The sequence below is a fragment of the Lycorma delicatula genome, chromosome 11 (genome assembly GCF_047948215.1).
Source record: "Lycorma delicatula isolate Av1 chromosome 11, ASM4794821v1, whole genome shotgun sequence".
In the NCBI taxonomy this organism is placed as follows: Eukaryota; Metazoa; Arthropoda; class Insecta; order Hemiptera; family Fulgoridae; genus Lycorma; species Lycorma delicatula.
Genome location: NC_134465.1, coordinates 38,957,228 through 39,015,843, shown reverse-complemented (window position 1 = coordinate 39,015,843; position 58,616 = coordinate 38,957,228). Strand labels below are relative to the sequence as shown.

Sequence of the window (58,616 nt, the reverse complement as noted above, 5' to 3'; positions counted from 1 at the left end):
TTATAGAAAATATCCGAGTCAAGTTGGTCAATCCCTGGTGCTTTCTCAGAGCCATTCGAGAAACTACTCAGTCTATAGCTACAGGTTCCACAGCCCATACTCCAGGGAATGTTTCATCCACCCTAACATCTGCTTCACCCTTCAGAGCATCTGGAAACAGAGTAGCCGGGAATGCTATGCAAGTCACCACAGATGTTAAAAGTGTGGTCATGACCACTAAACCCGCATTGAACACTGTACAGTACATGCAATGGCTTTGGCTGGTAACATGATTTCACGAGCTGCCAGGGGTTACGCTGCAACTCGCGCATGGAGTCTTGCCAGAACTTGAGTTTGTACTCATTATGGGCACGCCGGTAGATCTGCCGACCCTCAGCATGCACTTATTGATAATCCCCATTAGGGGGCGATGCTGGTATCTTCTCCTAATGGACTTAACTCTTGCAAGCACCACACTAAGGTCAGAAGACCACTTTTTCCCAGGTTTTCGCCTGTGTAACAGATGGCTCCCCGAAAGCAGTGGTTATGACTGCTCAGGGCACTCTCCAATCGGCATACTCGCCACTACCTAAGGGTCCGTCCATTGGTCGAGGCCGCTGTAGGACCCATATCGCAGTCAGTCTTGATGCTCGGCCAAATTGTTCAATCATCAATTCCACCCCCTCCTTGTGCTCCATGCACCATTCCAACCCCTGTAAGCAGCCGCACAATCGTGCCGCAACCTGTCAATCCAGGCCCCTTAGGTTATAGTGACCTGAATCTGGAGCTCTTGGACCACCACTGTAAGTGATTTCATAGGTTATAAGTGTATAGAAGTAGATGAAGAAAATTAAAACGTAAGTATAACCATTAATAACAAATAAACAAGAAGACCAGATAAAGCAGGGCAAATACAGGGAAGGGTCTGAACGCTCTATATAAAGAAAGGATACTAAACATATAAACTAGTAGAAATGTTAATAAGTATTATCTTAAAAACTTTTAACTAATTAGAAATTAAAAAAAAATAAATTTTGCCAAAATATTGATACACATTATATTTTTTATCACCTGATCCCAAAGCAGTCCCAGTTTAAAATTTTCTCAATTTCATAGTATAATGACAAATAACGTATACTTTTTAATAAAAGGTTGAAAATCTGTTTTCTCTGAAATTCAAAGATGGTGACCTTGAAATCAAAATTTATGTAAACACATAGGCTTGTATATCATAATGAAAGAGCATCAAACAAGCTTTAAGATGAGACCAAGTTTTTCATTCTACCTTAATAAATAAAAAAGTTATCTGTCTTAATAAATAAAAAAGGTGTTCTGTCTTGCATTGTAAATTAGTTTCAGCCATGGAGGGGAGGTTCCTACAATAAGTTTTGCTTGTCCCAAAATCTTTGGTTATTGCTGAACGGAATCCAACCCTAACAAAAATCCAGTGAAGCTTGACATTGAGGCCCAAGCTTCACTTAAACAGGAAGGTTTGATTTAACATCTTTTGGGTAAAAATGCTGATTGTACACAGTTTGACTGGCGACCGGGAATGCAAACAGGTAACAAAACTACATCTTATTCTGTCACTACCACAACTTATGGATTGAAGTTGAGGTATCATTATTTGTTATAAGAAACTGTAACCTATATAAGATTCAAGGACAAATATTTGCAAACATCTACTTTATAAAAGTGCATAAAAACTATAAAAATAGTTACTTAGTACCAAAAACAGTATATCATGTCTATCAGAGATAGACAAGATACTATATTTCAGGTAGCATTAAAAATAATGCTAAGTTTGGATTTCCATTTGTTTGGATAATTTTAACTTGTTAGAATTTTACAGGTTGATCATTTTCATAAGAACGACATTTGCTAGCAATTCCAGACACCTTATTCACCTCTAATGACTTTAATTCCCTACAGTTAATAAAAGTAAAAAAAAATTATTTTGTTATTGCATTTGTACTATTTATACATCATATATAAAACTTTAATCGCACCTCTTACAATCTGATATTGTCAGCATAGCACTTGGAACATCTCAATAGAAGCATCCAGTAAATTGAATTATGTGTATAAAATACTAAAAGTCAAATCTCAACCAACCGCAGTTTCCATTGGTCACTGAAGTTAAAATGGGATGTAGGTTGCACCCAACTGCATGCTGTTGGTTATTGACCATAATGTAATAACTGATGCCACCTACAAAATTTATTAGAAGTATTATTTAAATAGTCTTTATTTTTATCATTTAAAGTGATATTCTTGGCAAAGAATAAATATTCTTTTAATAATATTTTCTGCTCTTTATTAATTTTTTTTTTTATACTGAAGTTGCACTAATCACTAAATTGACAATGACTTTATTTTAATTTTGTAAGGATGTTCCTTTGGTGATCTGTCTGAAGTTCTTTATGATAACTTAAAAGGATTTTTTAAACAAAAAATTAATTAGTCTAAATAAACAATATTTCATATACTGTTTACAAAAACATAAATTTCATTGCTTTTGCCATTATCTATGCTTATTATTGGATTCTTGTAGACTACTGATGTACTCCTTGGTTTCTTTTTGATATTCATAATATTTTCATGTGAAAATTTCAAGAAAATTAGTATTTATTGAAAAACAATAACAAAATTATGAATTTTTTCACATAAAAAAAATATTCATTTCTAATTTTATAATGCATAGGTAAATAAATAAATACAAAAACTAATTATTTCTATACTCGTGGAGGGTTTAATGAAAATGGAATGCATCTGTAATCATGAAAAACGTTTTTCATTTTGGAGGATCCCAAACTCAAGAGTAAGCATTTGGGAAATATTAATTTTTAAGAAAATAATCCCTAAGTGATAATACATTTTTAATTTCTATTAAAAAATAAAGATACATTCATAATTTTAAATAAACTTTGTAATTTTCTTTGACGGAGTAAAACTTTTTGGGTAATTTTTCTTTAAGAAATGCAGGGTATGAGCTATCAAAAAATTAAAATTTTTACATTTTAACTGCAATGTGTAACTTGAGATGGATTTAATTTTTGAAAATTAAACAAATATTTTTTGTTACCACACACCATTGGAGTGCGATGGTAAAAATATTTTATACTGGTTTGAATGTGTATTGCTGTAGAAAATATAGATCTAAAAAACTTCCATTACTCCTTTTCTGCAGCAAGATATAGCTAAAATGAGAAAAATATACAATCATTTTTTGGGAGGGGTGAATATTAAATAAAAACTTTGTTATTTGTGATTTTGATAAAAAAATAATTCTGCTTTTGTAAGAAAAGTTTTTTGTTAAAGTGGACCAGTAAAAATTTGAAATTTTATTTTGGCCAAAATACCCCCACCCCCTTTTTCAAATTTTTGCCAAACTTTAATACATTCTTCCCCCGCCCCCTTGAAAGTAATACCTATCTGCAAAAATTTGAAGAAAATCGATCTATGGGCTTCATAGTTATAAGACTAAATACAGCCAACATACACATACACACTAATGTACATCTGACAAAAATATTTTTTTGACTTGGAAGCATTGAAATCCATTTTCTTTGCTTATTTACAATTTATTTGAATCAATTATTTTTTTGGAAAAAAAGCTTTTTACTGTTCTTAAAAGTTTTTTTGACTGATCTATATGTATAAGTAAAATTAATCATTTAAAGACTAGTTTAAATCCTAAATAGATTTTAACCAAACTGTTTTAAAGTTTACACCGAGATACATTTAAATTTCAACATAACTTACTGGCATAACACACTTAGCACAACTAAAATATGTTTAGCTTGCAAACATTTTCTGATTGGTTCGAGCTGCTTTACAAACTACATTATTTGTTATCATCTTTCTTATGTAAACATTGCGCTGACCAAAATTACTACATGCATATCTAAAGATAGATTGTTTAACCTTGAAATACTTTTTCAAAATTCTATACATTTCTTTACATTGTGTTTCCTTTAATGACATTAAAAAAAATATATCCAGCTTTCTTATACATTATAAAAGTATGTTGAAGAACTCAACATAATAAAATGTGTAACTCAAGTGTGAAAATATTAACATTTTTAGAAAGGTTATCACTATGATTTCAGGACACAACATACATGCTAACAAGCACAGCAACCAAGTACATAAATTAAACTGCAGTGATCACAATAAATACTACATTAGATGGACTGGACATACATTCACCCACAGGTAGATGAAATACAAACATGTACTAACCCAACAGAATTAACTGCATAGAAATAGAACAACACTTAAACAAAAGACATTAGAAACAACACAGAATTACATATAGCATGTAAATAACCAATACCTTGGAATTGAGTGATATGAAATTTACAAAATAATATAAAATGAACAACCAGAAAATAATTTCAAAATAAAGAAATTTCTTAACTTTTTAAAGATGTGCACCATTAATAACAATACTGCTAACTCAGTTTACAATAATGAAATCACACTTTGAAATGCCATCATTTCACATGTTTATTATGATTTATCTTTTGTGTATTCTTAAAATTTATAAGGACTATTTATTAAACAATGTAATTGGTACAAAATATTTCTTTAAAAAAAAAAATATCCGCTTACCACAACTGCGAATAGAGACTATCCAAGCACTTTTGAATTATTCCTCAATCAGGGATTAGAGTAATTATGAATTTTATAATTGTACATATAAATTTTTATAAATGGGAATCAAAATGAAAAAAAAAAAATTAATTTTTATGTTCATAATAGTTGAATGTCATAAAACGTCTTGTCAGTAAGATGTTTACAACTTATCATAAGAAAACTGTACATAAAATATTTCATTAAACCACTTAAGGGAACACACTTAATTTCAAAAAAAATATATAAGAATTGGAAGCTTAAAATTAATTAAATATTCATGATGAAAACTATCTACTATTTCACTGAGACGAGACTGAATATAGTTCCGATAATTTAGTCATTGGATTTTGGAAAAATATTAATTTATCAAAATTATATACAAACACAAAGAAAAGGAAAAAATCATAAACATTACATGGTTAACAGAAAACTGAAAAAATGAGAATTTGTTTTAGTTTAAAAAATAATAAGTCATGAACATAAGAATAATTTTTATTATGAATAAAAATCAAGCTATTGTAACAATATTTTTTGGTTAGATGTATTTCATTACATGTAAATCTTGTAATCCAATATGTTATGTTTGCTTGTGTTTATGTCCAAATTTCTTTTTACTTTTAAAAGGTTTGTTTTTAAGTGTCAATGACTTAAAAGCATTTTCTGTTAACTGAAGGTTGTTTGTCGACTTACTACTACTACTACTTCCTTCATTAAAAATCACTGGTTCTTGATTCACAATATCATCTGATGTATTTTGTAACATTTCATGCTGTAAATTAACAACTTTAAAGTTTTTCTTCTTTTTTGTACCACCAATACAAGCAACATACGGACAATCTGGATTTAAATCTACACACTGAATTTCACCGACCCCAAAGGATTTACAGCATTTAAGTTTTGGAGAGTCTTCCTGAATATCCCACACTTTAACCATTTCATCCATAGAACTGGTAACTAACATCTCAGGACAATTGTCATCAAGTTCTAACCCAGTAATCTCTTTGAGATGCGCTTGAACTTCCCATAATTGTTTTTTAGGCTGTCTAATATCATAACTTAAAACATTACCACTGTTTGTTCCAAAATATACTTTATTATTATCCCATGGACACCAAGCAACCTTTTCAATCTCTTCATTGAATTCCCACTTACTGGATATTTCAGTTAAACGACAATCAAATAATTTTACTGTCTTATCGGCAGAGCCAACAAGTAAAAAATGATAATCGACAGGATGCCATTTTAAACTCTGAATCTTTTCATCAAATTCAGTAAATGTTGTGCCTGCTCTGCCGACATCTAAATCCCACAAAATAACAGTTTTATCTACAGAACCGCTGGCTAATATATGTTTATAATTTTTATTCCAAGAAATATCCAACACGGCATCTTTATGACCGTGACTTTTATTACGTTTTCTCTTCACAGAGAATTTTCCTAACTGATAAGCCGGTTCTAGACAATCTATTACATCCAAATCCCATACACCGATAACAGCCGACATGCCTCCGACAGCAATTAAATTACCAGGTTTTGGATCAGTCGGTTCATAACTCAACCATTCTAAACACAGAGGTACTGTAGGAAGTAAAATATCATGATGCACATACAAATCACCATCTTGTTCATTATAAAGAAAAATTTCTAGTACACTCGCATCACCTTCAACATGTCCGACAGCAATAAGATTATCTGTGGGCTTTATTTTATCATCTTCCTCTTCACTGTCATAGTCTTCATCACGTATTTTATAATCATCATCAACATCGGCCACTAAATTACCGATTCCAAAAAGAGAATCGGCAACTTCATCTTCTTTATCGTATTCATCAAATTTATACCCATCACCTGTTGAAGAAGAAGCAACTTCTTCCATAGGTTCATCTTCCGTCTCACCACCTTCTAAATCTTTAATATCATCTCTAGTTGTATTAATAATTCTTTGTAATTCTTCTGGTGTCAACTGAACTTTTTCTGGGTTACTTTTTGCTACCCCTTTTTTAATCCACTTGGCACACGATATGAAATTCATTATATACGTCTTTTAAGCACTTTACCCAGATCTTTTACTCTGCAACTAACAAAATTACAGTCACAACTCTAATTCTAACATCACAAACAAGAAACAGAACATTACACAAACTTAATGACATAATCAACGTTAACTTCACTAACCACGAGTGCAAACATAGGTTAAGTCTGAGAATACAACTGCACCTCTTCTTATTCTTGGCTCATTGTCACCATCTGACGAAATAAGTTTTTTTTTATTTACTTGTGACGAATAAATAAAAATACTTTCTTAAATCTAACAATAAAAATAATAATCCCTATAAGAAAGCAAGCAATACAAATTTTCGCATATTATATGTATTTTATTAAAATAATCAAAATTTGTAACAAAATGTATTAAATTATTTATTACTGAAATAAAAGCAAAAATTTGAAAGATTACTTTAAACAAAAAAAAAAAATTACTTAAATAACTGATTAAAGTAATTAAAAATCTTTTCTTAAAGTGTACATTTATCATATCTAAGGAGTCATTTCTAATTTTACAAAAGCAGAAGCACATTTACCAAGTAGCTTTATTACAATGGCCAGACAACCAATGCTATACCGACATAAACACCTGATTGTAATGTTGCGTACAAAATTATACGTTAACAAAAATGAATGCAATTTCTTGAGCGGTACATATAAATTATTCGAAAGGTCCCACCGATTTATTAAAGACAATTAAATTACTGTGTGAAAAGTATTTTAAATATTAATTTAAAAATATTTAGTTTTATGCATACTTGTTTAATGTGTTAAAATGTCATTTTACTAACATCTTCCAAGTATTTTTTATTTTATTTTCTATTGATTTCTTTTTTATTTGTATTTTTACTGAATTTAAACAATTCTCTTGGCTTTTATATGATACTAACACAATTCTTTTCTAACTTATATTCAAGGAGTAGCTCATTTACCCATGACTGATGCATTTATATTATATATGAAACTTTTTTCTTTTACTGTTTAGCCTTCGTTAATTACCTTTCAGATAATACTTCAGGGAATGAATGAGGATGAAATGTATGAGTGTAAATGAAGTGTAGTCATGTACAATCTCAGTTCGACCATTACTGAGATGTGTGGTTAATTGAAATGCAACCCCCAAAGAACACCTGGTATCCATGATCTAGTATTCAAATTTGTGTATAAATAACTGACTTTAATAGAACTTGAACGCTGGAACTCTCGACTTTGAAATCAGCTGATTTGGGAAGACACGTTCACCACTAATTATATATGGAACAAAATGTAACATTTATTACCATTTCTTATCACTGTGTCACTATTATTATCATAACAATTATTCTAATCTACTTGTGTATTTTTTATCATATAAAGTGACAGCGATTTTGTGATTAAGGAACATCACCCTTTTTATCTAAATTTTATATTTCTTTTATGCAATTTTTAGCTGAAGTTAATTGGTAAACAAGTTATCATAAGCAGAAGGCAGTTAGTTGGGCATCTGCCTAAGAATAGAATCATAATAAAAACACATGAGACCGCATCATGTAAAATCCGCTGAATGGCAGCATATTGTAAATGATAGCTATTATAAATAATAGCTTTTTTTTTTGTTTGTGTAAAATTTTATTTATAATCAATTTTTCTACAGTAGAGAAAAATCATAAGTAAATCAGATGACAATAATATGGCTTTAATTGAGATAGTTATAGTTTCCTATGAAACTTCTCAAAAATAAATCTACGTATGAAAAGATATGTTATATGAGTGAAAAGTATATTGTACAGTAAAAAAAAAAAATAATGAAAAGAATGTAGTAAGACACAATCAATAAATTTGAAAACATAGCGATGAGAGAATATTTGTCAGAAGAAATTATTAGATTAGGTATCACAAATTATCCCCTAGATCCAAGATGTGGAGATATTTCAAGCATCGCTGCATAATTCCAATGTTGCTTTTACTTGATTTTATGTTACTTTGATCCCAAGAGCTGGATACAATTGGTCCATAACAGTTTCAGAATTACTTTGTACAATGACAGCTTGTTCAATTATGAACTGAGGTCTTTTTTCTGATAAACATTGCATTTGTTTCAACTTAACGTTCACCTGGTCCCATTTTTTTTTTTATACGGTGTTGTGTTCATAACACATTTTGTATTTCCCGGCTACATACATGTGTTTGCTTTGCTTTGCAGTGAGAAAAGTGTACTACTTGAGTCAGCTGGTTAAATTTATTTAATAATTGTAATTGTCTATACTAACAGTAGCAGTAATAGTAATATGAATTTGTTTACACATTTATTCAGTTAGAGGGCAGTCTATATTCAGTAGTGTTTGTAATCAGCTCATTCGTGTGGTTTTATAAAAATAAAATCAGCCTTTTTTTAATTTCATTGTGCTAATTCAATTTAACACTTGGGACCTAACCCTACATATGGTATTTTCATGTCAAATGACAATTAAGCTATAAATCTAGATATTTTATGTAATCTGTAAGAGGAATAAAAATATTATCCAGGTGGACTGGTGGGCAGTTTCCTTTCCTCATTTTAAATGTTAGATGACTAGACTTTGCTGATTAATTTTCATTTTGCATTTAATTAACCATTCATTGATTTGATTCAAATCAGACTGTAATTTACACACATACACCCTCATACCAACCTCACTAATCCTCTGAAGTAATACTTACAGAGGTAGAGGCTAAACAGAAAAAGAGAGAGACTAGTTTATTTGAAGCTAATGTTGGATCATCATCATCTGCTAAGACTGCCATTTCATCAGCAAACAAGGCAACAGTGACATCTAATTTTCTAAGTATTGGTATTAATATATTTTGAATAAAATAAAATTTTCACTTACCAACAATTTTTGGTAAAAATTAGTAACATCATCGAAAGATGGAAGTTTTTCCGTGAAGATTGAATATAGAATCAATCCTAGAACAGAACCTTGAGGAACACTAGCATGTCAAAAAATTGAGATAATTCTTGATTATATTTAATCTGGAAAAACTACTAGTTATAAAATAGGCAGTTAACCAAAATTAGGTAAAAGGGTTGAGGCAATCTCAGTTTCAGTTTAGAAAGTAAAGCAGGGTATTAGACCTTGTTGAAGGCTTGCTGGGCTTCCAAAAACACTTCCTTCTAAATACCTGGTAATGAAATTAACAATTCTGTGAGGTTATTCCATAGTTGAATGACCACTTCAGAAGCTAAACTGATGGTCAGGAATAACATTTAACATCAAAATAAGCTTCAACCTTTGACGAAAGAGTTTCTGAAAATCTTTATAAAGAACAGATAAAATCTTTATAAAGACAGGTTTATAGTTCTGTTTGAAGTCACTTTGTGCAATGACTACCTGGTTTAAGAATCATTATTATCTGTACTACCTTTCACGCAGATGGAAAATAAGTTGTGTGAAGGATGCCATTAAACAGATACGTTATGAACAAAACTGTCTTAAATGGTAACATAATTAACATTTTAAGAATAACTACATCAAAACCTGGTAGTTTTTAGGTTGTTGATTTCGTGCATTTTTTGTGCACATTAAGTGTCATTATCAGCGCCGAGACATAAAATTACTGCAGTAAGCAATTTAGCCAAATAACATCAAATTTAAAAATTCAGATAACAAAAATATCATTCAGGCCATTCTGGAACTTAGAGGTCAAGGGGAAAATTGGCCGCTCACAAGCAGTGAGAGACGCATTGTTGGACCGTGTGGAAGTTCCTTGATTAGGTTACTTTATTCAACCGACATCAGTAGTTTACCTAAGGAAAAAGACTTACCGCACTATTGTGGGAAGCTAACCTAGATATATATATGGCCGACCATCAGCCAATTAAGGTATCAAACGCTATAATTTTGTGGATAGATACTTGCTGGCATTCAGTGACCTAGGCGTGGCAGCGAATTGTAGTCTAGACGAAATAAATTTTAATTTATGGATGTCATATATATTTTAATAGTTGACGGGGTGCCCCTACCCGTTTTGGCAAATATATGACAAGTGAGCGGTTGGGACACGTAAGCCGGTGGTGTATGGTACCGCGCTTAGTCCGCTCACGCTGTTAGGTAAGTGCTAGGAGCAATTTAGGATACTGGTGGTTAAACTGTTCGAGGCTCAGTAGCCGTTTGTGGCACGGACATTTAGTCTTATGCTTTTTAGGTTGACCGAATGGAGTGGTGGCGGTAGAAATGCCAAGCAAACCAAATCCCCACAGCGCGAACGGAGATCGCAAATTTTCCTCTGAATAATATTTGTACCCGTAAAAATTATTTTTTTTTTTAAATACAGAGTGATTCAAAGAAACAGGAAATTTTGAAAGTTGTGTTGGTAGCCGTGGGCGATTGGTACCACTTGATAAGTGGCGCCAGCCTCTCTAACCTAACCTGCCATTTAGTTGTCATGGATCCTTGGAGTGGTGCGCAACGTGCATTTGCTATCAAAGCGTTTTACAAAAACAATGACAGTGTGGAGGGAGCGCGTAGAGAATTTCGCTGTCATTTTAATCTGGGATGGCAAGACCGTGTTCCATCACCACATGCAATTAAAACACGGATATCTAATTTTGAGGAAACTGGTTCGGCAATGAAAAAGAAACCTCCAGGCCATGAGCGAACCGTCCATACACCGCAGAATGTTCAAGCTTTACAAGATGCTGTCACACGAAGTCCACATCGGTCAATCCGTCGTCTCGCAGCATCTTTACAATTGCAGAGTTCAAGTGTTCGAAGAATGTTAGTGAAGGACTTGCAATTCCATCCGTACAAGTTGCAGATCGTCCAGGAACTGAAACAGAACGATGCAGTTGTGCGAGCACAATTGTGTAATGTAATGCTTCAGAAGATAATTGATAACGAAGAGTTTGTTCACGAACTGTGGATGTCAGACGGAGCACATTTCCACCTCAGCGGATTTGTTAACAAGCAAAATTTCAGATACTGGGCACAATAAAATCCTACGCAGCTACACCAGCTCCGTTGCACAGCTAGAAAGTGACCGTGTGGTGTGCTATGTCATCTTACGGTGTTATAAGCCCTTATTTTTTTGAGGATGACAACGGTCTTGCGATTACAATGACGTCGGCTCATTACGTAGCCGTGCTTGAAACCTCTGTTGTGGAACAACAAAAGAGATTTCCACAGATTCTTAACACACCCTGGTTTCAACAAGACGGAGCAACGTCACATACTGAATGAATATCAATGGCAGCTGTACATCGATTGTTTGGACGTGTCATTTCACGAAATGGTGACATTAGATGGCCTCCCAGATCGACTGATCTCTCAGCTTGCGATTACGTTTTGTGGGGTCACCTTAAACGCAATGTGTTCCGCAGTAGACCTGCTACAACGGAAGAACTGAAGGCAAAGATCCGAGAAGCAATTGCGGAAATTCCAGTTGAGATGTTACGCCAAACCATGAACAATTTAACGAAGAGACTTTGTGAGTGTTTACGTAGAAGAGGAGGTCATCTGGAAGATGTCATCTTTAAAAAAATAAACTAAAATGTATGTATCCTAAAATGGCAACATTTGTACAATTACATGAAATAAAATTCATTTTCTAAAAAAAATTTTTCATTAACGTTATTTAATTTTTTTAATTTCCCGTTTCTTTGAATCACTCTGTATAAAACTCTGTGTGAAGATTTAAACCTGGTCAGATAATATCTGAACAAGCTGTTTTACTTCACTGCAGGATCCACACTGTTGATTACCCGCATTTGCAGGGACTTGCCTTGATGTAGCGGCTGCAAAAGAGACGTTTGTTTTAACCAGATTCCGTGAGTTCAGTGTCTTATTATATTCTCTTCGTGCGATCGGATAAGATAGCTTCTGCTCGGTACAATTTTTCAAAAATTGCCTTCTCTTCTTTAAAAGTTGGGCAATCTTGTGAGCGAGCTAAATGTGTCCCCCACAGTTACACATTTTTTCCCCTCCTGGCAGGCAGTTTCGTTGTGACCTTCTTCCCCGTACATATAACAGTGTTCGAGCAAGAAATTGTAGTGTCGCCATACCTTTGACACTGGAAACGTCACTGTAGGTTGGGGATGAATGGTCGTACTCAGATAGGTACCTTCCTCCAATTTTCTCTACTTATAAAGAAAGGTCGAACGTTAAAGTAAGGGAAGGAATAGGCTCCTCCATCCCGCTCTGACGTTTCATTACTCACTTCATCTCTATAACACCTTGGGAACGAAGTTATTGGCAACTTCACTAATATAGATTAGATTAAGTGCGATTGACTCTGCTCATCAATAAAGTCTATCAGTATTGATCCGATTTTCAATTTTCTTATGTTGTTGGGGGAACCACTTGAACAAGTTACTACCTTATTTATCAGGAAAGGCGAGACCTTGTGAATGGAGCCACCTTCCTGATTATTCCGTAGAACTAACAAATCTAATGTTTCCATATTGTATGCGGGACTTGGTCATTATTTGAATTATTTTCTTCGGGGATCCTTGTCAGATAAAGGTGAGTGAGGTCTTTTTACAAGTGGTTTTTTTTTCAGATAGACCACCAACCATCATAGATTTTTTTAAGGATTAGTAATTCTGGTCTCACGAGTACCGGGGAAATACAAGACCACTTCTGCAGAGCTCACTTGTGTAGAGGTTAGAGCTAAATACAACGGGGTTTGCCCAGATGTCCAGAGCTAGGCCACCCAGGTTGAAGACTTTAAAGGTGAAAATGATTATAATGGCCGCTTAAATCTTTTTGCGGCTTTCCACAGTGAATAATCGTCTTTTCTTGAAAGAGAAAGATTTTCAAGATATTTTTAAATGTTTCATTTTTGTTTGTTTGTGATAGTTTCTTCAACCAACGAGCAGTTCTGTTTAAAGCCGTTTTATCTGCAGGATTTCTATAGCACTATCATATCCTCCGAAGTAGTCTTTTAGCAATTACTAGACCATAACTACTTTTGGGTGTCTGGTCCTTCCTATTTCTTATATTTTTGCGGGGATGTTGAACCCATGCTACTATATTTGTAAAACAGTGGTTTGCACTATCAATATCATCAAGGCATTTAAGACAAACATGTAAATTTAATTCATTTTCTATCCAGCTTTGATGTGATTCTCAATCAGTTCTATTAAAAAGGAGTGGGGATTTTCGTTTTTTTGTAACCATCGTACTAATAGTAAGCCAGATGAACGATCAGAAGTAGAAACGTAGTAGTTTTTAACAGTGTTGAAAAGAAGAAACTCCTGAAGTGATAAAAAGTACAAGTTCAAAAATACAACATTTGTTAGATCTGTTGTTCAATATATCGGTTGCATTGTGGAAATGGCGTTTAGATGCATTTTGTTGACACAGTCCTTTAAGGCCATCCCTCGAGTTATCAGTCGAGAACCCCGATGCAAGTGCTTAGCGTTCCACTCACTTCCTGCAATAAAACGGAACCTAGGGTTTTGAAAAATTGAGAAAATAGATCATCTGAGATGGTGTGACGAGGACAGTAAATTGAAGATAACCTGAGAGACCCGTGTGCTGATCTAAAATTTCAACAAGTAGCTTGTATGTGGTCGGTGTTGAGTGATGGTAACCGATGATGTTTTATTGTACTTTTGACAAGAACTGCAGTAGCACCATATATGCTCTACTCTCTCATAAGTGGTGTACACGGAATAACCAAGAAGACCGAAATAATTGCAGTCTGTAAAGCGGGTTTCTAAAATTAAAATTACATATATTAAGTTAGAAATGATTATAGTTTGCATTTCTTGTCACCGATTTATAAAACCATGTTAATTTGCATCATTAAATAAATCATTAACGAATATTATTATCATCCTTGGACTACACTTCACTATCACGACTCATAATTTTGCAGATTCAGTTTACAGATTATCATTGTTTTTAACAACAGGACACTCCATGTTATTCAGTTTCAGTTCGCAGAAAGTTTATCACAGAACTCTGTAATTACTTTGGTTAGTAGACCTATGAGATTGTGATTTGTCGAAAAAGAGATTCAATACCTGCGAGTTTAATTCTTTTATCAATTTTGGAACCGATATAATTTTTATGCCCTACAGCAGCGGCATAAGATCGAGGAAGATTATCGGATCGGCTGTATACAGCTTTTCTTTTATAGTATTTTTAACGTATAAAACTACGGTCTCTCTTTCTGTTTAACCCCCGGAACCACCTTAAGGTATTATTTAAGAGATTGATATGTATAAATGTAAATGAAATGTAGTCATGTACAATCGCAGGTCGACTATTATACCTGAGATGTGTGGTTAACTGAATCCCAACAATCAAAGAACACCGGTATCCACGATCTAGTATTCAAATCCATAAGTAACTCCCTTTACTAGGATTTGAACCTTAGAACTCTCGACTTCGAAATCAACTGATTTGCGATAACGAGTTCACCACTACACGAACCCGGTGGGTTGTAAAACTACACTCTACCTGGACAGAAACTACCGAATATAGTACACCATACCTAACTCTAAAACACCCAGATTTTAATATCCTACAGTGTGTAATAGAAAAAGCATGAAGTTAGGAGCAGCGGTTTTAAATCTGTAACCGATTGAAGGCACACGGGGGTAGTCGATTAAATTTTTTTGAAGTAAAAACGTTACATCACTTTCAATCAATACCAGTAACTTTAAACTAACTTAAAATGAACAATATTACGTTTAAATTTTTACACGTAATGAACAACAAAATCTTTGAAGTTATATTCAAGTGTAGTAGGTTAGATAGAAGAGAATGTACAAGACTACACTTCATTTACACTCATACATATCATCCTCATTCATCCTCTGAAGAATTATCTAAACGGTAGTTACCGGAGGCTAAACAGGAAAAAGAGAGGTTAGATAGAAGAAGTTTGGGTTTGTTATGCTTTGTTGCCGAGCAACTAAGTCGCTGGTTCGACGTTATAATAATGTTACTTTACTATTTTAATCGGCAGGGTTATTTTATTTCACAGTCTTAGTGACCGCGTTACGGTAATTGATTTTTAGAACTGTATAACACCTTTCTCGGTTATAATAAATTTCTTGTTTTAGGTAATTTATTTGTAATAAATAATGGAAGGTATGCCGTTGTTACCTGGTTATTACTTTCGTGATCCGACTGTAAGTATACGATATCGTATTCATTTTATTGTTTAAAGTACAAAAACAAAATTTTTTATAAAAAACCCCGATACTGGAGCTTAGTTTATGAACTGTGTTTTAATTATTTTTCGAAGGTTTATTGTTTTGTACTTCGATGTTAATCAATAACTGTTTTTGCATCAGTAACTTAATTATTTTGCAGCCGTTTGAATTTGTTGAATATGATACATTCAGATTAATTAAATCGGCTATTGGCTAAAAAGAATACTCACTTATTCTTATAAATATCACCTCTACCGAACCGGACAACTATTTTTATATACTCGACATAATATTTTGGCTCACAAGTTTGCTTCCAAGTTTCTTCTAATAAATTACCAAACTATTTCAAACATCTTTCCATCAGTTTATTTAAAATATAATGATTTTCCTTTTTCAGAAACAATGGTACTGTCAATAATTTTTTTCAAGAAGTCCTGTTTTTTCTGCATTTCGTTAATGTGCGTAAGTTTAGGCTATGTCAAAAAACTCCCTTTTGAGTTAATTATTTTTCATATATAATATCTTCATTTATTTAGATTAATTTACCTTAACATTATAATTATTATTCGTATCGATTTGAGTGTTATTTTCTGCCTTTCCTAGCATCATCGCTCTAATATTTGTAGTCGATGCGTTTCGGAGTACCTCTGTTCTCAAAACTATTTTTAACACAGACTCTTCCTGAATTTAGTAATCCTTGCTTTTACCTCCCTTTGAGGGCCAAAGCAGAAGAGGCCATGTCAGTAGGGATGGGGAGTGGGAGGAGCTTAACATCCGTCGATGCCAAATCAGGAAGACTCTGTGCTAAAGTAGTTTTGAGAACGTAGGAACTCGAAACGCGTCGACTTCAATTGTTAGACTGACAATCCTAAATAACACTCGAATCAATTATAACAATACTGAGGAAAATAAGAATAATTGTAAACATTTTAACTATATGGACTTTGAACACATCAGTTTTTTATCTTAAAATTAATTTTATTTTAGGCCTGTATAATGAAGTGTATTTTTATGTTCCGGGCATAATAGGATTTATTTATTGAAACTGTCATTTTCATCTTAATTTTAATACTCAAATGCCACCTGTGTATAAAAAGATTTTTATCACAGTTATTTAAATAACCTGTACAAAAATAATGAAACAAAAACCAAATAATTCGTTTTTTTAACTGGTAAAATTTGAAGAATTTATCTACAGAAGAATTTGACTTAACTATAGCAGAACTTAACACCTACAACTATAACACATGTATAGGTGGCTATTTTGCACATCTTTACTGTAATAATGGTTATAGTGGGGTGTAATAGTTAATAGCTTTATTGATCCTATTACATTTACACAGGTTTTAGTTGCTATGGAGTTCAATTTTACATGAAATTATTAATTATTATATTTATTACTAGTCTGTGCACTTTCTGCTGACATTATGGGTAATAATATTTCTTGTCTATATATTTGTAAGATGTGTAGAGAATGGTTAATGTTTTGTTTTCTCATTCATAACAAAAATTTTGAATTATGCTGTGTTGATTTTTAGATTATATTAAAAGAAGAAAAAATTAAAAACATAATAATTTAAATTTACACCTAAATGATTTTCTGTATTTTATTGTAGGGTTTTAGTTCTTATCTCCAGTAAAACTAGGTAAAGCACAATCATTTTGAAAAGTTTGTTATTTCGAGAGTTTACTTATCATTTATAAAATTTGATTTATTGAATTAGGTTTTAATAATTATAAAGAGATTAACATTTTCTGTGCTTTGAACCAGTTGATCGCTGGATATCCTGATAATCCACTATTCTAAATTTCTAGATGAAGTATATATTACTATCAGAAAACATTTGACAAAAGGCCTGCATAATAGTTTCAGAAATATTGGGAAACAAATTTACAAATATTTCAAAAAATATTTATTAGATATTGCTTTACTGTATTAAATATTGTTGGGATTCTGTACTTCTTAATTGATAATTTTTTTGAAAAAATTCTTTAGTGGTTCTATTGCAATCTGTAAAATATAAATAAACTGGTAAAAAATAAAAATGTTAAGATTTGCTGGTATCATCGTTTTGGTTGAAACCAAAGACAGTTAAGAAGTACTGAACAGTAGAGATCTATTTGTTGAAGAGAATTTCATTCTGAAAGAAAATATTATTTGTACAAAGAATAGTGCTTTACTGTTATGATACGTGGACAAATCAAAAAATTATAGCCTTAGAAATATGATGTTACTAGAAGGTGTTGAAAATAAGACGGGTCATTAAAATTCAAAATGAGAAGTTTTATAATCAATGAGAGAAGAAAGAAATTTGTGATAGAACCTTGTAAAGAGACTAAACTAGTTTTGTATGAGCCATGTATTAAGTCATCTGTGTTTAATTAATATTAGCAATGAAGTGGTAATGTGGTAGGAAAAAGTGTGAAGGAAGACAAAAATTGACATACGTAAAACAGATAATTGAGGATGTAGTAAATATATTCAGGTTAAAAGATATTACAGACCAGAAAAGAATTGAAAATAGTATCGACTGAAGATCAGCCGAGTGAATAATGACTCAAGAAAAAAAAAGGCTTAACATACTTAGTGTAAATGATTAAAATTGTCTACTTCAGTAAGGTACTTTTTATGTCTGATTTTTTTTCATGGTTTCAGCAATCCTCTTTTAATATTCCTCATACATTGGAGTATAGAAATGGTTATGCTATATCACGTCAACCTGAGTTTGGAATCGGTAAAACACCATTGACTACTAGCTCAATAAAGTACTGCAAAAAATCAGATACTGTAAGGTAATTATAGATGTGTTATTGTTATTATTATTTCATCAAAATAAAAAATAAAAATTAGTTTCACATTAAAGTGAAAATAGGAACTGTTATTCCCATTTCATCTGAGACTGCCTAAAACAATAGCCCCCCCGAAAAACATGTTAAAAGTAGTAATTTTATAGTATATAATGATTACTGTTAAATAGGCAATTAATATAATCTATTTTTACTGTTATTATTTCTACATTTTTTTTTCATTTCTAATGTATGTAATTTTCCCACTGTCTACTAATGGAGATGATTAATTTATTAGCAATCTGGTTTAGATATTAGTAAATATTTTTAAACAATTGCTGAGCATTTTTATACATTTTAATTTATTCCAATAACTGTTTAGTGTATAGGCTTGCTTTCATTCTTTATATTTGTTTCAAAACTTTTTGTTGATTTGTCTATTTTGATTCTATTTTTTAATGTAAAAAAATAAAAACTAGTTTTCATAATAAAAAATTTATGCAAAATTAAAAAAAAAAGGCCATGAATAATTCATTTTATTGTAGCGATTCTAAATCCAAAAATCTGTTATAGAATAACTTTTGTGATTTCAGATCTTATATTTTTAACTAAAAAAACATTTGGGAACAATTTATATTACATTCTGTATGCAAAATGCAGTCATTATTTAATACTGGTGCCCTTATACAGGTGGGGCAGAAAATGTGATGATTTTAGAATAATATTGTACAGTAATTATAGAGAGCTCATTTTTATTCATTTGCTAGAATAAAGCCAACATGCATGCCATTATTTTTGATAAACCAACTTTTTGATTTACATTAACATTAAGTGCAGAAAATAATATCTTAGACATGTTGTTGTTTTGATCCACACACTACTGAAGTATTTTTTCAAAACTTCTAATTACATTTCACAGCATGCATCCTGGTACGGCAGCTATCTCCTATTGAATCATGTCTTAAGGTCAGATAGTGACTGTGGTTTTCTAGAATCCTTTGGATTTTAAAAAATCCCAAAGGAAGAAGTCACATGCCAAAAGATCGGGAGAATTGGATGGTCAGGTGATGTCTCCACATAAGAAATGAAACATTCCTCCAACCTCAAGTGTGTGGGCGGTTGCCTCATCCTGTTAAAACCACAGTTCAGCTCTGTTTTTTGAGCCTTATTTCAGTTTCTGGATCAAGAGCATCAAATAGAACCATTCACTATACACCATAATTTATTGGTATGGTAAAGTTTGGGGCCTAATTGCCCCAAACACAGTGACCAATTGTGTATAAAACGGATGTTCATGAAGCTGTCTTATTTGTGTCAGACCAGTACTGATCATTCTCTTTACTAATGGAACCTGACAGGTTGAAATAGGCTTTGTTACTCTTTAGGATTATTGTGTTTTCTCACATCATTTCCATCATCATCTGCAAAAACCTAACATTATTCCCAAATATGAAGGGTCAGTTCATGAACAACCATAATTTTGTAGGGGTGGAAATTCAAGTCATAATGCAGTATTTTAACAGTTTGATCAGAAACACTCAGAGTCTAGGAATATCAATCACCAAATGGTGAGGGATGTCTTCAATTGGCTGCCTTATCTGTTCAATGTTCTCTTGTGTTAGTTCAGATAACGATTTTCCTGATAATTTTTTTTATACTGATGCTGTCCCCCTGAAATTCTATGTCCACAACAAGATTATATTACAAGAAGGCACGGGACTGTGGAGGCCAGTGTATAAATGTTGATACACTTCTCTAAATTGTTATTGAAAAATATTTCTACAGCGGCTCAATGGTGACTGAAGTAGTAGCTACTGAAGAGTGGGTTCCCACCCTCCCACAATTCTCATGATGCTCGCAATAACTTGTAAATTATCAGGATTTTGCCCCACTCTGTATAAACTGAAAAAAGGAATATTTCAGAAATAAAGGTTACATATAGTCCATTTCACTAATGTGCAGAATCATTAAATTGTAATATGTAATTTTTTTTAATTTTTAACATTTCACTTTCTTTCTTTTTTATCAAAGTGAGGTCTAATTTTCATATAACTTGAATTTAAAATTTGTAATAGTAATATTATTTAATAATTATTACAATTTTTGTTTACAGGTATGATCCTTCTCTTACATACGGCCGTACAAAACAATCTACAGTTTCATTATTCAAACCACATTTTTTGGTTTATGATAAAAAATGTTTAACATTTTTTGCATTTTTTCGTCAGTCTGTAAATGAATCCCCTGATGAGAGTTTTCGCATTAGGCTAGTTAATATTATTTACTTCCTAGAAGACGATACTATTACTGTTATGGAACCAGTGGTAGAGGTAATTATCAGTTTTTAAATTTTTAAAAAGTTTTTATTAATTAATAAAAGTGACATAAAATTAAATATGTATAGAAAAATATTACATATAAACAAAATTTCAATTTGATGAACTATCAGAAGATAATGAAGGTAACTGAAGGAGATAATGACTAAGGATGCGGGATCCTGTGAAAATAATTTCATGGAAGTCTTTTCTCAATATTCTGTACCAAGTTGTTTATGTTAATACAGTTCAAAAAAATATAATTCTACCAGTACAGAAGAATAATATGAATCTTAAAAATATTAGTTTCAGTAAAAGTTTAGTTTATTTCATTTATACTGATGGAAAAATACAAGGGACGTTCAATAATTAACGAGACAAATTGATGTAGAGAAAAAAAGGCTCATGCAAATGATAGTAAAACATTTTGAGGATCAAATTGGCAACCTTGGGAACACATTTAATCAGTACCTAACCTCTTTTGTTGATTACAGAATGTCAGTTCCGCTAGAAACGTATACGCCGAAGAACATTCAGTGATATTTGCTATCAGAAGAAACCGCGGCGGAAATTTACTCAATAATGTTGAGGCAGTATAGAGAAAACTGTTTTAACAGCATTAACGTATATAAGTGGGTGAAACAGTTTAATTCGGGCAGAACGAGTGTGACTGATCTCCTTCGCTCTGGAAGACCAATTGAAGTTTCTATTACCGCGCTGCAAAATCTCATAAATGATATTATTTGCCAAGACAGGCGAGTCAAAATTACCAAAATTGCTAATTTGTATAATATTAGTGTTGCAACCATGCATTCAATCATTCATGACGTGCTGAATTATCGCAAAATGTGTTCGAGATGGATTTCAAGACAGTCGAGTCAAACCTATTAACACCTGGATTCGCATTTGTTCTGAACTTAAAGAACGGAAGCGGAACTTTCAAAGAACTTTGAAGCGGAAGGACTTTCTAGATCGTATAACCTGTGATGAAACGTGGATACACCATTTCGACCCCAAATCCAAACGGCAAAGTCTTAAGTGGAAACGTCCCGATTCGCCTTCCAAAAAATAATTAAAAACTCACGCGGGAGTTGCCACATCCCCCTTACAGCCCAGACCTCGCCCCGTCCTAGTTTCATTTGTTCGGTCCGCTCAGACTTTTTACGCGGCAAGAAGTTCAATGACAACGAAGCGGTCAAAAAGGCGGTACACGAATGGTAAAGCAAGGCAAAGACTTTTTTGCTGTGGGAATCGGAAAACTCACAGAACCGTGAGACAAGTTTCTAAATGTTGCTGGAGACTGTGTTGAAAAGTAGTGTAAGTCTGATTATCATTTAATAAATTTAAAAAAAATTTCTCTACATTAATTTTTCTCTTTAATTATTGAACCTCTCTCATATGAAGGTGAAGTCGCATTTCAAAAAGAAAATATAAAGTAAAGTTTCTGGTTCAGCAACAGGTGTTAATATAAATAAGCAGGTCTACAAGAAAGTGCCTTGTATTTGCAGTTCCAAATCATAGCCATGGTCAATTATTTGTAAAATAATTCATTAAAATTATATGGCCCGAGGCTGTACTACAATTCCTAGGCAACACTACAATTAGTGGAGTGCATATAGTTAGTTGTACATGTAATCATAACTGATATTTTAAAGCTAGTTGTGTAGGTCTGCCAGATCTGAATACAAATGTAACAGTGGCACAGCAAATACCGTATTTAATATTTTATGTGAATTTCTATGGTGCCATGCTCTTTCTCCTGATATCAATCTGTTTGATCAAATTTTATGTGATAACAATTATGGATGAAATTCATGGTAAGTTTATATTTTTTATATTAAAGTTTATATAAAGTGTTACAACTTAGGGAAGAATTTCAATGCAGGCAACAATTACTGGAAAAATATAATTCTTTTTCCCATTCAGAATTGCTAAAGTTTTATGCTATCCTACATTTTCCTTGAAAAACTAGTTAACTGATATCAAATTGGGTTTCACCATGTGACTTTTGATATATTAATCATTTAACATGTTTTTTCACAGTAATTAAAAATAAAAATTTATTGTTATAGTGTATGTAAATCTACAAAGATACATTTATAATTTCTGGAATCTGATTTATATGTGTTTATTAACTTCATGTTGAATTTTTTTTTACTCCTTTTTTTAGCTTTGTTCTTATTAATTATCTGTGAAGGTGGATTTTGTTGTGTACACAATTAATAAATGTGATCTACCTGATTTGCAAACAATTTATTTATTAATTCAGAGGATATACACAGTTGTAATAAATAATGTAACAATAAAATGAACCTACTAAATGATATAATTTTTATATAATGATAACATTAAGTAAAATCATTTATTTTTTTACAAAAGAAAAGAACAAATGTATGAAAAACTTATAAATTATTTATTTAACTTGAATTCTAACCAGCAAACACCTGTGGGCTGGCCTATAAAACATATAGAGTCAAAAGCATGGAAACTCCTCAACTTTAAAACTATTCTAGATAGAATGCTGTAACTTTCAGGGCAGGGTATCGGACAACTTCTTTTCCTTTTAATGACAAATACAATTTCAACCTCTTCTTAGTGGGTGGCCCAGGGGTTGTAATTCAGATATTTTAAATGGTAACATCCTTTTTGTGAGGATGTTTTAAAGGTTTCTTTAAGACAAGAAAAATGTTATAAATAAAAAGTACAATTTCTGTAACTAAAATGGCAGCAGGATAAATTTTGGATTTTTGAAAAATTACATTGATAATTTAAGGATTTGTTATCGCAAATAAATACATTTATAAAAATTTTATTAAATGGATATTATTTAATAAATTTATTTAAAAAAAGCAATGCTGTGCTTATAATTTTTTTCACCCACTAAGAAGAGGTTGAAATTTACTTACATTTCATTGTAATAAATGTTCGAAATGTCCACCTTCTATTGTCTGACAGTGTGCCAGTCAGTAATAAAAGGATGATACTGGATTATTCATAGATTCCTTAGTGATATTTTGTATTGATTCTTGAATTCTATCATCTATATCTTGGGGGTTATTATGATAAACAGTACTTTTTTAGTGGCCCCATATGGTGACAAGTCTGTTGATCTCGCTGGCCATTCTATTTGATCCCTTCAGGCAATCTTTCTTCCAAGAAAGAGAAATAAAAAAATTTCACATACCTGAGTAACTGAAATAAGGTGGGGGCACCATTTTGTTGAAACCAAATATTTTGTAAGTTGGAGCTAACAATGTTTTGAATGATGTGATTGAGAAGCAAAGCCTCATATTTCACTGCGTTTAAATTTCCCTCAATAAATATAGGCCCTATCAATCGTCCACGATTACATTTATTCTGGGTCGATACTGTGTATACGCCTCATAATATCATTGTGAATTAATATCAGTCTGATATTGACAATTATATTAATTTACATTGCCATTTAAAAAAAATGGAGCCTCATTGCTATAAATTCTCTTGTTTAATAAATTAGGATCTGCACAAATATTGTTCTTCATAATTTTACAGAACTCAAGTCTTTGTTTGTAGTCATTTTCATTAAGTTGTTGCACTAGACAAATTTTGAAGGGTTTGAAATTTTCACTCTTTAATGTTCGAATCGCTGAACTTTGACTAATTTTATGTTCTCATGCCCCTGTTTGATTCTAGAATTAGGCTCAATAAATTGTTGCATAATCTCTAACGAATTATTATTTGTTGCAGATTTAGGCCTCCTGCTTTTTCCCTATTATTAACGTTCCCTGTTTTTTCAAATTGTTTGATGGTTTTTGACACTGTATCTTTTGAAGTAGGGTTACGATTATTAAATGTTACAGTGAACAATTCACAAACTTCAATATACGACCCAATTCTTGTCATTAAATCCCCTTATCATTAAAAGTGTGACCCTCTTCTGTTCACTAAGTGACATGTATGTTAATAGTAATGTTAGCAGGTAATATAGAAAAAATTAATTCGGTAAAAAATAATTACAGAAAAGATAAAAACAATGTAAATAATGAAAATAGCTTACAAATGTAGTTAAGGTAGACAAAATCAATTAGCCAACAAATCATAAATAAATTCTCATAAGAAAATAACCGTATAGTAATGAAACTCTCTAAATGGAATATTGCACAACAATGAAGTAAGCTCCATTTTTGCAATAATAATGACACCCATCAATGATCAGCTGAACAACAGATCAACATGATTTGGTGACAATATTTTTATTTATTTACTCATTAGATTGGAATAAAAACAATTTTTTGTTAAAAAATAAAAACTTAAAATTTTTTAAAATTTGAATTTTACTTTTAAAATAAATTTTAATTAAATTAGATTAGTTTTAATTTAATTCAGTTTAATCTCATTTTATTTAATTTTATTATTCGAACTTACCAAATTTAGTAATTTTCAAAATTTAAACTTTATCCTGCCATCATTTTGGATAGACTTTATTTATACAATTTTTTTGTCATAAAGAGTGTTACCATTTAGAATATTTGAATTATAATCCCTGGGTCACCCCTCCAAGAAGGGGTTGAAATTCTATTTCTTGTGAAAAGGTAAAGAAATAATAATTTATAAAAACCACTTACCAACAACTTTGCCATGTTTGATAAAATTATTATAAAGGTAAAGTAGTTGATTGATGCCTTATCTTGAAAGTTACAGTATTCTGCCTAGAATGGTTTTAAATTTGTTGAGAGGTTTCTATACTTTTGACTCACTCTGAGTATATATATATATATATATATATATATATATATATATATATTTGTGTGTGTGTGTGTTTTTTAATGCTTGTTGTTTTAGTCTTTAATTGTTTATAATATATATCCCATTTTATTGTGATATTTCATTTTCAGAATGCGGGTTTTCCACAAGGACGTCTTATTCGTAGGTCTAGAATCCCAAAATCTGATACCGGAGATTTTTGGCACTGGAAAGATTTTAATGTCGGTATAGATGTTGCTATGTTTGGAAATGTATTACATATCTGCTCCTGTGATGATTATACTAAGGTTTGTATAAGGTGCAGTTATCTCATTACTTTATTTAACTGAATTTTGGTTTTGAAAAACTTATCTGTTAACTAAACTAGAAATATAGAAAACAAATGTAAATGAGTAAGTAGTGATTAAATACATAGCATATAAAAGTTTTGAAAATTACTTTAAAATAGAAGTTTTAAAGTATTTAATTTTTTAAACAGGTTTAAATGTATACAGTATTTTAACTTTGCAAAAATAGTATCTTTTTTGTACAGCCATTTCTTAAAAAGTAATTTTGTAATTTGTTTCTTTATATTTGTAGTGCTCACTATTATAAGGTTGTTATAAAGCACCTTATATTTAATTTAAATATAAGGAAAAATTATTACTGATAAATCAGTAATTAAATAAAAATCAGTAGAGATTAAATAAAAATAGTGAATAAGTCATTCCAGTTGAAATTACTAATGCTGAAATGCCTACCAGACAAGGTAACTATAATTTAAAGGATCTGAGATCATTAGTAGTGTCATCTATTTACATAGGAGTGGTTGTCCTTTAACCATAACAAGTGAAAACTTAATGATCACTCTAGAAATTTTTTGATGTCCTACAAAAGTAATAAATATTACATTCTTAAATCATTGAAATTGAACCTTATTTTGTACATTTTTAAAGTATTATAGAAAAATGACTATTTTGTTTCTGTTTCCCTCAGGGATTGTTGTTTAATAAGTTCTTTCTCCTTAAGAGCAATTACTATTGGCAAAAGCAATTTTGACTAGTGCCACTTGTACAATAGATGTACTTATACTGTGCATGACAATAAGAAAGCCACGTGGTTTTTTGCCAGATGTGGTGTAAGCAATAAACGTATTGAATATCAAAGATTACAGATTGTTCAGCGGAGCTCTTGGTGTATTATCGTAAATTAAATTTATCACTAAAGTTTATTGACATTTTGTTACTTAGAAATTAAGCCCAACATTTTGTTCCAAGTTTTGTCTAGAACATTTCCAATATACGAGGGTTTTTTTTTCAAGGTCCGATCGGTTGCAAAATAAAAACCCGTGCAAAAATCGGATGAACCTTTGTGCTGCATATGTGTTGCGTAGTGTCTCTAGTGTGGTCTTCAATCACGCCGTGTCACTTCGTTTAGTTCTGAACACGCAGCTAGCACGTAAACATGTCTACAACAATAGCATCTCCCACCAAGTATGAAATGCGTGTGGTAATTCGATTTCTTCAGGCTGAGTTTGCAGTACTTCAGTACTGCAAACTGTGTGTGAGATGGGTTCCCAAGATGCTGTCCGACCATCACAAAACAATGAGAATGGACGCCTCCCTAATGTTTCTCCAGCGCTAAAGGAGAAGATTTTTGAACAAAATTGTCACAGGGGATGAGACATGGATCCATTTCGAAACTGAAAAAACAAATGAACAATCATAACAGTGGATGCATTCTCATTCTCCCAGTAAACCAAAGAAGTTCAAGCGAACCTTCTCTAACAGAAAGTGTAAGGCTACTATGATCTGGGACCGGAATGAAGTTCTCTTTGTGGAATTCATGGAACGTAGCACGACTATCACTGCAGCCTCATACTGCGTGACTCTTCAGCGTCTACAAAGGGCAATTCAGAATAAGTGGGGAGGAATGTTGTCATCAGTCATTGTCTTTCTCCATGACAATGCTCGGCCGCACACTGCAGCTGTAACAAAGAAGCTCCTGCAGCGTTTTCGTTGGGAAGTGTTTGATCACCCACCATACAGCCCTGATTTGGCTCCATCCAATTTTCACCTCTTAGCTCACATGAAACGCTGGCTAGGAGGACAACATTTTGGCACAGATATTGAGCTGCAGACCAGCATAGAAACATGGCTGAAAACACAGACAGCTCCGTTCTATGACTAGGGTATTGGAAAGTTGGTACCACGCTACGACAAATGTCTAAATCGGAGTGGCGACTATGTAGAGAAATACTATGTAGCATAACTATGTCAATACTTGTTACAAATAAAATATTTTTTATTTTCACTGTGGTTTTAATTTTGTGACCGATCGGACCTTGAAAAAAAAATAACCCTCGTAGATGACTGTTTCGACTTCATAAAATATTTTCCCATAACGTACATAACTAATTTTATTAGGTCATTGTGCTTAAAAAAGTAATTAAAAATTAAAGTTATAGTCAATTTGGTCTTTTATATCTTTTATTTATGGGGATATATTACGTTTCTGTAAGTGTTTCCAGGGTTGTGGAAACCCATAATACTCCATTGAAGCTGTGAATTACAAACCACACTTAAATTAATAAATTTTTATTTTATTTTAATAATTATTTTAAATCTGAGTATAGTAAATGTGGTCTTGCTGTCATATCCACCAAACCATTTAAGGAACATCTCGCCTGATGAAGAAATAATTGGCTTTTCATTAACATGTTTTTGGAAGTCAATCATAACAACAAATGGTCTGTTATTTTTGTCTTTTTAGAGATAAATTTTTATCTTACTCTTCCCCCTAAACACACTTTTCATCTCAGTTGTGATCTCTGAAACTGTAAGAGGTATAAAAAACTTTAAAGTTTATTTTTAAAGTTATTTTTCCCAAAATATTAAAAGTATGGTATTGGGTATTTTAATTCATTTCCATTCTTTTCAAAATGTCAGCCTTCTTATTTTTTTAAATAGCAATTCCTGCTTTCTTGTCAGTCTTAGAATTTTCAGACCTTCATCCATCCTCAGGAATATTCATATAATTAAGCATAAAAATTTTACAACTATTCACTTAAAATAGTGTAAAACAGAATAAATGAAATAAAATAAACCAAAATTTTATTTTTACTTGACGATTGATTATCATTGTATTAAAAGTATAGTAAGTTGTAGGATAAAGTAAAACCACTGTCCTGTCAGTAAAAAAATCTCAGTTGTTATGGTAATTTTAAATGAAAACAGTTTGTTTTCAACCTAATTTATGATCATTAATTATTGTTTATAATTTGGTTTAAATAGAATGTTGTTTTCGAATTTAGTTTGCTCATTCATCAGATCAGATTGTTATTGTTTTAATAAATGTAAAATTTCTCTAAAATATTGATTTTATAAAAATCATTAGTATATTCTAATACATCAATAAAATTATTTGGATTATAATTATGTTTGCATTCCAAAATATGTTTGGCAAAATTAGAATGGTCTTTATTTTCTTTATTTATAAAGTTAATATGCTTTTTGATTCTAAGTGAAAAATGATCGATCAGTCATATCAGTATATTTTAAATCACAGTTTTCACATTTTAAGCTATATTGATTGTCTAAATTATATTTATGTTTTATTGATTTAGAAGGATCTTTATTATTTATTATTTTCTTATTAGTTACAATGCTGTTTTTAATTCGCATGATTTAAATAGTTTATTAAATTTTCTGTAATTAATATTACATTCAATTTTAACATATTCTATTCAGTAATATTATTTGTTAGTTTTATTTTATCTTTTATATATATTTTATTTTTTAGTTTGTTGTATAATTTGTTTACTAAATTTGCTTTATATCCATTTGTTACAACAGTATATTTAATGTTATTTAATTCATTTAGTTTTATAATATGTTTTAAATATTTTATTGCTCTATAAATTAAAGAATTAAAAGTTGCTATTTTTTTATTCCAAGGATGAAAAGAATTAAGTGTATTATAGTATATTATTTAGTTGATTTTCTGTCTATGTCTACGTCAAAATTTTTATTAATTTTTATATCCAAATTTATAATACTATTGTTATTTTTCCCAGTTTAAAGTAAATTTAATATTGCCATAGTTCATTTCTTTAATTATTGTATCCTGTTCACTGTTTTCTTTAATTGTTGTATCCTGTTTAATTATTGTATCCTGTTAACTTGCTGATTATAAATATTTAATTGTCTTTTGTATAATATAATTTGATGTTTGTTAATTATGTCTGATAGAATAGTGTATTCTAATTCATTTGTAATGATGTATAACACTTGACATAAAATATATGTATACAAATATTGACACTAATAAAACTATAAATAATTAATAGTACTTTGACCAAATTAAAAATATATAATATATATAGAATTAAATATATATAATAGTATAATATTTGAAATAATACATTTATTAAAATTATGTATTAAATATAATTATTTTAAATTTAATAATCAACCAGGAAAAAATCTATGGGATCACCTCTTTCTGGTATTATGGCTAACATTTTTCCCATGTAAAATGTATAAAAAGTTAGAGAATATGCGCTTTTTTGGCTTAACATTGAAACTTTTTGATAGTTGTTATATTTTTTAAAAAATAATCCAAATCCCTACCATAATCAGAAAAAAACTGAATTTGGCCTACCTCAGGATACAGTTCTCTCTCCGATCCTATTCTTAATCCATATAAATGGTTTATTACAACTAGGTAGGTTGTAGTTATATTTCCTTTTGCCGATGACACCACACTAATATTAACTGGCTCTTCCTGAGAAAATGTTAACACATTTTGCTGAATTAGTATTTAAAGTTGTCAAATAATGGTTTGACTGGCACGTTCTCATGCTAAAAAATAAAAAATGTGTATGTATAACTTTTCTCCAGAAAATATTAGACAACCATTCACTACAGCTAACCCCATTGTAATGTATTAAAATACACTCACCGAAGTGTATATCTCTGATCAGGACAGTAAATTAATCAGAGTTGGGACTTCACATATCACTTACTAGAAAGAGCTAATAAAGGAAAATGTTTTAACTGTTCTTAAATGAATCCACACTTATTGGAACACTCATATTAATGAATCATAAGTTAAATTACATTATTCATTAATGTTACAGAACAAACAAATTCAAAATCAAAATTTTGTCAAAATGATGCTTCAGCCTACATCCAATTCCAATATGGAACCAAAGCATAGGGTGGAGTATTAAGACACTCGCTTAAACAAAATAAATATAATTTGAAAATATTATACATATTAAACGCTGCATTCGGCATGCCAAGATGTTGCTTGATTAATAGACTTTTGGATAATTCAGCGTTTTGACTATTAGGCAATTATATATAAAAAATCTAAAAATATATTATGTATGTTTTGCAGTCATGCTGGTTTTTCTCTTGTAGATTAGACAGTACGCAGAAGTCAATTCCTCTATAAAAAAATTAATAAATTCCCAAATCATTTTTTCACTAATAAAATTACTATATTAGTGATTATGTTATGGAAATATTTTCTCTTTAAAATATTAATTTTTATAATCCACTGTATTTTTCCAAATATCTCTTCAGTTTAAATAATCTTATTTCAAATCATTAATCATTGAAACACCATTATACATTTTTCTTCTAGATTCTTATTTGTTAATCATTTCTAGCATTCTAGGATACTAGCGCAAGGTAGTATGTCTGTGATCAATTTTCATTTTAATAAATTGATTAATTATATTTATGTTATGCAAGTTTAAATTTATTAACAAAAAGAAAATTAATATAAAATATGTTTATTTGATTTTCACAAGATTTATTTTTTTAAAAATCTTATTTTATTATTTTTTGAAAATCAAAAAACATATTTAAACATTTGTTTTCATTTTCTTTTTGTTATTTTCACTAATTAAAGGCTTCACCCATCGATTATTTAAACTTCTTTTCATATATGTTTTGGATAAATGTCACCTTTCTAACTTTTTTCAATAGGAGTATCTTTGGAGCCAAGGGGTTGAACTTAATGATCAAGAGGAGCTACCATTTGATCCGTATATTAGGAATCGTCAGTTAGCTGAACTACCTAAGTTTAAGAAAACTCCATCATTAGCTGATGAGAAGTTACGAAGATACCTGGAGTACGATGGTAAAGTATTAAGGTAAGATTTGTAATGTTATGTAAGTAGTATGATAGAGAGAAGTTACATAAAAAACAACTGTATGATAGGAATAGAAAAAAACTGTACTGTATGATAGAAGATAAAAAATAATAGCCAGCCCTCAGGTTTATGAACTTGTCCTAAGTGCAACATAAGCTCATCAATATGTGTACAATAAACGAAATTATTTTCATCAATAAAGTACTGAGAAAGTTCTTTGTCTGTTTCAAAAGCCTGAAATTTTTATATTTTTTTTTTTAATGTAAATTCCAACCTTGCTGCAGTCTTGATCCTAACAGTTCAGCTTGATTTTTTGATGAATTTAAATCCCTAACCAAGTCATTTAATTCACCTCGTGATATAAGATGTGGCTTATTGGAAGATAATTCAAAATCAAAATCATTGTTGTCTTCTTCAGTAGTGCCTGATTCGCTGCTTTTGAAACATACATTCACAGGTGGCTCAGGAACTGGAATAATTTCACTGTGAGGTACAGGCCTGATTGCAGATTGCAATGAAGGATATTTTACAGTATGTTTAGATTTTTTAGAAATTCCAGACACACTTTTTAAACAAAAGTAACCATCAGTTACATGATCCTTTGGTTCACACCAAACCATAGATACACCAAATGGTAAATCCTTCCATGTACCTTTGCCATCTTCTTAAATATACAGAACAATTAGTGCATACTATATGAGGAGCCTACATCTTATCCTGATCGCCAATTTTTCACTGAAATTACAAATGATATGCATTTTTAATTAAAGGTATAATGTTTTTTCTGTTTGATTTTACGGTAAACTCACCACATAATAACAAAAGGCACCCACCTCATTTACACAATTTCGAGGCATTATGATACTGCACTCTTAACAAACTTAAGACAGCAATAAGACTGAACAAAATTAATTCATTCTTAAATCCAGTGCTTAATACAAACAAGACAGCTGTGTTTTCAGCTACATGTTTTGACCTGCACAGACATGATTAATCTTGTCTATGAATGCTCACTCTTCAGTATTAGATATGATGTCATAATATGTGACTATGATGTGATTAGTATTGCTTATTTCTAGCTTTCAAATTATGTTAACAAAGTTAAACAATAAAAGATGAGCTAACTATACGTTGAAAAATGAAAAAAATCCTTTAATTAAAATTTAAAACTTTTTCAAAAATGGTGGGTGATAGAAAGATTGAACACCCAATCATACTTGGTATCACTCCCCATCCACCCATCAGTGGGGGGATGGGGAGTGATACTAAATCAAAGGCGTATCCCCTATTCATGTGCATTGTATATGCACACACAAACACACACACAAAAATAGACTTTTTATTCTAACAATGTTTCAGATTTTTTTATTTTTATTTTAGGTTTTATATTGTATGGGATGATCGTGATAGTGAGTATGGTGAGATGCGACCTTATAAATTGCACTACTATTTATCAGATGATTGCATCGATATTAGTGAAGTGAGGCAGGAGAATAGTGGAAGAGATCCTTATCCATTATTGTTATCTAAAATGAAGTTACCTAAAAACTGGAAGGATGTTCCAGGTAATTTTAATTGGTAAATTATATATTTAAATCTAATTTGTTTGTCAAAGAACTTCTTCAATGATTGTACTGTTAATTATGATAAAAAATAATTCTTATCCGGAATTATTTTAGTCTAGGGTTAACAGAATGCTAAAATGAAATTAACTAAAAAATAATCTAATTTAATTTCTGTTCCCATCCTGTATTAACACATTAACTGCTGTGGCCACCGATCAGCATTCTTTTGAATTTTCCTGGATGACTGTGGACACCAAACAGCATCAGTTCTCTTAACTTAGTTGAACAGGTTTTATTGAGAGTCAGCTGGTTTGGACGTAGGTTGCTGCAAGCAGTCACTCGTAAATATTTTTCCTACCTAGTGAGGAAGGTCATTTTAGCTAACTTGTAGGAGAAGGTTTTTTTAATTCTTTCAAGTTAGCTTTTCATATGATTTTTTCCTATTGTTTTTAAATAATAGTTGATAATTTCACAAAGAATTGAATTTTAATAATTTTTTGTAATCCCTACAATTTAATTTTTAACATAAACATATACGAATAATGTATTCTAATATGAGGTGTGATAAATAAAACCAAGAACTGTTAATACTGCTCACTATGTTTTTTCAAATGAGTTCATTCATTATATATATTACTGCAATGACAGCAATGTATATAATGTAATTTATATTAATAACAAAAATTTGGATTAAAAATGGAATAAAAGTGCAGTAAAGTGGTAAAGTATTCGAGAAGGCTTTTGGCGAGGGTGTTATGTTGACACCAAGCATTATGAGCGACACAGACTGTTTTAAGAACCCTATAAAGACTGCAAAAGGACTTGACATCCTTACTTAATGATGAAAATATTGACAAAATTAAGTCATGTGATCAATAATCATCAAATCACTATTAGAGAAGAGATGGAATCTGTTATGGCTCATGTGAAATAATTTTGATCAATATTTTAGGTATAAATTGAGTAGGAGCAAAATTTTTTCCAAACCCCCCCACACTGACTGCAACAGGAAATGCAAGTAACCATATAGTGCAGGTGAAGCCATGACAGGGATGCAAGTATATATATATATATATATATATATATATATTTTAGTTTTTCTTTAAAAAATAAACTTTTGAAAATAAATTATTTCCGATACCAATAATGAATACTGTATTTGTTTACAGCAAATTACCCTGCTGCTTATCTTGAGAAATCTGAGCATGAAGTGATCGAGTATTACCAACCTAAAGATCTTATAGTTGGTAACACTGTTTTTTTAATGGCTAGAAGGTTTGTATTATGGATATTTGCTATTATGAATAAATATTGAAGTAATAATAAACAATTGAACATGTTAACTGGAATACTTAAAAGCAAGTTGTATACTGGATATTGTATATTGAATACATTTCTTCCATATGATTGTTAGTGAAAAAAGTTTTTTAAATTATCTTCTATTTCCTCAATTTAGAGTGATAATATTGCTAATAATGTAAAGTTACCATCTTATCGATGTCAGTCAATTTTTTTTCTGTTGTTTTTCTGGATTTGGTTTTTTCTAAAAAATGATTGCTGACCATCTGATCTTTCAATTGCTTTCTTTGTCGGGTGAATCCATTTGCAGTACTTAAATAGGATGTGTCAGGATGGTTCACTTTAATTCTTTTTGTTTTTTTATTGGAAAAATTTTTTGCCTAAGAAAAAATCAATAATAATAATAAAAAGAAATAAATACTGATGTAAAACAGTTCATCACATTTTTCTTGATAATGTCTTATTTGGCCGGGTTGCAGATTATTACAATCAAAATCTGTAGAATGATGATGTGATAAATTTATATGATAATTTAATAGTCTGCTATTTAACTATGTGCATATTCTTATAAATATTTTACATAAATTTTGAACTAGTTTACAGACTGATAAAATTGAGTTAATTTATTGTTTTTATTCTTTATGATGTCCCACTTATTTAAAATATCCCTTTCTCATCAAAAATTATCCCAAATCCATCAAAAACACATTTCTTTTTCTGTGGTTTCCGTCTTAAAAAAGTTCTACTGCAAATATTTTAATTAATTTATGATATTTTCTGTTACTTTTATTTTTTGGGGTAAAAGTAAACATTTTAGTTGTCACTCCTAAAATAAAATTTAATTACATATTAGTGAAGAAGAAATAACAGCATATTAGATAGATGTCAAAACCTATTTATATATTAATGTGTAAATAAATTAGTGCATATATATATATATTTTAATTTATAATAAATCAGCTGTAAGTACAGAACAGTTGAAATAGGACGACTTACCTTATTTCATTACATAACAGAAGCACTTTCATGAATTTGATTTGCATCATCAGCTGCGTACATTGTATTATATATCCATCAAAAACTTGTAATACTGTGCATTCAATTATAATTTTATGTTAAAAATACTTTTAAACTAATTAAATTATATATATACACACACACACACACACATATACATGATTTATTGTAACAATCATTGAAATATGATTACAATATTGTTACATATTACAAATCTGTGTGTAATAATAGAATAAAGTAAAATAAGCAACCGCTGCTTATGTAGTTAAAATGTCTGCTTTTATTTATATATAGGCTACTTTATAAACTCTGTCAGGGTTTAAAAATAAACCGGTTTTCATAGCACATGAGCAGTACTGCCTGAAAAATTGAAGCAAACCAATATGAACAAAAAAATGATTGCTACTGTGTTCTGGAAACATAAATTATTTTTTTTTGGCAAAATTTCAAAATTTATGAAGCCGGGTGTAACAATAACCACAAACATTTATTGTGAACGTTGACAAAGTTTAGGAGAGAAATACAAAATAAATGGCGAAGGATACTAATGAAGGGGATAAACGTTTTTTATAACAATCGGGTCTCATGTGCTGCTGGCAGTAAGGTATACTAAAATTTAAGTGGCAGATTTTTTACTATCTCCTTATAGCTCTGATTCGGCGCTGTCTGATTTTCATTTCTTCACAAAATAGAAGAATCGGCTGGCTACTCGACACTTCAAAAGCAATGATGAACTTAAAAATGGAGTCAACAAAAGGATGAGAACTTTAATAGTGCCATTCTTTGAAGAGGGTGCTGACAACCTGGTGTCTTGATAACTTCTTGAGTTTGGGTAGGGACTCTGTTAACAAGTAATATAAGTATGTATGTAACTTTTGTAAAAAAGTAAATTTTTTTCATTTTGTTTGACTGGATATTAATTTATAAATAGTACTTGTATTTGTTGAAAATTATAATTTATCAACACCCTAATAAATTTAGTTTTAAGAAATTTGTTATTTTATGGAATTTTTTGGAAATTTTGCAGGATTCAGTTACTTTTAATGCAGTTGTCACCAATTTTTATGGCAGTTTGTATGTTTACATATATGGTTTTATCGTTTGTATTTTCAGAAGTTGTAAATTTTTTTATTAATTAAATTTTTTAATGATTTATTTTTATTAAGGAAAGTATTTCTAAGCAAATTTTTGTTACATGTTTTGATAAGATAAGAGTAGTGATTTTAATTTATGCTCTCTTTGTTATAGGTTTTTAATATATGATTGCGACATATTTACCAGGAATTATTATAAACATTGTTTAAATATAGAACAACCTCCTGCTACTGAAATCTCATTTGAAAAAAAGAAACCGATTCTGAAACCAGTATGTATTTTCAGTTATAGATAATTATAGCTTGGATTTAATTATATATGTTCCAAAACTATTACTTTTAATATATCTTCTTTTACTATAAAATACTTATACATTGCAAATATGTGAACTTAATTTAACTTAATATGCTATTTTTCTACAGAAAAAACACCTTAAGTCAGATTTTTTTTTTTTGAACACACTTCATAAATAATAAATCTGATTTGACTTTTTGTTCCTATTTTTTCCAAATTTTTTATAGTGTTTGGAAAGTTAGAGTGAAAAAAGTAAACTTTTTTAACAACGGCAGTATATAATTTAGCCTTTAATTTAGTATTTAGTCTTTAGTATAATAAATTTTTTTTTTCATTGATTAGCTGTGTTTTTGATTTCAATAACAATGAAAATCTCAGCAAGAATTCCAAATAATCTAATTTTTGATAGGTATGGATGATAAAAAGGTTTTTCATTTGTAGGAATTCATTTTATATTTTTGCTTTTTTATTTATCAGGTCTTTAATGTATTGTTCAAACATATCTTGGCTTATTAATCAAACTCTTTACTATTACAAGTATGTCTTATTTAATTATTATATTCAGTTATTGTGTACGCAAAAAATTGTTTGTTACCCTTACATTGAAAATAAATCTACTGAAATAAAAAATTAAATTAACATGTTATATCTTTTGTTTTTTTTTTAGCCTCCACCACCTCATATTGGTATAGGATCACCTGAGGATACTTTACAATCTTGCTTTTCTGTAATACCAAAGCCACCAAAACAGGATGTCGTAAAATATATAATTAACTCTGGAAAGGTAAATATTATTCCATTATCAGTGATAATATTATATAGGTAAATATTCTTCCTGAAAATTCAAATAATTCATCATACAGACCACTGTGTCAATTAAAAAAAAAAACACAACTTAACCACCAAACACAGTAACAAAAAAATAATACCAATATTCAGCTTTCACAAAATCCCATATCACCAGTACTCTAAATTTTTAAGTTTTTATTTCCTTTTGGTTTTTGTTATTTATTGATGTAATTATAAAATACTGCAGAATCCTGTGTAAGTTGACTATTGGTATAAGTTTTTTTAGGTTTTAGGTGTTACTGTGTTTGGTTGTTAAGTTGTATTCTTATTCGGTATGAAAAATAGTATTATCGATAAAATTACACCAAAACTTTTTTCAGAATTGTCAATAAACGTAAGCAGTTAATATTACATGTAATTAAAGTAAATATCTATATGTAATGTTTACTCTAACTGCTGAATTGAATCTATGTATATAGTGCATTGCTTCACTATAAAATGATACATTAATATGGGGGTCGTGTTTCTTTTGTCTTATGGTGGTCATATATGCCTATAAGTGCCCATGATGATGATGATGAGGAGGTAGAGTGTGTATATGAAGAAATCGATGAAGCAATTAAACACATAAAAGGGGATGAAAATTTAATAATAGTTGGAGATTGCAAACTTTGGAAAAGGCAGGAAAAGAAATATTGTGGGCGAGTATGAACTGGGCAAAAGGAATGAAAGAGGGGACTGACTTATAGAGTTTTGCACAAAGTATAATTTAGTAATTGCCAACACCCAATTTAAAAATCATAATAGACAATATACACATGGAAAAAGCCAGTTTATACTGTAAGGTATCAGATAGATTATATCACGATTAAACAAAAATTTAGAAATCAACTCGTCAACTGCAAAGCATATCCTGGAGCAGACATTATAGTAGCCATAGTTTAGTGATACTGAAATGTAGATTAGTGTAAAACTAAAAATGGTGTCATACAAATCTGTGGAATTTATAGAAGCTTGAGGAAGAGGAGGTAAAGAAGAATATTGAGGAGGACATTGCAAGAGGTCTGAGTAAAAACAATAAGGTAGAAAATATAGAATAAGAAAGGGAGAATGTTAAAAAGGAAATTTTTAAATCAGCAGAAGTTAACTTAGGTGGACCAAAGAACTTGTAGAAAACCATGGATATCAGAAGATATATTGCAGCTGATGGATGAACATAGAAAATATCAGAATACTAGTGATGAAGGTAAAAGGAACTATCAACATTTAAGAAAAATACTTTAAACAGGAATTGCAAACTAGCGAAAGAAGAGTGGATTAAAGAAAAGTGTTCAGAAGTGAAAAGAGAATGATCATTGGTAAAACAGACGGAGCATACAAGAAAGTTAAGAAAAAATTTGTGGAACGTAAATTAAAATCAAATAATGTGTTAAACAAAGATGGTACACAGATTTATAATACGAAAGGAAAGATCGACAGGTGGGTGGAATATATTAAAGAGTTATACAGAGGAAATGAATTAGAAAATGGTGTTATAAAGGAAGAAGAGGAAGTTGAAGAGGATGAAAAGGGAGATACAATACTGAGATCTGAATTTAAGAGAGCAATAAAAAATTTGAATGGCAGAAAGGTTCCTGGAATAGAAGGAATACCTGCAGACTTACTTTGCAGTGCAGATGAGGAAGCAATAGATAGATTATACAAACTGGTGTGTAATATTTACGAAGAAGGGGAAGTTCGTCAGACTTCTAAAAGAGTGTTATAGTCATGATACCAAAGAAAGCAGGAGCAGATATATGTGAAGATTACAGAACAATTAGCTTAACTAGTCATGCATCAAAAATCTTAACTAGAATTCTGTACAGAAGAATTGAGAGGAGAGTGGAAGAAGTGTTAGGAGAAGACTAATTTAGTTTTAGGAAAAGTATAAGGACAAGGGAAGCAATTTTAGCGCTCAGATTAATAGTAAAAGGAAAATTAAAGAAAAACAATCCAACATACTTAGCATTTAAAGACCTAGAAAAGGCATTCAGTAATGTAAACTGGAATAAAATGTTCAGCATTTGAAAAAAATCAGGGTTTAAGTATAGAGATAGAAGAACAGTTTCTAACATTTATAGGAACCAAACTGCAACAGTAATAATCGAAGAGAATGAGAAGAAGCAGTAATAAAAAAGGGAGTCGGACAAGATGTTCCCTATCCCATTACTTTTTAATCTTGACATAAAACTAACAGTTAAGATGTTAAAGAACAATTTGATCTGTAGTAACAGTACAAGGTGAAAAAATAAAGATGCTACGATTTGCTGATTCTAGCTGAGAGTAAAAAAGATTTTGAAGAAACAATGAATGGCATGGATTAAGTCCTACACAAGAACCACCACATGAAAATAAACAATCTTTTTTTAAATATGTTAATTATGTAAACTTTTTTCTAATGTAAATATAGAATTTAATTTGATTTACATTTTCATTTCATTCATAAAGTGTATCAAATCTGCTACAATTGAATTTATTTTATAGCAATTCAGTTTGAAGTGGCTCACCCAGTAAATAAATTTAAAGCATGTAATTTGGTTGAACTCATTAGCTCTATAGTTACTGTTTAGATCAGTGTTTCTTATAATGTTCATTGTTAAAGATTATACAGAGTTTATTTCTCTTCTTTTGGTCATAAATACATGTAGAAGTTTAATTCATTTTCTTGTGTAATATGTAAATAAAAAGTACACAGCATATTGTAGATAGATGTTCTTTTAGAATGACAATGGCCACATCTAGATTAATGTAAGATTTAAATTCAAATTGCACGCTCTGATAAATTTCTGAAAAAAAATTTTTAATATTCCATCTTGCTTTTAATAAACCTCTATATCTCTTCTGTAATACTCTATTAGTTGCAACTTATGACGTTCAGTAACATCATAAGACATGCAACAAAAAATTACTAAATGGCTATCTACAGGCATTTTTATAGAGGAAGTTATTATTTTAATTACAGTTAATTATTTTTATTCACTGAATTACTTAATGATTTTGTTACAGAAACTGAGGTACACAGCAGATCTTGTTTCAGTTCATCCAGAGGATAAGGGCCGACAGTTTGTAATTGAATATAATTTAGCGGATGGGAAAATATGTATAACAGAATTACCAGTTGCTAATTCAGGCTTCATCAGTGGTAGGTTTTTAAGTTGGATGTTATTGCCCAAACCAGGAACAAACCAAGATAATCCAGAATATTTTACTCCGGCTGACTTTAACTTAGGTACGAATAGTATTAAAGTCCCAACTATAATCAGCTTGAATATTAGCACTTGACTTATCTTGTTTTTTGTTGTTTTGTCTTCAGTCATTTGACTGGTTGATGTAGTTCTCCAAGCTTCCTTGTCTAGTGCTAGTCATTTCATTTCAGTATATCCTCTACATCTTACTTCTCTAAAAATTTGTTTCCCATATTCCAAATGTTGCCTGCCTAATCAGTTTTTCCCATCTACCTGTCCCTCCTACATCAAAGCGACCATGCCAGGATGTCGTAAGGTATGGCCTATAAGCCTGTCTTCTTTTAGCTAGCTAGATTTTTCCAAATATTTCTTTCTTCATCGATTTGCTGCAATAGCTCTTCATTTGTCACTTAATCCACCTATCTGATTTTTAACATTCTCCTACAGCACCGCATTTCAAAAGCTTCTAATCTTTTCTTATCCGGTTCTCTGATCGTCCAAGTTTAACTTCAAAATTCAAACGTCCAAACTTTCAAAACTGTTTCCTGATGTTTAAATTAATTTCTGATGTAAGCAAGTTATATTTCTGACAAAGCTCATTTCACCTGTGCTATTCAGCATTTTATATCGCTCATGCTTCGTCTATCTTTAGTAATTCTACTTCCCAAATAACAAAATGTTTCTAGCTTCATAGTCTTTTCTCGTCTTATTTTTATATTGAGTGGTCCATCTACTTTAGTTGTACTACTTTCATTTTGTTCTTGTTTATTTTCATGTGGTAGTTCTTGTGAACCCTGCGAGATAAATATTTGTTTTACTCTCAGCTAGAATTACTATACCATCAGCAAATGATAGCATCTTTTTTTTCTCAATTTACACTGTTGCTTCAGATCTAAACTGTTCTTTAACATCATTAACTGCTAGTTCTATGTAAAGATTAAAAAGTAACGGGGTTAGGGAACATCCTTGTCAGACTCCCTTTTTTATTAGTGCTTCTTTTTTATGCTCTTCTATTGTTACTGTTAAAGTTTGGTGTAAATATTAGAAATCCTGTAAATATTAGTTTCCTGTAAATATTAGAAATGTTCTTCTATCTCTATACTTAACCCTAATTTTTTTAAAATGCTGACATTTTATTCCAGTCTACGTTATTGAATGCCTTTTCTAGGTCTTTAAATGCTAAGTATGTTGGTTTGTTTTTCTTTAATCTTCCTTCTGCTATTAATCTGAGCGCTAAAATTGCTTCCCTAGTCCCTATTCTTTTCCTGAAACCAAATACTTCTACTTATCCTAAATTATCCCAGTACTGAAATTCTACTGAAAATATTTGCTGGATTCATTTACTGCTTTGAGGTTTAGGTTGAAGTCAAAATATGTAAATGCTAGTATTTTTGGGAACATGTTCATCATCAGCATGAAACTTAGATCAAGTTTCATCTTGATCATTGAATGAATATGATACTTGATCATGCTCATTCATGATTTTTTCAAGAATACAAATTTTTTGTTTGTTGATCACCTAATTCTGCAACACGATAAAGCTTGTAATGAATTACAGAGGATCTTGTGTAGTTGAAATTCGAACCTATTCAACATCCTTCATACTAATTAATTTGTTGCCCTCTGTAATTTTCACTTTCCAAAATTAAAGAATATTTATTTCTCGGGTAATGAACTGAAGTACGAAATGTGGTTGTGGATCAAGGAAAGGTCACCAGGATTCTCCATTGATGAAATGAGAAAATTGGTTAACTAATAATTTGTAGAGACCTTAAAAATTAAAGTATGTAATAACTAGCTAACACATAGCTTGTTAGCTAATAGCATGTTAAATATTCATCATAAAATACTTGGAGCATTGCTTTTATATCTTCTAGTCATCTCAAAAACTAATCACTCTTCTGCTGTTCTTCTACCTGTTCACATGCCTCACTTTTATAGGTATAATTTGAGATTTTGTAATTATTTTTTATGTGGCCTTTTTTCTTTCATCTTTAAAATCCAATAATTTTTTATTGTTTTTACTCTTTTTTTTATTGTTTTTGTATGGATTATTTAATTTTAAATGGTTGGATCTTATTTCATACCATTTTATATGATGTGTTTTTTTTAAAGAAGTAAAAAGTTAATGGTTTTTAAAAAATAATTGTTTTACTACTCACAGCTTAGCAAACGCAAATTTCTTTAGTTTTTCATAATTATAGCTAAATAATAATTTTGTATAAATAAAATAAATGTAAAGAGATTAACTATCTTGTAATTACAAAATTATGGTCTGAATTCAAGCAGGTGCTATCTCCAGCTACTATGACTACTTGCAAAATATTTAGGAAAACATTTCTTTCTATTCTCTAGGTAGATTGGTTTACGATCACATAACTTTGTTAATATTAATCAAATCTTGCAACACTTATGTGATTTGAATGGTGACATATCACAGTATTTTTAGAGAAAGGTTATGACATATTAATACATTTATTTACATTATATTGTGTCTTAAAAATGAATTAAAATTTTCAAGAAATTTGATGTTTTAAAATTTTATTACAAAAAAAAAGAAGAATGTGATTCGGGCTACTAAAAAATTTTATCCTATTTATAGACATGATGCGATATCAGTAAATGTGACACAAGGCTGGTTCAAGTGTTTTATCTGGAAATTTTTGTCAATGTTGTACCTCACTGTGGTTGATCATTGATTGAAAAAGTCAATTAAAACGTGGAAACAGTTGAGCAAGACTAGTGAAAAGTGGTCATGATATCAATAACAAACAACCGTTTAAAACATCAACCACAAATAAGTCCAGATAAATTTAATAATTGAATTTCCATCTGCGAATTATTGCTAAAACCAAACAGTTTTTGAAACTGGCCTTAATTGGTGATGAAAAATGGATCAGATATGACAATAATACATGGAAAAGGTCATGGTCAAAGTGAGATGAAGCTCTGCAAACTTTGGAAAAGCCAGGATTTATGGCAAAACAAGTAACACTGCGTTTGTGTTAGTAATTGTTCACTATGTGCTGCTGCCATCTGGTCAAATGTTGATTCTAATCTCTATTATCAAAAACTGAAAACAAAATGATCGAGATAAAATGACCAGAGAGATTGATCATAGGAAAAGTATTGGCTACTGTCACAGCAACACCAGTTTCCATACCTTTTTGATGACCTGTCTTCCCGACCTTACACTGTCAAGACTAATATTTGTTTTGTTCTCTACAGAACTATCTTAATGGTATAAAGTTGGCTTTGAAAGAAAGATGCCTATGAAAATCATTTATCACAGTTTTTTTTACTGAAAACACAAGTTCTACTCCGATGGGATTATGATTTTACCCCAGGTAGTCAATTAAAACAGTAAATATTTGGTTTAATAGACTTCATTTGAAATATAAAATAGCTGTTTTACTTTTGCATTAAACTATGAAAAAACTTTTTCCCTGACCTGATATATGAGCATCATTGAAAATTGTCAACATATAAAATAAAGAGCAGTATAAGTTGTTGATCACTACCAAAATTTAGACAATAAAATTTGAATCTATGATCAAAATATTGATCATTGTCAATAAACAATTACATTCTGTCTTATTTGACAGATCCCATCTAAGAAATAAAAACTACAGAAAACTGACATCTACCTGTTCTAAATATTAAAGTTTTTTTCCTGTAAAGTATTAATGAGTTATTTACTTAATAAATTGTAATTTTTTATCACACAGTTAACAGCAGTAAAAGCAATGGTGTAATTTAAATTTTAAATGCATAGGAAGGTATAAGTATTAAGTTAAAATTAATATGAGAACAAGCAGTACTCTGATATGAAAGAAACCTTGACATAAAAATTTACATTAAAACTTTCATTGGAGTTAGCAAATAAATTTTTAAGCTTAATAGATCATCAATATTTACTATTATGAATTGAAAATATATGTATGCTTTTCTTACATCAATTTTTTTCTGCATGTTGATAGGTGCCATTATTGATGTCTATGGCCATCGTTTTGTTATTACTGGAGCAGATTTAAAAGTGTACCGTTATATGGATGCGAATCCAGAAAAGTTTTCTGAAGACGCTTTGATAGAGTATCGTAATTATTTTTTAAATAAAGGGTTGTTAGATAATGATATAAAAAGTAAAATGGAAGAAGAAATGCAAACTGAAGGTTGCCCGGAGTAATAATTATTAATGTACTACGATTGATTTAAATTATTAAAAATGAATTTAGTTTAATGACTAATGTTTTAATTCTATTATAAAGTAATTTTAGTTTTTAAGAAAACCATATTATACTGAAAAGAAGGAATAAAAAAATTATAACAATTTGATTTGAGTTTAGTATTTTTTAAACTTAGTATTTTCTTTTGTTTGATGTATTTAATATGAATTGCCCATGATGTCAATACATCATGGAAACTGTAGTATGTAAAATGAAAGTTAAAGCCTGTTTTTGAAGACATACATCTCGGTGAAAGATAAAAAAATTTGACTTGTAGCCCATTTTAAAGCTTGTTCTTTTTTGTTAGTTAATGTACAGTATTTGTAATAAAAATGAAGACCACTTTTCAGCTGTTAATAATGAAAAAGTTAATAAACATAATGTAAAAATATGGGGTACAGAATCACATAATATATGTGATTCTCCTAAAGTGAACATGTTTTGTGCTCTATCTTGTAAAAGGGTGTACAGGGTTCTTTTTACACAAAGTAATAGTAACGAGTAATTTATCTGAACATGTTAAGTGAATGGCTTTTGCCTCAACTCAAGGAAGATAGTGACAACTTCATTTTTGTACAAGATGGAGCTCCACCTTACTGGCACTTAAGGTCAGAAATTATCTGGATGAACACCCTTCCAGATGATGGATTGGCTATGCAAGTGAGGAAAACATGGTGTTTTAAGTACCACCCGTTCCTGTTGATATCAATGACTTAAAACAATGGATCACAAATGCCATTGCTACCATTGACCAGCATGTGTTTGGGACGAATTCGACTACAATGTTGGTATGTCATGTTACAAATAGTGCACATATTGAACATTTATAATAAAACTTAAAGAATTCTTCTATATAATCATGTAAGTAATCATCTCAATTCTTAAAAAATAAATTTTTAATACACTATCGAAAGAGTATATTTCATTTGTAATCACTCTGTATAATAATGGACATAACCCCTAAAAAGCATTTGAAATTTGTTTCTCTTTCTGAGCATACCAGTATGACACAATGACAAATAGTTAATGGAAGTGGTGTTGGACTAGGGACAGTAATCCTATTTTAAAACAATTTAAAGGAACTGATTCCTTTTCACCTCAAAGGAAAGGCAAATATGGTAAAAAAAAAAATTAACTCCAACACTGGAAATATTATTAGTGAGAAAAAGTAAACTTGATCCAGTTATCTGGTGTGGACTTAAACTGAGAAATCGAGAATTAGCAGCCAGTGACTAAACCAGTTGACCTACACTTAACTTACACTTACACTTACACTTGACTAAACCACATAAATGCGGTTTTCTTGCAGCTGGACAGAAAGCTTATCTGCCAGCTAAAGAGCAGTTTTTAATACCAGAAATATGCAAAATAGGTTCTTGTAGGCCAAGGAAGACCGGGAAAATGTTTTCAAATGTCATATTTTTATGTTCAGGACAAAGGGTTTTGTATGTTAGAAAAGCATCATTTGAAAATACATCACCAGCTCATATCCAACAACCAGTTTAATAGTTAACATCCCCAGAAAAAAATATTTTGGGATTGTTTAACATTTGAAGGATTTTGTTCATTACTTCCAGTAGATGGTATGCTCATCATTATTTTAAGGTTCTGAAGGAATCAACCAAAAAAGTGGAAAAAGGTTTTAAAGAACACAGTCAAAAAAATGTGTAGTGTACTTGTTGAACCGATGCCAAATCATATATGTGACATGATTTATGAATAAAGGAGGACAACATTAGTTACTTCATATTCTCACAGACACACACACACATATATATTTATATATTTACAAATTGTACAAGTATGATTTTTTTAAAATAAGTTACTTTTTATTAAATAACATCTATGTTAATTTTTATTAGTACTTTTTTTTTGTTAAAGAGGTGGGAAATCCCATTATGGATGCCTAAGTAGTGCGAGCTTGCCAACAGGCACCGCAAGATATTATTATGCATATGTAAACCTGCGCACTACTGACTAAACCACCACCCCTGCCTGGCTACCACCCTTGCTGCAACTGCTAGCGAAGCTTGCCTTCTGGAAGGGGGGTTATACGCCCACTCACACACTCATATGTCATACGTCACAATCATATGCATCATAATAGGAATATCAACAAAAACACATCAGTCACAGCAAATCAACAGCAAACATGATACATCAAGATACATAAAACAGATTATGAAACTACATACAAAGAAGAATGTCACACAACATTTAAGAAAACCTCAAGAAAACAAGTCTCACAACAATATAAACATCATTAAAAAAAAATCATCAAAACCAACATAGCAAGAACATTCATTAATAGTACATGATATGCATTCATCAGACAGTAGTAAAAATCTGCAGCCAAACAGCTAATCCTCATGGAATGCAGTAAATACGAAATACTACAAACCAGAAATTAGCCCAAGATCAGATAGACATCATAAAGACATAATATACATCAAAAGCAAAGTACTCAAATATATACGTAAAAAAAAATTATAGATCAAAAACATTACATCATAATATCCGTACAGCAAACTTAAAATCAAAACTTAAGATCAAAAACTAAACAGGCACACATACATACCCCTTATACTTACTACCTGCAGATGCCATCAAATATGGGAACAAAGTGCCTGCAGCCTCTTCACGTCAAGGCAACCCCCCATATGCACAGAGGACCCCCTAGTCATTCATTCGTGAACCTGTCCGCCCTTGCACCATCTGATGCCGACTATTGTTTTGTGACTACTCCCATGCTTGGAGGTCTTTCATCATGATTTTCACATACGAGGTGTGTGAGAAAAGCTGCGAGCGGTCTGGCAACGCTGTGTACCGGTCTGTGCTAGATCGGTTCGTTCATCCCTTCCACATGCTCAGAATGAGTTTCAACTCCGTTCAGCCAACACATTATTTTTGACAGCACCATCAGTGAAGTTTCGTGTTACGAACTTTTTTCTCTTTCCGAAAATAAAATTTCAATTGAAAGGCCGTTGTTTTAACACAATTGAGGAGATTCAGGAAGAAACGCAGAACGTGCTTCGAACACTTACACCTGCAGACTTCCAGGGATGCATGGAATCATGGGAAAAACGCTGGGATCATTGCATTAATTCCCAAGGGGATTACTTTGAAGGAGACAGTAGAAAGTTATGGTAAGCTATTTTATTTTTATGGTAAAATTCCCTGAACTTTTTGGTAGCGCCTCGTGTTTATATATATATATATATATATATTTATATCAGTTTTGATTGATTAGTACCTGATACTTATTGATATTTGATATACATCAATCTACAATTATATGTTGATGATTTATATAAATTAATTTATGTATATTTATATACGAGTATAATTCATTGATGTATTTGATACTGGTTGATATACGTACTGAATTCTATAACATTTTTTCAGCTTGATTGTATTTTAATATTCAAAAGTGAATCAATTGTAATTTTGTGAAAATATGAATAATATAATAATGCATGCAAAGCATCTAATGGTAATCCTAAGTATTTAAAGCTGTAATCCTATCATAATCAATCCCATTAAATTTGGCTATCACATCCTGGGACACTGTTAAATGTGTAGGTCAGACCTGTGTGATAATGTTTTATGATGGGGTGAAATAATGCTTTTTAAAAATAAAATAAAAAATAAGTTGTATATTTTTTTAATGATTTATTTACACTAAGCAACATTTGTTTGCTTATTCCAACACTGTTATGAGCAAGTGTATTTTAAATGTAACTCAAAGAGCTGGCTGTAATTTTTAATATAAAACATCCAGTTACTGTTCTGATAATATAATATAAAGAAAGTATGAAAATGATAGCGGAAATATATTTTTACTTAATATTTCATTAACGCTTTTCAGTACTTAATATTATAGTGCTAATTCAGTCTCTACAGCAACAAATTCAAATTCAAAAAATAAATAAGGGTTTTTCTACTTTATACTTAATTTTATTGTTTAAAATTATTATTTATTAGTAGATTTTTTAACTTAGTTGTACCTGTTCTAAATTATGAAGTAGTTCAAATTGACTACAATAAAAGATAACTACGTATTAATTATAATCAGGATGATTTTTTTTTTATTATATAGTTATTGCTTTTTATAGAGTCATTGGTAAGAAATAGAATTCTGTGAAGTCCTTAAGCAGAACCATCGCAACAAATCTCACAGGACACTGCAATTAACAGGGATCCACAACCATGTTAATGAGCAAGTGTCTGGAAAAACTCCATAGAACACTGAGTAAGAAGGAATTGAGTTAATGAATGTTAATTGATTTTTTGCTTGTATCATAATTATGAGTTAACTTATATACTAGCTACTTTGTAAATCTTGGAAATGGATACAACTTTTACACATTAGTGATTGCATTAGATAAATAGAAATTTCATTTTATTGAAAATATCTTGCAGTAGTATTAAGTCTCCCACAATTTAAGTATTTCCTTAGTGAAAACACATTAAATTTAGACAATTATAGGGATATCCATTCGGATTATTTTCATACTAATATATTATTTCAGCCCAGTATTGAATCCCACTCATGTGTATTGTGTAAAATAATTGTTTACGCTACATTAGAAGAAATAATTTATACTAAATTATTATTATTCACGGACATACCTAAATGTTATATTACATATTTCATATCTTTATATAACACTACTATATTCAATACCATAAAATAATAACCAAAATCCACACCGCCAATATAAAGATATAATAAATTTATATATATATATATATATATATATAAATTCATATTACACATGAGGGATGACTAAAATTTAATGCACACTGGAACACAATGGGAAACCAAAATGTCCCCATAAAGTTGCAGATGTTGCCATCATGTAGTTTCATAACCCTATTATCATTCCAGAACTCATTTATCCACAGCCACTCATTTTCTGTCAAGTCATCATTATTACAGAGTTGAGTGTTATTGCTATCTTAATGCATCTATAAAACGTGGAGTGATAAAATTTTTAACAGCGAAAAAAGTGAATAGTAGTCATTCAAAAAGCCATCGTCAAAAAATCATTAAGATGATAAAACTTTTGATCAAAATACTTTGAATATGTGAGTGATAATATTTTCTACATCAGAAGCTGTTAAAGCAAATATTGAGGAATTTAAGCTGTTAAAGCAAATATTGAGTCTGCAATGGTCAACCGTTTTATGCAACTGATTTAAAGCACCAAAAGGAAGTGGATGAATTGATTCAAAATGAGCCAATTTTTGTGGAGGAGTGGTAGTATCTCTGCCTTTTATCTGAAGGTCCCAGGCTGGAGTCTCAGCCAGGCATGGTATTTTTCATATACTACAAAAAAACTACATAAAACTGTTTATGGTGTTAGGACCCTTTTCTCCTTCAATACTTAAAATTATGTATCAATTGTTATTAGTGATTAAAAAATTACAACACAATACGGTGAACTGGATTCCGCTTTCTTAACTTAAAGAGCTTTCTTTCTTTTCAGTTATTAAAGCCCCCTTTAATAACTGATTTATTAATGGGGCTTTGTCCATTGGGATTTTACCTTACTTTGACACTTTCGATTTCTAATAGTCATACTGTAATAAGTAATATATTCAATGATATGAATATGGTTCAATCAATATGAAAATCCTACCGAATGGACATTTTGTGTTCTAATACCTTAAGATTTTATACTTACAAAAAATTAAAATGTTTAATGAAAATATGATATTAGAATAAAATAAAACACCAAGCATCATTTCTATACCTTAATGACAGTTGTACATAAACTCATACGTAGTAAGTGTAGTCAAAGAATTGTTTGCTGTGCCTTTTCAATACAAAATATTTACTGCATTAGTTAGCTTGTAGAGTGAAGAATAAACAAACAAGCATTGTGTTTGTGCGAGTGAGTTCTTCATGATTCTGTGAGTCACATCTCATATACAGTGTTGATTCAGAACAGGGCTCCATATCTATAACCTCCAATACTTTTACATGAATAAATTCTATTATTCATGTGATTATACATGTTTTGATGAAGTCGGTTGGCAAGAAGAAGTGACTGATTAATAAATCTAGTGCATTACCTGAGAAGTCATCAATGTGAGACAACTGTTATTAAAGAGTTTATAGTTTATCATCTGTATGTGTGGGCACCTCATGTTTCTGCAGAGATAATTTGATATATTCTTTGGATAACTACCTTGTAACTGTGCATGACATCATGCAACAATGTATTATAGGTTTAAACTAAGATTTTGCATTGTTTTGGGTGACGTAGCCAAATTGAAAATTTCTTAAATCAGTTAAGACTTATCTGAATATTTATTTTTTTTTTAATTTTACAAAAAATTAAACAGTATTTATAATATAAACAGTAAATTTAAATTTAAAAATTTTAAAACTAAATTTTGTTTTTATAAATTTAGTCATCACTAAAAAAGAATTTGGTAGTAATGCAATGTTTTTAAATAAAACTCAAATTTTTCTAACTTTTCTTCGTTTTATTCAACTTATCTTACACCATTTTATTCAGAATTAATTTCTCTACAAGTTTTATGTGTTTAACACCTGTTTAACAAAGTTATTGCATTTCAAACCTTAAAACTGGGATTTTTAATCAAATTTATTGGTTTTCACTCAAGATTTTTCAAAAACTACTACAGCTGGGATCTATTTTATTCAATATTTCAGGTCAAAAACTATAAGAAATCACTAAATCTGCCCTTTTATTAACTAAAAATTTAAGTGTGACCTCATTTCACTGGGTTGGCTGAAATATAAGCAAAATCATTCATTAGCCGTAACTCACAAGTGAAGCATTTTAGAACATATGTTTATATAACCTTTTTCCATTATTTTCAAGAGTAGAATAGGTTATGAAAGAGTCCTGGGAGAACTTTGTGATAAACTCTGTATGTATATATATAGCTTCTACGGTACGTGGCACTTGTAGTAGTCCTGAGAAGGGCTGTTGTAGTCCTGGATTGGCTTCGACAGCTCATAATTAATAACCTTGTGGTAGCCCTGAAAAGGGCCGTTTTTGTCATTGATCAGCTTCGATGGCTCATTGTAATTTATAACCATATGGTAGCCCTGAGAAAGGATGTTGTTGTCGAATGGCTTCAACGACTCATAATCTATAACCTTGTGGTAGGTCTGAAAACGGCTGTTTTTTGCGTTAGCTCTGAGAAAAGCTGTTGGGTCCAGAAGCTGGTCTCCAGCAAAGTCAGTTAGTTGCAACTTGTCCATTGAAATCAGACCAGGCTTTCCCTCAGCAGCAGTTGGGTCTCCATTATAGCATAGCAGTGGTGGTCCCGAGAGCCCTGCAGTGTCAGGTTGGCATTGGTCGTCTTTCACCAGCGTGGCCGAGGCAGTTCTCTGCAAGCAATCCCACATTGGATCGGCTCCTGCTGTTGAGTCCGCCGGCCAGGGCAATTGAAGCCCAGTGAGCTGGAGCAAGAAGGTCCATGTCCAGCGGCTCCCTTGGCGGGCTGACCAGGCCTGCTGCTGTGGCAGAGATGTTGAGGGAACTTCTGTTTTCTTCCACCGTCTTTTTCTTGGTCTTCTCCAGGTGGTGGTTGACAATGAATTAAGAATTCACTCTCGTGCAAGCTCATTTATTGGAGCCTGAGAGTGGTGGGGCCACATCGCCATTATGGTAGGAGAACTGCGCGGCGGTAGTGACGCTTGTACCAGCGCTTACGTATACTGTGCTCACTGACATCTGAGCTTCTTCTGTTGTCATTTGCTGATATTAAATTAGGCATATATATGGTAACAATATATATATTTAATTTCTATTATACAAACCATTAGTACAAAACATTGAGATACGACATATCTTACCTTAATTTCAAGAACATACTTTTGTGGAATCCTGCATCCTCAGTTATTGAAATAATTCTGTTATTACATAATAAAGATTTAAAAATAAAAATACTAAAATAATGAAAATTGCATATTAATTTACATGAGTGCTGCTATCTGTTACAGTTTTTAAAGCCAAATTATAAGATCCAATTGAAATTTTAATTTTAATTTGATAAACCATCAGGCAGCATTTGAGGGAGATGACGGTCTTATAAAAACGATTTCTTATGATTTATCAATGTATTTTTTTACGGATATCCTTTGCAGTTAATTTATCTTTTTTTCTGGGAGGTAAATTATCATGTCTACATCACTTTACAACTCTTTATGTTGCTTACTTAACAGTGTTTGAAGATTCATGAATATATCTGTTATTTTGTCTTCAAAATAATATATTTGAAGACTATATTATTTTTGTGTACTATATTTTGAAAATTTTTTTATTTACATCCCAGATAGCTTCAGTCAACGGTTTTTAAATATTTTCATAATTTTAAGCGGCGTGGCTTTCTATCATTATTATTATTATGTTTTTCAGACAATAATAATAACAAATCTGTGGTTTGCTTTCAAAGAAAAAATTGGGCTGAAATGGCTCAATTTTAGTACCATGTACCCGCATAATATGATATATGAAAATAAATATTTCTTCACAGATGATTCAAGCTTTCCTTCCAAACTTTGTAAACTTTATGAAGTAGTTGTTGAGTGTTTTTGATACTGTAAACACTGGCTCATAAACAGAAGCACATACATAATCCTGCACAATGTCAATTAATTATCTGCATTTTAGTGAGTGACATGGTTTCTGCCATATATTGTGCTTGAAAAATTTCAAATTTTATATTACCCTTCTCATTGTTTGGTTTTAATATCAAGTGATTATAAAATTGACATAAATTAGACGTGTAAAGTATTTTACTAATGAAAGCACTTTAAAAATAAATGTAGCAAATATATTTCTGTGAAAATATAACATATATATTACTAATGTATTTAGTTTTTGTAATAATTTGTAGAATAACTACAGAGTATTAATAATTTTAGGTGAAGTTTAATTATAAAGTGCTAAATAAATAATATATATAATTGATTCAGTATTTTTACTGCGCAGTTGTTATTCTTTTTTTTAGATGTGGATGAGATTATTTCTGTTGCTTAGCAATATCATAATTGAAAAAATAAGTCATCAAAAACAAATTTATGTTTGATGTTATACTTTTATAATCAAAAAATTTCAAGTAATTCAAGATGCCTACTGAATTGGAATTGATCGCTCTAGATACTGAATTTACACTATATTTGACATTTGTCAAACGTTTAGTGTTGGATTTGCCAAATTGTGATGGTATGCACCAAATTATCTTTTAGCATGTTGTAATTTTATATTAGTTCATTTAAAATTACTGTTTAATCGAATACATTTATTTGATCTGAATATACTTTTATTTTGTCTGATTTTAGTGGGTTGAGTAAAAAAATAATAATTTTGTTTTCAGGTATATAAAAATTACTTTGGGAGTCCTAATGTCACAAGCTCTCAGTTGATCGTATACCGTTAGTATTTCCTAATCTACAAAAAAATAAATGAATTCATAAAAAGACCACATATAAAATTTCTTTCCTCCTCTTTACATTCTGGAAAAGACATTAACATTAAATTAACATTTTGTCTCCAAAAGAATATATAGTCAAAAATGATTATCTGTTGTATTATCACTTATTTTGTTTCCTATGAAAACAGTAATGTAAAAATTTAAATGTTTATAATTTTTCTTTAAATGTTTCTTTGATATCACAGACGGGGGATCTCTTCCAGTGAAATTTTTTCCTGCCATTTTCATACTTATTTTGCATTTTTTAAAGTAATTAAATTAAAATTAATGTTAACATGCTTTCAACACTGTTTTTTTTTTTAAACAGACACTATTTTCTCCTGATAAATTTTTTTTAAATTCTGTAAAAATTTTGTTGGAAATTAATTGTACAATTTTTAACAATATGAAACAATCTTGTTTAAAGATATGGAATTTTCATTCATTCTTTGTAATCACAAGTATTTAACATTTTCATTTTGGGTTTTTAAAAAATTCTAATTTAAAAAGTTTTTATTTTCTTACATCTTCATTTAATGCAGTTAAATAGCAAACTAATATATACTTAAATAATTTTAATTGATGTACTCCAAATTGTTTATTTTGTACCAGTTATGTTTATTTAATGTGTTCATATTTTTGTTTTACTGTTAATATATTTTGTTACATTATTTTTCTATAATCGATCCTTTTGGGAATCTTTCCCTATTGCGAATGGTATATATTAATTTTGTACTTGGGTTGATCAGATTAATATAATTTGATAAATTAATATAAACTTTAATTAGTTATTTATATTTTTGTATTATTAATTTTACATCTTGTAATACAGATTTAATCAAGGTTTTCCTATGGTTGTTCTTGATCATTATAACTTGCTTTTCCTTGTAAATCATTTATAGTTTTTATTCTTTTCCAGCTTCCCTTTTTTGCATTTTCTATTGATTCCTCTAACACCACATTAATCAATCTTCTCTTCTCACAACATACAGCAGTTACTAGATATTCCATTTGGTTCTGATTAAGTGTCTGTTCTCATTATCTCTCCTCATTGCTTCTTCATCCTTCATTCTATCTGTATATTCTTCTTCAGTTTCCTGCATGCTTGGTTTCAAATGCCTCCAGGCTACCTTTTTTCTTTCACGTTTCACATCAGTATATGAGTACACTCCTACAATAACTTCATCCCCTAAAATTTCATCCACTACTTAACTGTTTCTCTCTACTAAATACTTCCTTATCTGTTGCTATTCTTGTTTTTTATTTGCAATCTTCCAGATAACCAGATATTACGTATTTGGTTCTAGTTTTACTTATTTGGTTCTTCCTTTTTTGTAGAGACATTCATTGCTTATTAGTCCTCATTGATTTAATTTTCGTAATGTCTCATTCGTATTCTTAATATTCCTATTGTACATATTATATCTCGGCATCTTATAATTTTGAAACCATCTGCGTGTAGAATGGTGTAAATTACTTTGTATGTTCTTTGTTATATAAATATGAACCGCCTATTTGTTAATGCAATGTTAAAAAGGGTTGCTGCATAAAAAAATTGAAAACTATTGATTTACTTTATTTTTTTAATAAAATTATTAGAATTTATTTTTGAAGATTCAAGATAATTTCAGGTATTCGTTAATTATTATGAAATCTTTTTATTAATTTTTATTTATACTCTGCCATCTTTATGATTTATTGAGATTCAATAACAATATGGTTTAAACAGATAAAAATAAGATAAAGGGGAAGAACTATGATTGCACAAAAAGGTTTTGTTAACCTCTTAATATTATTACTTAAATTAAGTCTAATTTTTTTATCAATATAAATTGATATTATATATTTTTATTTAGTGATATTAACATTTTAGAAATGTGTCACATAAGGTAAATTACCCAAATTACAAGTCACTCAATAATGCGATCATGTTAGTATTACCTAAGAAAGTTTTATTACAATAAATGTTGTTTATGTGGCGATAAAAAACTTTTATCGCCATAATTTTTTTATTTGCTTTATAAATTTTTTTTTGCATTTAAATGTTGGTTAAGCAGTTAATAAGTTTTAATGTAAGGAATCACATGAAGTGCTTTCAGCTAGTAGAATTAAGTTATAGATAAAAATTATGCATTTTGGAAGTTGGAATAATTATTGCAAAATGAAAAACTATTATGTGAAATAAAAAATAACATTAGGCAAGAAAACAGCAAGTTATATTAAAAAAAAAAAAAGAGGAAGAGATAAAATAATACTAAAATTAATTTAGTGGAAGAGAATCCTGATAAAAATTTCCCTGAAGTTATCGGTCATAACAAACGGCTTTCTAATTAATGTATCCTCCATTTTTTAAGAAATTTATTATTTCTTTATGTACATGTTTCACAGATCCTACATTTCATCAGAGGAATTTGAATAAAATACGAATAGTTTCTCAAAAAAAATTTAAAAATCTGTTTGAGCCAAATTATTAATGATTATTTGAAGAGCCTGTAAAAATTTTTTAATTACAATTTAAAAAAATACATGTCATAAAAATAAAAATGATATTTATGATAGTTTCTATTTATGAGAACAGTAAAATAAGATAGTACAGCAAAGGTTAGAGCAAACTGGTTCTGAAATCAGGTCAGTTATTGTAAATAATGATGAAGTTTTATTTATCAGTGATGAGCAAGGATAAATTTTTGTATTTTGTTTATTACTACATTTTTAACAATTTAACACTGTAACTGAATTTTACTAATTTCAAAAATTTTTATAGTCTATTAATATAAAAAAAATATTTTAATAGCAGACAGGTTACCCATCTTCAGTCTAAAAAATTCTTTTCTAAAAGAATAGATTTACTTTTTATTAAATTTAGTATTTAAATTAATGTTAAGCATGAAAAAAAGAAAGGAGTAACTTTTTTAAAGATAATGTATTTTATCTCTTAGATATTTCTGTGATTTTAATATTTAATTGTATTTTTTTTTTAGATCGTACACGTGCAGCACTTTGGCTTAAAAAGTTTAGGTCTATTTCTGATCCAGATCAATTGAAACTGCGAAATGAACATTTAAAATTGTTCTTGTTTGCACTCCATCGTCGTAGCTTGGTTGGAATATTTGAAAAAAAACCTCCAAAAGACGAATTGGAATCATTTCATGATGGGCTTACTGTAATTTTGTTATCTTCACCTTTATTATTGTCATTATTTACTCTTGAGAACATTAATGTTCTTAATTGTCATTATAACTCATTGTTATAGTTTGATTTATATCACTTATGGAACTATCTCTTTAACTATCTTTTTAACAAATTAAAGTGTAATACAGAGTGGCATAGGGAAATGGGAAATTCTGGAAGTAGTAGTGGTAGCCCTGAGGACCTGGTAAAAAGGTTGGAGTGGCATCATTCTGCGCACAACTATTTGCCATTTAGTAATCATGGACCAGTGGGTCAGAGCACATGTGCATTTGCCATGAAGGCATTTAGCAGTCTTACTGTCACTACTCTGGTAAAATGCTTTCGCGGCAAATGCATGTTGTGCTTCGACCTACTGGTCCGACGTCATTACAATTTAGGACATCATGATTACATTCAATCTCTCCATGCCATCAAGTCATGGGTTAATAATTTCAAGGAGACAGATTCAGCTCTAAAAAAGAAACCACTAGGAGGCCAAGGAACCCCAGAAAACATTGAAGCAGTTCGAGCCTCAATTGGAAAAACCCACAACAATCGGCAAGCATAAAACCATACAGCAGCATTAAACCTAAACTGAACAGCCGTCTGCCAAATACTCCACAGTTATTTTTGAAGTTTCATCCTTACAAAATTCAAGTTGTACAGGAACTGAAACTATCAGACTGCATGGTCC

At 30.5% G+C, this 58,616-nt stretch overlaps 2 protein-coding genes across 2 annotated transcripts; one reads left to right on the top strand and one right to left on the bottom strand.

Annotated features, from left to right (window-relative positions):
- Positions 1–5,096: 5,096 nt before the first annotated feature.
- On the bottom strand, positions 5,097–6,872 carry LOC142332142 (periodic tryptophan protein 1 homolog). The gene has a single exon (XM_075378402.1). It carries the CDS (start codon positions 6,650–6,652, stop codon positions 5,198–5,200), a length of 1,455 nt encoding a protein of 484 aa, XP_075234517.1. The 5' UTR covers positions 6,653–6,872; the 3' UTR covers positions 5,097–5,197.
- Positions 6,873–15,639: 8,767 nt separating this feature from the next.
- Positions 15,640–45,364, top strand: LOC142332266 (EF-hand domain-containing protein 1-like). Its single transcript, XM_075378592.1, has 11 exons — positions 15,640–15,766; positions 18,447–18,583; positions 20,691–20,907; positions 25,767–25,922; positions 31,614–31,780; positions 33,161–33,345; positions 34,515–34,620; positions 36,910–37,027; positions 37,718–37,834; positions 40,885–41,107; positions 45,044–45,364. The coding sequence occupies exons 1-11, from the start codon at positions 15,719–15,721 to the stop codon at positions 45,247–45,249; spliced, it is 1,680 nt and encodes a 559-aa protein (XP_075234707.1). The 5' UTR covers positions 15,640–15,718; the 3' UTR covers positions 45,250–45,364.
- The last annotated feature ends 13,252 nt before the right edge of the window (positions 45,365–58,616 follow it).

Excerpts from the sequence above, each read along its gene's own strand:
- LOC142332142 (XM_075378402.1), bottom strand. The coding sequence starts at position 6,652 with ATGAATTTCATATCGTGTGCCAAGTGGATTAAAAAAGGGGTAGCAAAA.
- LOC142332266 (XM_075378592.1), top strand. The coding sequence starts at position 15,719 with ATGGAAGGTATGCCGTTGTTACCTGGTTATTACTTTCGTGATCCGACT. Across the intron at positions 15,767-18,446 it reads ATTACTTTCGTGATCCGACT|CAATCCTCTTTTAATATTCC; the intron begins GTAAGTATACGA and ends TCATGGTTTCAG. Across the intron at positions 25,923-31,613 it reads CCTGTGATGATTATACTAAG|GAGTATCTTTGGAGCCAAGG; the intron begins GTTTGTATAAGG and ends TTTTTTCAATAG.